This window comes from Tachyglossus aculeatus, chromosome 3, assembly GCF_015852505.1.
Source record: "Tachyglossus aculeatus isolate mTacAcu1 chromosome 3, mTacAcu1.pri, whole genome shotgun sequence".
Taxonomy (NCBI): Eukaryota; Metazoa; Chordata; class Mammalia; order Monotremata; family Tachyglossidae; genus Tachyglossus; species Tachyglossus aculeatus.
The window spans coordinates 107112859-107184947 of NC_052068.1; the positions used below are offsets into that span (position 1 = coordinate 107112859).

Here is a 72089-nt window from a genome sequence, read left to right on the forward strand (position 1 = left end):
GTACTTCTTCCTCAGGCACATGTCTGTCCTCGATCTGTCCTTATCTCCATCACCGTCCCCAACTCCATCCACAACTCTCTGACCAACAACAGATCCATCTCCTGAGTGAGCTGTCATCTCATCTGAGTGGGCAGGCCTCATCTGTGCTCTGGTTTGCTGTCTCGGAGTTGTTCCTCTGCACGGTGATGTCCTACGACCGCTACGCCACCATCTGCCTCCCCCCATACTACGAAGTCGTCGTGGCCCGAGTGGTCTGTGGGAAGATGTCCGTCGCCTCATGGCTCAATACGAGCCTTTTGGTGTCTTGCTTTCAGCTTCGACCTTGTCCCTGTTGTTATGCAGGTCCAACATCGTCCAGCAGTTTTTCTGTGACGTTCCCTCCCTTCTGAAGATCACCTACTCTGAAGAACACGTGGCTCTCGATGTGAGCGTCACCTCCGTGGTAGCGTTAGGCATTATCTGCGTCATTCTCATCATCATCTACTACGTGCACATCTCCTGGCCGTGCTGAGAATGCCGGCCACCGAGGGTCAGGCCAAAGCCTTCTCCACCTGACATCCCCATCTCGTCATCGTCACCTTTTTTTCTTCACAGTCGTCTTCGTCCATTTAAAACCGACTTCCAGGTCTTCCTTCCGGCTAGACCTGCTGGTGTCCATGTTCTACACGTGGTGCCACCCTCGCTGATCTATAGCCTGAGGAACAGGGACGTGAAGATGGTGATGGAGAGGGTCCTGGTTGGGGGCTCTTCTCTCCAGAGATAGAAAATTTCACTTCACACTTTAACCCTGCTATTTCTCTTCCCAAGGATTGACTCTAGAAAGACTTGAGTGGACTGCAAAATCTGAGATATTTGTCGATAGAGACTTTTCCTGGCTGCATGCTGTCTATTATCAATGGCTTTGACTAGTTTGGTAGAATAATTTTTATTCAGCTGTTCTTGACTGGTATTTAAACCTAGTTCTCATGCCTGGGGATGGATCCCTGCACTTGGATTCACCCCCTTTATTCGTTACCAGCGGAGGATAGAGCACAAGCCTGGGAGTCAGCAAAACCTGGGTTCTAATCCTTGCTCTGTCATTTGTCTGCTGTGTGACCTTGGGCAAGTAACTTAACTTCTCTGGGCCTCGGTTCCCTCATCTGTAAAACGGGGCTGAATACTGTGGGTCCCATGTGGGACATGGACTGTGTCTAGCCTGATTACCTCATATCTACCCCAGTGGTTAATACAGTGCCTGGTACTGGTGCTTAACAAATACAATTAATGAAAATTGAAGAGATAGCTGCAGAAGGGTGTTTGACTTAATTTTGATACTCAAATCTGCCCCAGAAGCCAGGAGGAGGGGTACAGGTTGAAGTTTTCCAACCACGTACCTGACTCCACCAATTGTCAGCTCTGTTACTTTGGGCAAGTCACTTAACTTCCCTGCACCTCAGTTACCTCATCTGTAAAATGGTGATTGACTGTGAGCCCCCCATGGGAGAACCTGTTAACTTTGTAACCTCCTCAGCGTTTAGTACAGTTCTTTGCACGTAGTAATGCTCTCAGTTGTCACTCAATACAAACCATTATGATTTCTCCTCCTACTCTTACTATTGCTACTATTACTATTTGTTGTATAATGTACTTCAATATTCAAGTATTAATTCAATCAATCAATCAATCAATCAAATTGTAGTACAACAGAAGGCAAATGTACATTCTTTGCACACAATAAGCTTATACTTTTCAAAAATGTTACAGGTGCATGTGACACACAGCCAATCAATGTCAAAACTGGAATGAGATCTTGTGGTTCTTTTCTTTTTTGTTTTTTTCTTTTTGCCAAGTCAATTTGAATATTGGATTCAACCATGACCAACCAAATGGGCTAGGGTGCCTATTCTCCCTACCATGCTGTATCTCCAGTCCTCAGAGTTGAAACAGAAAGCTATTATTAATCATAGAAATAGAATGAGGACTCCGTTGAGGTTATCCTCGGATGGAGTCCCAGAGCGAGAACCACGTGGGACTGGGCAATTATTTAGGTTATGGGGTCCAGGATCACAGAGAGCCCATGACCCTGGGCTTACAAGATTCCTGGACAGTCAGCCGTCGCAGCTGAGCCCTGGGACCGTCCTCCCTTGGGGAATCCCTTAGAAAAGCAGTGTGGCTCAGTGGTAAGGGCGCGGGTTTGGGAGTCAGTGGTCATGGGTTCAAATCCGACTCCACAAATTGTCAGCTGCGTGACTTTGGGCAAGTCACATAACTTCTCTGTGCCTCAGTTACCTCATCTGTAAAATGGGCATTGACGGTGAGCCCCCCGTGGGACAACCTGATCACCTTGTAACCTCCCCAGCGCTTAGAACAGTGATTTGCACATAGTAAGCGTTTAATAAATGCTATTATTATTATTATTATTAAAATAACCCAGCCATCGCCTGAGGGGATGGCGCCACCAGCCGGAGACCCGAGATGGGGAGGAAGGATCCTGACAGCTCTCATTCCTCTCCCAGACCTTCCTGTCACCGCCACCAGCATCCAGGACCGATGAGATGGAGTGAATCTCTCTCTCAGCAAAGGTCGATATTCCCCAGCCCAGGACAGGTCCGGTGACTCCGGAGAGGAACAGGGGAAAGGTGAGGGGCAGGGAAGAGGGAATTGAAATGGTAGTCTGAGATAAGAGGAGATCTGAGCTGAAATTTGTCCTGTTCCTTGATATGAGTTCACCCAATCGATCAATCTATCAATCAGTTAGTAGAATTTATCAAACACTTATTGAGTACAGAGTATCTTACTAAGCATTACAGAATCATGCACATGCACTTAACAAATGCCATTATTATCATTTGAGAAAATACCATACAAAAGCACCTAGTACAGTGCTTTTTTTCTGGTTAAGCACTTATCATGTACCAGGTATTATACTAAGCACTGCGGTAGACACAAGCTAGTGAGGTTTCATGGAGGAGGTATCCCACAGGGAACTCACGGTCTTAATCCCCATTTTACAGGTGAGATAACTGGGGCACAGAGAAGTGAAGGTCACCTAGCAGACAAGTGGTAGAGCAGTGGTTGATAGATACTTAGCATTTAACTTCATCTAATTCTCCAGAGTGGAAAGAACAAAGTTCAGCCACACTGAAGCTGACCGACGGAGACAGAATTTAAGAATAATATATTGTAGCTATAATCCGTTCTCCCTCGCTCTGATGGGTTTTAGTTAGAACTTGCAATTTGATCTGTACCCTTTGAGCGTTTGGTATTCACTCCCCCTTCAGCCCCACTGCACTTACGTCTATATATGTAATTTATTTATTTATATCAATGTCTGCCTCCCCCTCTAAGCTATAAGATCTTTTTTGACAGGGGTCGTGTTTATCAACTCTGTTACGTTGTACTCTCCCAAGAACCTAGTACAGTGTTCTGCGTATAGCAAGCTCTCAATAAATACCATTGTTTGTGTGATTGATTGACAGAACGTGTTCAGGGAAATTAGGAACTTCAGAATTCCCTCCCCAGGAGAGGGGAAGAATACTATTGGCCTATCGGTATATCTACACAAGCACCTTAATTCAGTGCTTGGCACATATCAGCCTATCAATCGGTGGTATTTATTGAGCGCTTCCTATGTGCAGTGTACTGTTCTTAGCTCTTGAGAGCAGATATGTTTCCTGCCCATAATGAGTGTAGATAGTAACTGCTTAACAAACACCACAATATACTATTATCCAACTCTGTGACCCTATCTGGAAACCTTATATTTTTTAGAAAGAAATGCTGCCTCTACTCTCCTAAACGCTTAGTACAGTGCTCTGCACACAAGGAGTGCTCAATATATACCACTGATGGTGACGAGTGTGGTGTTGGACGCAATGGGTGCTACAGCAGGGCTCTCCTTACCACACAGTTTTGTGAGAACACAACCAGTGCATCCTAGGAGGAATGGGTATAATGACAAGGGAGGGCGGGACGATGTGTAGCCACAATCCCTGCTGATGTTTAGAGAGAAGTAAACATCAATAAACTCTGGAAGAGTTGCTGTTTTGTCCTAAAGCAAGCCAGAAGGCTGGACGAGGTGAGTCTTATTCAGGGATGGAGTCACTGTCCTGTTGTGCAAATTTCTCTCTGAAGGTTGTCATCTATCGCTGAATCAGGCCTTTGTAATGATTTGGCTAAGCACTTACTATGTTTCAGGCACTGTACTAAGCGCTGGGGTCGATGCAAGCTAATCAGTTTAGACACAGTCCAAGTCCCACTGGGGCTCACAGACTTCATCCCCATTTTTCAGATGACGGAACTGAGACACCGAGAAGATAAGTGATCTGTCCAAGGTCACCAAACAGACATGTGGCGGAGCAGGGATTGGAACCCGGGGATTATAACCCACGTCCTTAAACGCGATGGCCAAAGGACTATCCCAGGACGTGGACAACATCTTCATTATGACAGAATTTCTCATGCTGGCATTCTCGGAGTTCCGGGATCTGAGGCACAGATAAGTTAAGTGACTTGCCCAAAGTAACAGAGCTGACAATTGGCAGAGCCGGGATTTGAACCCCTGACCTCTGACTCCAAAGCCCGTGTTCTTTCCACTGAGCCACGCTGCTTCTCTTAATCTATACTATGACCCTCTTAATCCATACTAAATCTATGGTAAATCTAAATCCCCTGGCTGGCCTGGGGAATCACCCCAGGGAAGCAGCATGGCGTAGTGGAAAGAGCACGGGGTTGGGAGTCAGAGGTCATGGGTTCGAATCCCAGCTCTGCCACTTGTCAGCTGTGACCATCGGTAAGCCACTTAACTTCTCTGTGCCTCAGTTACTGCATCTGTAAAATGGCGATTAAGATTATGAGCGCCACGTAGGACAACTTGATCACCTTGTATCCCCCCCAGCGCTTAGAACAGTGCTTCATACAGGGTAGGTGTTTAACAAATGCCATCAAAAAAACAAACAAACCCTGGTGGGACAACCTGATTACCTTGTTTCTATCCCAGCGCTTAGACCAGTGCTTCGTACAGGGTAAGTGCTTAACAGTACCATCAAAAAACCCTGGTGTGACAGCCTGATTACTTTGTTTCTACCCCAGCGCTTAGAACAGTGCTTGACACACAGGAATCACGTACCATATGCAATTATTATTACTGTTATTATTATTATTATGAGTTTTCAAGGGACTGAGGGTTTCTGAGAACAGGGTGCAGGGAAGGAATCACTGATACTGGGTGGGGATCACATTTCCTCCTCCCCCCTTCCAGTCCAGCAGAACACAACCTTCCCCATCTTCAAAGCCTTTCTGTCTTCCCACCACTTCCAAGATGCCTCGCACGATTCATTTTTCTTCTCCCTAAGTCATCTTCTCCCAACTACAAATAAGCATCTTAAACCACTTCTCCATTTTTCCACTCACACCCACCATTACAGTTTTGTACATAGTGGCTTTTATAAAATCTACTCTTGAAGCACATAGTCATGTACTTACCATTCTTTCCATTCTCCTCTTCATCCTCTCATTAATTAGTTCAGTGTCTATCTCCTCTGTTAGATTTTAAGCTCTTGGAAAGCAGGGATGTTTAATTATTTTGATCTCTCTGAAGTGTTCACTACAGTACATTACACACAGGATACATTTAACAAATATCGTTGACAGATGGATGGATTGATAGATGGATGCATGGATGGAATGTTGGATAGATAGATGGATGGAAGTGTGGGTGGATAGATGGATGGATAGATGAATAGATGGATGAGTGGATTGTCTGATGTGTGACCTTAGGCAAGATACTTCACTTCATTGAGCTTCAGTTATCTCATCTGTAAAATCGGGATTGAGAGTGTGAACACCATGTGGGATAGGGACTGTGTAAAAACCTGATTAGCCCGTATCCACCCCAGCACGTAGTTCAATGCCTGGCACATAGTAAGCGCTTAACAAATACCACTGTTATTGTAATTATGGATGGAGGGATGGTTGCATGGATGGAACGATGGGTAAACAGACCGACAGTTGGACGGATGGATGGTCAGATGGATGGACTGATGGATGAACGAATGGATTCGAGGTAAGGATTTGATCAGTCAAATTCATTCATTCATTCGATCGCATTTATTGAACGCTTGCTGTGTGCAGAACACTGTACTAAGCGCTTGGAAAGTACAATTCAGCAACAAATACAGACAACCCCTGACCACAATGGCCTCACAGTCTAGAAGGGGAAGATAGGCATCGAAACAAATCTGCGGTCAGTTTCCATGATTGCATCCCTTCTCCCTTGTCACCCTCCGATTTTCGGGGTTTTCATAAACACTGAGTAATCTTAAAATTCACAGAATTACTGATATTATCAGTTGTAGTATCAATAGTACCATTATTGAATTTATTAAGAATTTATTGGCAAAAGACTGCCATGTCCTGGAGTAGAAACTAACTAAACAGAATGACACATTTCCTGATGCACAGGGGCTACAACTGTACGAGGACGAGAGCACATATTTAATCACGATTTTACAGAGATACCCAAAGAGGTTTTGTGGCTCGATCAAGGTCATATAGCTGGCCGGTGGCAGAACCGGGCAGACCTTTCAAATCTCATGACTCCCAGCCATAGGCTCATTCCACTAAGCCATGATACCGCCAAAATAATCACTTGTCAGCCATTTATTCATTCATTCAACCATATTTATTGAGTGCTTACGGTGTGCAGATCATTCATTCATTCACTCAGTTGTATTTACTGAGCGCTTACTGTGTGCAGAGCACTGTACTAAGCGCTTGGGAAGTACATGTTGGCAACATATAGAGACGGTCCCTACCCAACAACGAGCTATCACTCTAGAAAGGGAGACAGACAACAAGACAAAACATGGACAGGTGTCCAGTAGTCAGAACAAATAAAATTAATGCTAAATGCACATCATTAACAAAATGAATGGAATAGTAAATATGTACAAGTAAAATAAATAGAGTAATAAATCTATGCAAACATATATACAGGTGCTGTAGGGAGGAGAAGGAGGTAAGGCGGGGGGGATGGGAGTAGGAGAGGAAAAAGTGGGCTCAGTCTGGGAAGACCTCTTGGAGGAGGTCTGTTGACGTCACTACTGACGGCACTACCATCCTTCCCATCTCACAAGCCCGAAACCTTGGTGTCATCCTCGACTCCGCTGTCTCGTTCACCCCTCACATCCAAGCCGTCACCAAAACCTGCCGGTCTCACCACCGCAACATTGCCAAGATCCGCCCTTTCCTCTCCATCCAAACTGCTACCCTGCTCGTTCAAGCTCTCACCCTATCCCAGATACAGATATTACTGTATCTGCCTCCTCTCTGATCTCACATCCTCCTGTCTCTCCCCACTTCAGGCTATACTTCATACCGCTGCCCGGATTGTCTTTGTCCAGAAATGCTCTGGGCATGTTACTCCCCTCCTCAAAAATCTCCAGTGGCTAACAATCAACCTACGCATCAGGCAAAAACTCCTCACCCTCGGCTTCAAGGCTCTCCATTATCTCACCCCGTCCTACCTCACCTCCCTTCTCTCCTTCTACAGCCCAGCCCTCACCCTCGGCTCCCCTGCTGCTAATCTCCTCACCGTGCCTCGTTCTCGCCTGTCCCGCCGTCGACCCCTGCCTCACGTTATCCCCCTGGCCTGGGATGCCCTCCCTCCGCACATCCACCAAGCTAGCTCTCTTCCTCCTTTCAAGGCCCTACTGAGAGCTCACCTCTTCCAGGAGGCCTTCCCAGACTGAGCCCCCCCTTCCTTTCCCCCTCCCCTCCCCTCCCCCTGCCTTACCTCTTTCCCCTCCCCAAAGCACCTGTATATATGTATATATGCTTGTACGTATTTATTACTCTATTTATTTATTTATTTATTTTCTTTGTACAAGTTTATTCTAATTAGTTTATTTTGTTAATATGTTTTGTTTTGTTCTCGGTCTCCCCCTTCTAGACTGTGAACCCACTGTTGGGTAGGGACCGTCTCTATATGTTGCCAGCTTCTACTTCCCAAGTGCTTAGTAAAGTGCTCCGCACACAGTAAGTGCTCAATAAATATGATTGAATAAATGAATGAATGAATGAATGAATGATGGAGGTGAGCTCTCAGTAGGGCTTTGAAGGGAGGAAGGGAGCTAGCTTGGTGGATGTGTGGAGGGAGGGCATTCCAGGCCAAGGGGAGGACGTGGGCCGGGGGTCGATGTCAGGACAGGCGAGAATGAGATACAGTGAGGAAGTTAGCAGCAGAGGAGCGGAAGGTTCGGGCTGGGCTGTAGAAGGAGAGAAGGGAGGTGAGATAGGAGGGTGCGAGGGGATGGAGAGCCTTGAAGCCAAGATTGAGGAGAGCACTGTTCTAAGCGCTTGGACAATACCATTCAGAATAAAGAGAGACAATCCCTGCCCATAGTGGGCTTACACTCACACACGGTTCATCAGCCTCTGTCCCAGACATTGACAAATCCTCAGGCGCTGGACTTTCCCTTTGAACAGCTCTTCATATGGATACCCCCACGGGAAGAACCCTAATGAGGAATGGAATAGTCAGCAACAGGAAACAGATATTTTGTCCCTTAGAAGAGGAAGGAGGAATCTCCGTTTAGGACTCTGCCCAGGGCAGACTTCATGTCCCGGTTCCTCAGGCTGTAGATGAGGGGGTTCAGGGTCGGGGGCACCCCGATGTAGAGCACGGAAAGCAGCAGGTCCAGAATTGAGGAGGAGTCAGACACGGGCTTGAGGTAGGAGATGAAGGCCGTAGAGATTAAGATGGTGATGACACCGAGGTGGGGCAAGCAAGTGGACAAAGCTTTTCCCCGACCCTCAGTGGCTGGCATCCTCAGCACGGCCCGGAAGATGCGCACATAGGAAACGATGATCAAGACGAAGCAGACAACACCTGAAGCTACCCCACCGGTGATGCTTGCATCGATGACGACATAGTCCTCGGAGCAGGAGTACTTCAGAAGGGAGGGGAGGTCATAGAAGAATTGCTCGACGATATTGGACCCACAGAAACTCAGGGAGAAAGTCGAAGCTGTATACAAGACTCCAGACAGCAACGCTCTGAGCCAGGTGGCGGCCCCCATCTTTCCACAGGTCGTATTAGTCATGTTGAGCTCATAATGCAGGGGGCGGCAGATGGCGACATAGCGGTCATAGGACATAACCGTGAGGACAACCATCTTTGAAGTGACCAAAACGACCACCAGGAAGACCTGGGCGGCAAAGCCCAAGAGGGAGATGGATCTGCGATCGGTCAGGGAGATGACGGCAGACTTGGGAAGGATGACAAAGATGAGGCAGAGGTCGAGGACAGACAGGTGCCTGAGTAAGAAGTACATGGGAGTTTGGAGGCGCCGGTCGAGGGTAGTGACGGCGACAATGAGGAGATTCCACGTCAGGGCCCCCAGGTAGACCAAGAGGAACAGCGCGGCGTGGACCAGCTGCAGCTCCCGGATCTCCGAGAATCCCAGCAGAAGGAATTCTCTCACCGTGGAGACGTTGGGCATTTTTCAGGGGCAGCATTGACTTTCTGCATGTGATGAGGAAAGAGCCAAAGTTAGAATCCATTGATTGGATGAGTGAAAAAAAGGACAGGACACTTGCTGGCGATTCTCTATGTAGAGAAGACAGTTATTGAATTCAAATGATCTCTGAGTTCACCGTGGAGACATTGAACATTTCTGGGAAATGATGTTGACTCCCCGCACAGTAGGAGGGAGGGAAGACTTCAATTTAGATACAGTGATGTTGCGGATGAAGGAATATGACTAAGTCAATCAGTTCTATTTATTGAGTACCTACAGAGCACCAAGCATCTAACTGTGTAGAAGCAGGATGCTATTGGGAAGAACACAGGCCTGGGAGTCAGAGGAACTGGGTTCTAATCCCAAATCTACTACTTGCTGGCTGCGTAGCCACGGGAAAGTGACTTAATTTCTCCATGTCTCAGTTTTCTCAATAGTAAAATGAGGATTCGATGCCTGTTTTCCCTTCTACTTAGTCTGTGAATCCCTTGTGGGACGTAGACTGGGTTCTACCAGATTTTCCTGAATCTCCCCCAGCACAGAATCACAGAATATAAAGATATGGACTCGACTTTTGTGAAAATCTTTCGATGGTTTTAGGGTCAAACAAAAAGTGCCTTTACACATGCGTTCATCCAATTAGTGGAGAGAAAATGGGCCTGGTAGACAGAAGGACCTGGATTGTAATCCTGTCTCCACTCCTTGTCTGCTGTATGACCTGAGGCCAGTCACATACCTTCTCTGTTCCTTAGTAGCCTTATCTGTAAATTGGGGATTACAACTGCGAGGACCCTATGGGACATGGACTATGTCCAACCCGATTAGCTTGTATCAACCCCAGTGCCTTGTATAGTACCTGGCATATAATAAACCATACCATACCATAAAACAAACAAGAATAATGAAACCCACGTATACACCAAACTGATTCCATTTGCTCACATATCTGCATTCATACTTGTACTCACCCAAACACTAGCAGCATTTGTTTAGAAGTGACGTGGCTTAGTGACAAGAGCCTTGGGAGTAAGAGTTCGTGGGTTCTAATCCCACTTGTCAGCTGTGTGACTTTGGGCAAGTTACTTAACTTATCTGTGCCTCACTTACCCCATCTGTAAAATGGGTATTTCATCCATTCATTCATTCATTCAATCGTATTTATTGAGTGCTTACTGTGTGTAGAGTACTGTACTAAGCGCTTGGGAAGTACAAGTCGGCAACATATTGAGATGGTCCCTACACAACAACGGGCTCACAATCTACAACGGGTAGACTGTAAGCCCCATGTGGGACACCCTGATTACACACAACGCTTAGAACAATGCTTGGCGCAAAATAAGTGCTTAACAAATGCCGTAATTCTTATTATTATTATTATTATTGTTATTACAAGCATACCTCATCATTCATCTAGTCCTTTCCTAAGGCACCGCTCAGTCTACATCTCTCCTCTCCTCAACCTCCTGTCATGACAAGTTGCTTATGGCAAGCAATAAAAATTCACAGTCGGCTTGAAGGCTTTCTGCCCGATGACTGTATTTCAGCCCCTTTCCATTGTCCAACTCGTCTTAGCTCTCAAAGCAACCTTCTAATTGTTACTCACGATCGACTCTCCCATTTTCATCCTAGCCTGGAACTCCCTCTCTTATCCACTCAAAATCACAGAGAGCACAGTTCTTTCCGAATTCCGAGCACTGCTAAAATCCCTCCCTCCTCCAATCACCTACCCCAACTCATTTTTCCAGCCCTCTAAACCCATTTCACCTAACCCAAGCGCGAATCAACTCATTTCCATCCTCATTTAGTGGAAAAAGCATGGGCCCAGGAATTCTCTTCTTGACTGTGAGCTCCTTGAGGTTAGCATACACATCTACCAGCTCTATTCTATTGTACTCTCCCAAGAATAGCTTAGTGGGAATCAGATGACTTGGGTTCTAATCCTGACTCTGTTTCTTTGCTGCGATGGGACCTTGAGCAACTCGCTTCATTTCTCAGGGCCTCAGTTTCCTAATTTGTAAAATGGTATGCAATAGTTGCATATTCATCTTTCCATTCTTTTTTTTCCTTCTAGAAGGGACATGGAATGTGTCTGTTACGGCGTTAATAAGTGGCCTGGGAGTCAAGAATCAGAAAGACCAGGGTTCTAATACCAGCCCCGCCTCATGGCTGCTGTGTGACCATGGGCAAGTCATTTAAATTCTTTGAGCCTCAGGTACCTCATCTGTAAAATGGGGGCTAAGACTGTGAGCCCCAGGCGGAACAACGACTGTAATCAACCTGCTTAACTTGTATCTACCCCAGCGCTTAAGACATTGCTTGGGACACAATAAGAGCTTAACAAGTACTGCTACTACTACTACTACTATTATTATTATTATTATTATCAATCTCTCAAGGTCTTAGTGTACACAGTAAGTGCTCAGTAAATATTATTCAAGAATAATTGAATGATACTGAATAATACTGTGAAACCTAGGCCAGGAGATTGTAAAGTTCTTCAGGGCAGAGATTACAACCTTTCCCATTATTTGTCTTCTCCAAACATTTGAGAAGAACTCTTAAAAGGAGGATTTTCTGACAGTGCCAGTAGCTGTCCAAACCTGGTCACTCTCTCTCAGCCCTGACTGTCATTTACCCTCTGCAAGGGATTCTGGAACCCACAGAAGACCGAAGTGACTGTCCTTAGTGCTGACACTGTGCTGGAGCACCATAGTCTAGTGGGTGGGTGGCATGGTTGCGAGGTTTGAGGAGGAAGGAAGAGAGGTGTGTGATGGTTGGGGGTTACCAAACTGTAAAAGACCTCCCCTACTGCTAGCACACCTTCCCCACTGCGGGCCGCGGCTCTGGTCCGAATCCCTATTTAGGCCCCAGGCTGGCTTTATACCTTCCATCCTCATCTTTGTTCCCCCCCGCCCCCCGCACGCCCCTCCATCCTACTCACGCTGGGTCACATTCACCGGGGCTGCGTGGGACTGAGGGTGGATGACCTCTGCAGGGCTGGGATGGTCCCTTCTTTCTCCTCAGACTCCTAGGTTCGGTCAGCCAGAAAGGAACAGAGAGAAGCCCTAGGTCCCACTCTGCTTTCCCTCAGACCCTGAGAAGCTCTCCATCATCATCATCATCAATCGTATTTATTGAGCGCTTACTATGTGCAGAGCACTGTACTAAGGGCTTGGGAAGTACAAATTGGCAACATATAGAGACAGTACCTACCCAACAGTGGGCTCACAGTCTAAAAGGGGGAGACAGAGAACAGAACCAAACATACCAACAAAATAAAATAAATAGGATAGAAATGTACAAGTAAAATAAATAAATAAATAAATAAATTGAGTAATAAATATGTACAACCATATATACATATATACAGGTGCTGTGGGGAAGGGAAGGAGGTAAGATGGGGGGATGGAGAGGGGAACGAGGGGGAGAGGAAGGAAGGGGCTCAGTCTGGGAAGGCCTCCTGGAGGAGGTGAGCTCTCAGCAGGGCCTTGAAGGGAGGAAGAGAGCTAGCTTGGAGGAGGGGCAGAGGGAGGGCATTCCAGGCCCGGGGGATGACGTGGGCCAGGGGTCGACGGCGGGACAGGCGAGAACGAGGTACAGTGAGGAGATTAGCGGTGGAGGAGCGGAGGTTGTGGGCTGGGCAGTAGAAGGAGAGAAGGGAGGTGAGGTAAGAGGGGGCGAGGTGATGGAGAGCCTTGAAGCCGAGGGTGAGGAGTTTCTGCCTGATGTGCAGATTGACTGGTAGCCACTGGAGATTTTTGAGGAGGGGAGTAATATGCCCGGAGCGTTTCTGGACAAAGATAATCCGGGCAGCAGCATGAAGTATGGATTGAAGTGGAGAGAGACACGAGGATGGGAGATCAGAGAGAAGGCTGGTGCAGTAGTCCAGACGGGATAGGATGAGAGCTTGAATGAGCAGGGTAGCAGTTTGGATGGAGAGGAAAGGGCGGATTTTGGCAATGTTGCGGAGCTGAGACCGGCAGGTTTTGGTGACGGCTTGGATGTGAGGGGTGAATGAGAGAGCGGAGTCGAGGATCACACCAAGGTTGCGGGCTTGTGAGACGGGAAGGATGGTAGTACCGTCAACAGAGATGGGAAAGTCAGGGAGAGGACAAGGTTTGGGAGGGAAGACAAGGAGCTCAGTCTTCGACATGTTGAGCTTTAGGTGGCGGGCGGACATCCAGATGGAGATGTCCTGAAGGCAGGAGGAGATGCGAGCCTGGAGGGAGGGGGAGAGAGCAGGGGCAGAGATGTAGATCTGGGTGTCATCAGCGTAGAGATGATAGTTGAAGCCGTGGGAGCGAATGAGGTCACCAAGGGAGTGAGTGTAGATTGAGAACAGAAGTGGACCAAGCACTGAACCTTGGGGAACCCCCACAGTAAGAGGATGGGAGGGGGAGGAGGAGCCTGCAAAAGAGACTGAGAAAGAACGACCGGAGAGATAAGAGGAGAACCAGGAGAGGACGGAGTCTGTGAAGCCAAGGTCAGATAGCGTGTTGAGGAGAAGGGGGTGGTCCACGGTGTCAAAGGCAGCTGAGAGGTCGAGGAGGATTAGGACAGAATATGAGCCGTTGGATTTGGCAAGCAGGAGGTCATTGGTGACCTTTGAGAGGGCAGTTTCCGTGGAATGAAGGGGACAGAAGCCAGACTGGAGGGGGTCGAGGAGAGAGTTGTTGTTGAGGAATTCTAGGCAGCGCGCGTAGACAACTCGTTCAAGGTAAACAAGTTGGACAGAGCCCATGTCCCCCGTGGGGCTCACATCTCAACCCCCATTTTACAGATGAGGGAACTGAGGAACCAAGAAGTTATGCGATCCTGCCCCAGGCCATGCAGCAGACATGTGGTGGAACCGGGATCAATACCCCCGACCTCTGACACCCAAGCCAGTGTTCTAGTTAGTTGGTTGGAAGGATGGAAGGAAAGAAGGAAGGAAAGATGGATTGGTGAGAGAGGATGGATTTGACAAAGCATATGAAGCTGCAGTCATCCTTTCTCCCTTCTCCCATACTACCTCCCAACTTCCAACTTTCATTCCCACCCCCAGAGTCATACTAAAAAGCATGTCATTGTCTTTTCATAGTCATTACTAATGATTATATCATTATTGTATTTATTAAGAGGTTGTGTGCCTAAATTGTTCCGCTTGCTAGAGTAGAAACAAAAGAATCAGTTCAGACACAATTCCTGTCCCACAGGGCCTCAGAGTGTAAGAGGAAAAGAGATCCTAGGATGTTAAGTCACTGACTCTAGGTCATACAGCAAGCCAGTAGCAGAGCTGACATCAGAACTCAAGTCTCTATCAAGCAATCATATTTATTGAGCACTTACTCTGGGCCCAGTATTGTACTAAGCACTTGGAAAAGTTCAAAATAACAGAGTTGGTAGATACGTTCTCTGCCCACCATGAGCTTACAGTCTAGAGAGATTATCATTCCTTTAGGCCATGATAAAATTAAAATAGATGATGTTTTTTGTTAATCACTTGCTATGTGCCAAGCACTGCTCAAAGCACTGAGGTACATACAAGGTAATCTGGTTGTCCCACCTGGAGTTTACAATTTTAATCCCCATTTTAAAGATGAGGTAATTGAGGCACAGAGCAGTTAGGTGGCTTGCCCAAGATCATACAGACGACAAGTGGCAGAGCAGTGATTAGAACTGCACCAAAACTGAACTGACAGTACTAAGCATTCGGAAGAGTTCAGTTTAACAGAGTTGTTAAGCACATTCCCTGCCCACAATAAGCCTACAGTCTACAGGGACTCCCATTCCTTTAGGCCATGATGCCTCCCCAAAACTGGATTGTCAGTCATATTTCAATCTTAGCCGCCTCCCTCCCAGACTTTGATAATTCATCAAGCTCCAGCGTTTCCTGTGAACCCTGTAGGACAGCTAAATACCTGGGTAGGCCCAAGTGCAATTCCTTGGTTAAGCAATTATTTGCTCAAGGAAGGAGACATTTTGTCCCAGATCGGTTGCTGGGTGAGTTACCCTTTTAGGATCCTGCCCACGGTGGCCTTCATGTCCCGGTTCCTGAGGCTGTAAATGAGGGGGTTCATGGGCAGGGGGATCACCATGTAGAACTCGGACCACCATGTAGGTCCACAATCAACGAGGAGTCTGAAGCCGGCTTGATATGGACAAATGCACCCGCAGAGAGGAAAGCGGTGACGACGGGGAGGTGGGACAGGCAGGTGGAGAAGACTTTGGCTCCGCTCTCGGTGTCCGGCATCCTCAGTACAGTCCGGAAGAAGTGCACGTACGCGATGATGGTGCGAATGAAGCAGACGACACCTAATTCTACCCCTGCAGTGACGCTCACGTTGTCGACGACATGGTCCTCGGAGCAGGTGATCTTAAACAGGAAGGGGACGTCACAGAAAAACTGCTAGAGGTTGTTGGACCCACAGAAGGACAGGGAGAAGGTGGAAGCTGAAAACAAGACTCCAGGCAGGCCCTCATGGAGCCACTAGGCGGCGGCACTCTTCCCACAGGCTCCTCGAGCCATGACGACCTCCTAGCTCAGGGGGAGACAGATGGCAGCGTCGCAGTCGCAGGACATGGTTGTGAGGACGAACAGGTTTCAGTTGGCAAACCAGACCACGGAAGAGACCTTTACAGCACAGCCCACTAGGGAGATGGATGTCTTGTCGGTCAAGGAGTTGTGGATGGAGTCGGGGACAGCGACGGATATGAGGCAGAGGTCGAGGAAGGAAAGGTACCTGAGGAAGAAGTACTTGGTGGTGTGGAGGTACCGGTTGATGGCGGCGACAGCGATGATGAGGGGGTTCCCCATCAGGGTCGCCAAGTAGACCAGGTGGAACAACGCAGCATGGACCAGCTGCAGCTCCTGGGCCTCCGAGACCCCCAGCAGGAGGAATTCCCTCACCGTGTAGATGATGGTCATTGGTGCGTGTTGATGACTCCCTACAGGACAAAGATATTCATGAGGTGAAGAAATCAGCAGGTGTTTTGTCAGCTAAGGGAGGATTACTTTATTGCATATTGGAAGATTATAGTTACAAATTACAGTTACAAAATGACGTAGAAACCTGGTAAAAGACTTCCACATAACTAGGAGGAAATTCCAAAGGAGGATTGACACCATAATTCTCCAGGTGGGGACAACAAGATGACAAAGATATGAATGGGGAAAACAGTCACAGTAACAATAGCAATAATAACAGCAAATGCCCTAGTAGAAGTTGTAGTATCAATCAAGAAAGCAATTAAGAAATCGTATTTTTGAGCATTTACTGCGTGCAGAGCACTGTACGACATACTTGGGAGAGTATAATACAACATGCATTCATTCATTCATTCAATCGTATTTATTGAGCGCTTACTGTGTGCAGAGCACTGTACTAAGCGCTTGGAAAGTACAGGTTGGCAACATATAGAGACGGTCCCTACCCATCAACGGGCTCACAGTCTAGAAGGGGGAGACAGACAACAAAACAAAACATGTGGACAGGTGTCAAGTCATCAGAATAAATAGAAATAAAGCTAGGTGCACATCATTAACAAAATTGAATAGTAAATATGTACAAGTGAAATAAATAGCGTAATAAATCTGTACAAACATAGATACAGGTGCCGTGGGGAGGGGAAGGAGGTAGGGCGGGGGAATGGGGAGGAGGAGAGGAAAAATGGGGCTCAGTCTGTGAAGGCCTCCTGGAGGAGGTAAGCTCTCAGTAGGTTTTGAAGGGAGGAAGAGAGCTAGCTTGGCGGATGTGCCGAGGGAGGGCATTCCAGGCCAGGGAGAGGACGTGAGCCAGGGGTCGACGTCGGCACGGGCGAGAACGAGGCACAGTGAGGAGGTTAGCGGCGGCAGAGGAGCGGAGGGTGCGGGCTGGGTTGTAGAAGGAAAGAAGGGAGATGAGGTAGGAGGGGGCGAGGAGATGGAGAGCCTTGAAGCCGAGAGTGAGGAATTTTTGTCTGATGTGTAGGTTGATTGGTAGCCACTGGAGATTTTTGTGGAGGGGAGTAATATGCCCAAAGTGTTTCTGCACAAAGGTGATCTGGGCAGCAGCGCGAAGTATAGAAGTATAGTGAAGTATAGTGAAGTATAGCCTGACGTGGGGAGAGACAGGAGGATGGGAGATCACAGAGGAGGCTGATGCAGCAATCCAGTCGGGATAGGATGAGAGATTGAACCAGCAGGGTAGCGGTTTGGATGGAGAGGAAAGGGCGGATCTTGGCGATGTTGCGGAGGTGAGACAGGCAAGGTTTGTGACGGCTTGGATGTGAGAGGTGAACGAGATGGCGGAGTCGAGGATGACATCAAGGGTGGGGGCTTGTGAGACGGGAAGGATGGTATTGCCGTATAGTGACGGGAAAGTCAGGGAGAAGGCAGGGTTTGGGAGGGAAGATAAGGTGTTCATTCTTGGACATATTGAGTTTTAGATGGTGGGCAGGCATACAGATGGACATGTCCTGAAGGCAGGAGGAGACACGATCCTGAAGGGAGGGAGAGAAAGCAGGGGCAGAGATGTAGATTTGGGTGTCCTCAGCGTAGAGATGATAGTTGAAGCCGTGGGAGCGAATGAGTTCACCAAGGGAGTGGGTGTAGATACAGAACAGAAGGGGACCAAGAACTGACCCTTAAGGAACCCCTACAGTATGAGGATGGGAGGGGGAGGAGGAGCCCGCAAAGGAGACTGGTAGCAGAGTTGGTAGACATGTTACCTCCCCACAACAACCTTGCAGTCTAAAGGAGAATAGAGATGTTAATACAAATTAAATTACGGATATGTACAGAGACTATAAGCTCCTGGTGGGTTGGGAATGTGTCTGTTCTATTGCTACTTTGTACTCTCCCAAACATTAGTACAGTTCTCTGCACATAGAGCTCGGCTCTCTGCTCAATAAATATTCCTTCATTCACTCGTATTTATTGAGATCTTACTGTGTACAGAGTACTGTCCTAGGATGATTGACAGACTGATTATGTTAATAATGGTGTTAATCGAGCCTCCAGTGGACAGAAAAGGCAACCCTAGAAGTCACCCTGAAGGACACAAATTCATGCTTAACCCAAAATTACAGCTAAACATATATGTATCCAAACACTTAATGCCCTAACATGTATTCCTGCTCACTCACATACCGGGGTTCTCCAACAGACAGACAGTCCTACTGAGTCAATCATACTGATCGAGTTCTTACTGTGTGCATCGCACTTTGTTAATCACTTGGGAGATTAACAAGTAGATACATGCATACACCCGTAAACGTATCTAGTCCCTCATTCGGCTCTTCCCTGACCCCCAAACCTCTTCCCTAGGGAGAGATGGAGAACATTCCTCACTGTTTCCTACCCAGATATCCCCCTTCCCTAAAGTCTGGGATTTGCTCCCTGATTCTCCTACCCTACCCTAAGCATACACACACACACACACACACACACACACACACACACACACACACACACACACCCCTCTGCAGGTCCAGGGAATCCGATTGCAGCTGTTTATATACGAGGAAAATGAACTACAGAGTGAAGTCTGGCTAAACAGGAAAGGGTCTGGCGTGGTACCCCAGTTACATACGTTGTCACTGGCTTGTGCTGTGATACATGCTACTGTCTTGTCCCTAATGAAGCCTGGTTTCTTCTCCGGCAAACCCGCATACAACGCAGACCCAGTCCGTACTTCAACCTGGGGGCCGAGTGCGAGATTCCCCACAGACTCACTACGGGCTGCTGGCCTCTCCCCGCCCCTCCATTCCCAACCCCCGGGCGCACTCACCAGATGGGGCTATGGGTCATACGACCTCTGCCAGGCTGAGTTTTTCCCCTGTCTCCCCTTGGACTCCTGGGTTCCGTCAGCCAAGGAGAGACATCGAGGAGTCTCAGCACCTCTCTGTTCTCCCGCAGACACTGAGATTCTTCTCCAGGTGGACCTCATTCCCAAAGATAAATCAGGCACCGCTCTGAGGGGAATCCCTGGAGGACCGTCTCGGGTCCGTATCAAGGGGTCTTAGGGCCCAGCCGACATGAGAACCCTCTGATCACGTGGTTCTTGATCCTTGAAAGTGATCTACAGGATGAAATATTGTCTCAGACGTTGTTCTGCCGTCTGCCTCCTTGTTTTCAGTTTCTGCTTTTCTTTCAGTAGCTGTTTGGGTAATCTGTTGTCGCTCATTCTCCTTTCATCAATCACTCAATCAATCAATCGATAGCATTTATTGAATATTTTCTGCGTGCGGAACTTTTTACACCACCCCACATGGTAGTGTTCAGGTGAGTATAACTTTGATGCTGGGAGACATTCTGCCATCCAGAACTTCATTGTTCATGGAATTCGTTAAGTACTTACTTTGTGCCAAGCGCTGTTCTAAGCACAGGGGTAAGTACAAAACAATCAGGTTCCACACGGGGCTCACAGTCTAAGTGGGGAGGGGTGTTGGGGGACAGGTATTGAATCCCCATTTTACATATGAGGAAACTGAGGAATGGAGAAATGAAGTGATTTACCCGAGGTCGCACAGCAGGGAATTGGAAGAGCTGGGATTAGAAGCCAGGTCTTCCGACGTCTGGTCTAGTGCTCTTTCCACAAGGCCATGCTGCTTCACTGATCTTTTCTTGTACTTTGAAAGTTAGTCCTAAACAATTACTGATGCTGGTGGAACTCTGCTTCAGAAGTTGTGGTGCCTGGATGGGGTAAAATGGCCATGCATGCTAATCCCAGCTCCGCCACTTGTCTGCTGTGTGATCTTGTACAGGTCACTTCGCTTCTCTGGGCCCCAGTTACCTCACTTGTAAAATGAGGACTAAGACCATGAACCCCAGGAGAGACGGGTAATGTGTCCAACCTGATTACCTTGTATCTGCCCAAGTGCTTAGTGCAGTGCCTGTCACTTAGTAAGTGCTTAACAAATGCCAGTTAGAAAAACAACAACAAAAAAGCAAAAACAAAAACAAAATAAAACAAAAATCAATCCATTTCTCCGAGGAAATAGGAGCAAGGTGCATTCTGCAACTTGGTAATTGGGCCGTTTAAAGTTTAGAAGTTTCAGGTCGGGCTCCACAGAAAGGGGACGAGTTAATTCAGGAGTTAATCCCCCACCGATAACATTATTTCTCAGGGAAAATCAGTTCCGACTGACAAAGGTCTCCACGGTTACCTTCCATTAAGACTTGTGCCCTCCGTCGACGGGTGGCCTTCAGCTCAGGAAGCAGAAGACGAATCCAGTCTCATCCAGTCTGTCTGTGGAAATGATGATCTTGTTCAGAATAAGTGTTCAAATTGGTTTTCCCTTCCCCTAGCAGGCAAAGAATGGTTCCTTCACGTCTCAAAAGTGGAAGCCATTCCCTGCTTAGCCCCTTCCCCAGGGCAGCCTTCACATCCCGGTTCCTTAGGCTGTAAATGAGAGGGTTCAGGGCGGGGGGCACCACCGTGTAGAACACGGACACCAGCAGGTCTAGTACCGAGGAGGAATCTAAGAGTGGCTTCAGGTAGGCACAGAAACAAGTCATGAAAAAGAGAGGGATGATGCCGAGGCGAGGCAGGCAGGTGGAGAGGGCTTTGGTCTGGCCATCGGCGGCCGGCATCCTCAGCACGGCCCAGAAGATGTGCAGGAACGAGACGATGATGAGAATGAAGCAGATGACGCCTAATGCTAACCCGGCGGCGATGATCACGTCGATGGCGATGTAATCCTTAGCAGGGAGGGGACGTCACAGAAAAAACTTATGAACGGCCTTGGACCCGCAGAAGGACAGGGAGAAAGTAGAAGCTGAAAACAAAACTCCTAACAGGCCCACACTGAGCCACAGGACATTCTTTTCATGACGACCTCGTAGCGCAAGATGGAGATGGAGGCATAGCGGTCATAGGACATCATCGTGAGGAAAAAATGTTCTGCAGCTGCAAAGAAAACCGCGAAGAAAATTTGTGCCACACAGCCCAGGAAGAAGATAGTTCTACGTTCGGTCAGGGAGTTGTGGATGGACTGGAGGATCGTGACGGAGATGTAGCAGAGGTCGAAGACAGACAGGTTCCTGAGGAAGAAATACATAGGGATCATCATCATCATCATCATCAATCGTATTTATTGAGCACTTACTATGTGCAGAGCACTGTACTAAGCGCTTGGGAAGTACAAATTGGCAACACATAGAGACAGTCCCTACCCAACAGTGGGCTCACAGTCTAAAAGGGGGAGACAGAGAACAAAACCAAACATACCAACAAAATAAAATAAATAGGATAGATATGTACAAGTAAAATAAATAAATAAATAAATAGAGTAATAAATATGTACAACTATATATACATATGTACAGGTGCTGTGGGGAAGGGAAGGAGGTAAGATGGGGGGATGGAGAGGGGGACGAGGGGGAGAGGAAGGAAGGGGCTCAGTCTGGGAAGGACTCGTGGAGGAGGTGAGCTCTCAGTAGGGCCTTGAAGGGAGGAAGAGAGCTAGCTTGGCGGATGGGCAGAGGGAGGGCATTCCAGGCCCGGGGGATGACGTGGGCCGGGGGTCGATGGCGGGGCAGGCGAGAACGAGGTACGGTGAGGAGATTAGAGGCGGAGGAGCGGATGGTGCAGACTGGGCAGTAGAAGGAGAGAAGGAAGGTGGGGTAGGAGGGGGCGAGGTGATGGAGAGCCTTGAAGCCCAGGGTGAGGAGTTTCTGCCTGATGCGCAGATTGATTGGTAGCCATTGGAGGTTTTTGAGGTGGGGAGTAATATGTCCAGAGCGTTTCTGGACAAAGATAATCCGGGCAGCAGCATGAAGTATGGATTGAAGTGGAGAGAGACACGAGGATGGGAGATCAGAGAGAAGGCTGGTGCAGTAGTCCAGACGGGATAGGATGAGAGCTTGAATGAGCAGGGTAGCAGTTTGGATGGAGAGGAAAGGGCGGATCTTGGCAATGTTGCGGAGCTGAGACCGGCAGGTTTTGGTGACGGCTTGGATGTGAGGGGTGAATGAGAGAGCGGAGTCGAGGATCACACCAAGGTTGCGGGCTTGTGAGACGGGAAGGATGGTAGTGCCGTCAACAGAGATGGGAAAGTCAGGGAGAGGTTAAGGTTTGGGAGGGAAGACAAGGAGCTCAGTCTTCGCCATGTTGAGCTTTAGGTGGCAGGCAGACATCCAGATGGAGATGTCCTGAAGGCAGGAGGAGATGCGAGCCTGGAGGGAGGGGGAGAGAGCAGGGGCAGAGATGTAGATCTGGGTGTCATCAGCGTAGAAATGATAGTTGAAGCCGTGGGAGCGAATGAGGTCACCAAGGGAGTGAGTGTAGACTGAGAACAGAAGGGGACCAAGCCCTGAACCTTGAGGAACCCCCACAGTAAGAGGATGGGACGGGGAGGAGGAGCCTGCAAAAGAGACTGAGAAAGAACGACCGGAGAGATAAGAGGAGAACCAGGAGAGGACGGAGTCTGTGAAGCCAAGGTCAGATAGCGTATTGAGGAGAAGGGGGTGGTCCACAGTGTCAAAGGCAGCTGAGAGGTCGAGGAGGGGGATGTGGTGGCGCCAGTCGAGCACGGTGACGGTGACCATGAGAAGATTGCCCGTTAGGGCCACCAGGTAAAGCAGGAGAAACAGCACGGCGTGAACCAGCTGTGGCTCCCGGATCTTCGAGAATCCCAGCAGGAGGAATTCCTTCACCGTGGAGACGTTGGCCATGTCTTGCAAGATGTTCTTGTGCATCATGATAGGACCTGAATTCAGACATGGATTAAAAATATTCAGTGAGAAACTCACATGACAAGATAATACCCTTGTCCGGGGATGAACTTCTATCAATCCATTAATCAATCAGTGGTATTTATTAAGAGCTTACTTTGTGCAGAGGACTGTTCCAAGCACTTTGGAGAGTCCACAACAAAAGAGTTTGTAGACACGTTCCCTGCCCACAACCAACTTGCAATCCAGAAGTGGAAACTCACTTGGTCATTTCGTCCTGCCCCTTGTCTTAATTCAGGATAAAACGGAGAACTTTCCATGTTGATGACTTCTGTGTTATTCTGAAACATCAGCAGAAATTCTGTCCAGTGTTCTGCACACAGTAAGCGCTCAATAAATTCCACTGATTGATTTGGTCTTATAAAAATCTGGAACGCAGTGCTTATGTAATCACAAAACTATGTGTTTAGGAAGCTTGGTTCTGTACAATTCACTATGTCAGATACTACACACAGGAACACATGCCATTTCTTCCTGCAACACTGCACAGTGCGTCCAAACAGGCTCCAGGTGTAGAATGGAAGTTTGGAAATTTTCAGACGGCTTCCAAGCCAAGACACGTTCCAGCAAAAATAAGGATTATGGCAAAACTGAATGTATCAACAAGCTCTTACTCTCAGCATTTGTTAATGGCATTCGTTAAGAAGTTACTATGTGCCGGGCACTGTACTAAGCACTGCAAGGAATACAAGCAAATCGGGGTGGACACAGTTCCTGTCCCAAACGGGGCACACAGTCTTAATCCCATTTTATGGATGTGGTAACTGATGCACAAAGAAGTGAAGTGACTTTCCCAATGTCACACACTAGATACGTGGCAGAACTGGGATTAGAAACCGGGTCCTCTTGACTCCAGGGCCCATGGTCTTTCCACTAAGTGACACTGCTTTTAATTTAGATAAATTGTGACTCTGACCCTGGTCATCTCAGTTCCCTACTGAAATTTCCCTCACCTTTCCCCTGCTCCTTTCCGGAGTCACCGGGTCTGTCCTAGGCTGGGGAGCATCCACCTCTGTTGAGAGAGGCTCACTGTATCTCGTTGGTCCTGGACGCGGGTGGCAGTGACAGGAATGTCTGGGCGAGAGGTGAGAGCTGTCAGGAGACTCCCTCTCCCTCTCGGGTTTCCAGCTGGATGTGCCGTCCCCTCAGACGACGGCCGGGTTATTTCCTGGGGGATTCCCTGTGGGAGAAAAGGCCCGGGGCACCGCTGACACAACCAGGAATCTCGGAAGGCTGGGATCGTGGGCTCCCTGTGGTCCCAGCCACCAAAACATAATTAACTGTCAATTCCCACGTGGTTCGCACTCTGAGACTCCTTCCCAGGACAGCATCAATAGACAAATCATTATTCCTTTTCTACGGTTAATAATAACGTTCTGGTTAAGGTCTGAGGTTTGGAGCTTCATCCCATGCCAGGGCTTGGGACCATCTGAAATCTGCAGCAATCCAACTTAGACATTGCCCTGTAGACTTAAGCTCTTCATCGGTAGAGAATGTGGCTACCAACCCTGCTATATTGATATATAGTACTCTCCCACGCGCTTAGTACCTAGGTCTACACAAAGTAAGCGCTCAATAAATATGATCAATCAATTGATATGCATTATTTTCCACTAATGAATTCCTATCTGCATTCCCCATTCCTCCCAAGCTCACCATCTCATTGCGCCTCGTTCCCATCTCCCCCAACTCAAGCCCCTACCTCACCACTTTTCCCCCGCTTGGAATTCCCTCTCCCTTCATATCCACCAGACCATAGGGCATCCCATCTTCAAAACTCCTTCCTGAAACTCTTTTAATTCCTAGGACCTTCCCTGATAATTTATTTGATAATGGTACATGATAAGTGCTTACTATTTTCCAGGGACCATTCTAATCACTGAAGTACATACAAGCTAGTCAGGTTGGACACTGTCTCTGTCCCGCATAGGACTTCCAGTCTTAATACCTATTTTACAGATGAGGTAGTTGAGGCAAGAAGTGAAGTGACTTACCCAAGGTCACCTGGCAGGCATGTGGTGGAGACAGAATTAGAACCCAGGTCCTCTGACTCCGAGGCCCACGCTCTATCAACTGGACTATGCCTCTTCCCTGTGCTTCTCTGTCTTAGGGTGTATAATTGTCTCGGTCTGGTACTGTGTAAAAAGCCCACCTCACCATCTTTAATAATAATGATAATAATATCAATAATAATAATTGTGGAATTGATAAGAGTTTATAATGTTTCAGGCACTGGCCTAAGCGCTGGAGTGGATACAAGCAAATTGGGTCAGACAAGTTCCTGCCCCACAGGGAGTTCACAGTCTTAATCCCCACTTTACAGGTGAGGTAACTGAGGCCCAGAGATGTGAAGTGATTTCCCCATGATCACACAACAGAGAAGTGGTGGAGCCGAGATTAGAACCCAGGTTCTTCCGTGCTCTCTTTTTAACTCTCCTCAGAGCTTACTACAGTGCTTTGTACCCAGGATGTGGTCACTAAATACTGCGGATGGATGTATAGATGTATGGATGAATGGATGGATGGTTGGGAGGCAAGGGCATGACCAGTCAAAAGTGGGCAGGGAAATTTCCATGGTTGCTTACCTTCCCCCTTGTCACTGAGCTATTTTTCGATTTTCATAACCACCAAGAGTGAGCTTAAAATTCATATAACACTTGTTTTCATCATTATTATTTGCATCAACATTATAATTATTGGCTTTATTAAGACTTTACTTGTAAATGACTGTCAAATGCTGGAGTAGAAACAGAATAATCAGAACAGACATATTTTCCGATCAACAGGGGCTCAGAGGGTAAGAAAAAGAGAGGGCATATATTGAATCCTGATTTCCAGAGAGGCCCAGAGAGGTTAAGGTGCTGGACCAAGGTTGCCCAGCAGGCCAGTGGCAGAACTAGGCAAACATCTCACGTCTTACAACTCCCAGGCACATGCTCATTCCATTAGGTCTTGATGCCCCCCAAACCATGAATTGTCAGGCACACACATCTTATCAGCCTCCTTTCCAGACACTGACAAATCATCAGTCGCTGTACACTCTATTTGGATTTGTAGGCTAGCTGATGAGGGATGGGATAATCAGTGAAAGGAAATAGACATTTTGTCCCATAGAGGAGGGATTAGGAATTTCCTCTTTAAGATTCTCCCCGGAGAAGCCTTCAGGTCCCGGTTCCTCAGGCTGTAGATGAGGGGGTTCAGGGCAGGGAGCACCACGGCGAAGAACACGGACACCAGAGGTCCAGGACTGAGGTGGAGTCAGACACTGGCTTGAGGTAGGAAATGAAGGCCGTAGAAAGGAAGAAGGTGACGGCAGCGAGATGAAGCAAGCAGGTGGTGAAGGCTTTGGCCCGGCCCTCGGCGGCCTGCATCCTCAGCACGACCCGGAAGATGCATACATAGGAGACGACGATGGAGACGAAGCATACGACACCCAAAGCTACACTACTGGTGACGCTCACATAGATGGCGACGTGGTTCCCAGAGCAGGAGATCTTCAGCAGGGAGGTGACGTCACAGAAGACCTGCTGGACGAAGTTGGACCCACAGAAGCTCAGGAAGAAAGTCAAAGCTGAATACAAGACCCCAAACAACACCCTGCTGAGTGCTGCTGCTGTCTACCATCTCATATTAAGGCGGCTGTCATCTTTCCACAGGCCGTTTTTTTCGTGATGACGTCAGAGCACAGGAGGCGGCATAGCGGTCAGAGGACATCACCGTGAGGACAAAATATTCTGCACCTCCAAAGAAAACCACCAGACCAAACTGCGGGCCATAGCCATAGAAGGAGATGAATTTCTTGTTGGTCAGGGAATTGTGGATGGATTTTGGGACGGTGACGGAGATATAGCAGAGGTCGAGGACACACAGGTCCCTGAGGAAGAAGTACACGGGAGTGTGGAAGCACCAGTCGAGGGCGGTGACGGCGACGATGAGGAGATTCCCTGTCACGGTCGCAGGTAGACCAGAAGGAACAGCATGGAGTGCACCGGCTGCATCTCTACCACCTCCGAGAAAGCCAGCAGGAGGAATCCCGTCACCGTGAAGATGCTGGGCATTTTGGGGAGGCAGCATTGACTATTTGCAATGGATGAGGGAAGAGCCAAAGTTAGAGTCCATTCATGGGATGAGGGAAGAAACTGACAGGACATTTGCTAGTCATTCTCTATGGAAAAGAGACAGTTATTGAATTCAAAATGATCTTTGAGTTTCATACCCAGCCGGGATGAGGAAGGATCCAGACTTTTACATTATTTTGGCCGATTTAAAGGGAATTACTGAGATTGTCTCTCCTCCACCACCCCAACAGTGTTGGTAGACACATTCCCTGCCCACATCGAGTTTACATTCCGGAGGGAGGTTTTTTCTATCTTTGTATTCAACCCTCCCCACTACCTGAACTTGTCCACTGCTTCCACTACCCAAAACTTTGCGTGCACACACATACACTCACAAACAAACACAGCTTAAAGCACAGGGACCCTGATTGCAGCAGCTCCCGTAAAGTGGAAAATGAATTAGTTCCGTTATATTTATTAAGCGCTTACTGTGTGCAGAGCACTGTACAAAATGCTGGGGAGAGTACAATAGAATAATAAACAGACACAGTCCCTGCCCACAACGCGCTTACAGTCTAGAGGAATAACGGATTGAAGTTGGGTTGATTTCACTGGCCTTAGTGCCATCCACTTGTTCTAACTCTCCTTCTCATTATCAGCTTTCTTCAACCAACCGTCCAAAAAGAACCCTCTTACCATGACCGGCTTTCGACGCTTCCTCTTCCCACCTCTGGCTCCCACCCTTCCTTTGGCCTGGAAATACACACTTTTCAGTTCCCCAGCCCTAAGTTGTGTCATCCTCAAAAACCCTCTGGAATTCCACCTTCTCAAGGAGGATTTAGCTAATTCACTTCTTCCCACCATCTGTCAGTGACCATCTTCAGACTTAATGCATCAGCAGACTCTCAGTATATTGAGGGTTTCCTTGAGGAAACATGTCTACCATCTCATATATATATTGTATTCCTCCAAGCATTTAGTACAGTGCTCTGCACACAGTAAGCACTCAATAAATGTCTCCTATTAGTTGACTGATTAATGTCTTCTTCCCCCCTAAACGGTAAGCTTCTTGTGGGCAGGGAGCATGTCTACCAGTTCTTTCATAGGATACTCTCCTCAGAACTTAGAATAGCGCTCTGCACACATTAAGCCTCAGAAATATCATTATCAAGCCCTAATAATAATAATAATAATAATAATAATAATAATAATAATAATAATAATAATAATAATATTTGTTAAGCATTTACTATGTGCCAAGCACTGTTCAATTCACTGGGGGAGATAGAAGGTATTCGGCTTGTCCCACCTGGGGCTCACAACCTTAATCCCCATTTTACAGATGACATAACAGAGGCCCAGAACAGGTAAGTGACATGCCCGAAGTAACACAGCTGACAAATTGCGGAACTGGGATTAGAACTCAAGACCTCTGACTCCCATGTCCGTGCTCTTTCCACTAAGCCACGCTGCTTCTCATCCACAAATCCGTTGTTCCATTCTTTTCTCCTCAGTTATAAATGACATTTTTCCTATTTACCCTGTTAGATTGGGAAGTCATTGAGGGGAGGGATTCACGCATTTTACGTCTCTTTTTATGGTATTTCTTAAGCTCTCATTATGTGTCAGGCGCTGTACTAAGCTCTGGGGTGAATACAAGAAAATTGGGTGGGTCACATTCCCCGTTCCACACAGGGCTCACAGTCTAAGTCATCTTACAGATGAGGGAACTGAGGAACAGAGAAGCAAAGTGGCATGCCCCAAATAACCCAGGAGAGAAGCGGCCTGACCTAGTAGAGAGAACATGGGCCTGGCCCCCATTTCCAGCTCTTCCAATTGCTTGCTACGTGACCTTGGGCAAGTCACATCTTCTCGATGACCCAGTTCTCCTGTTCTCCCTCCTACTCAGACTGTAAGCTCCATGAGGTACAGAGATAATTTCAACCTGATTAGCTTGTGCAGTACTTAGAGCAATGTTTGACACAGAGTAAGCACATAACAAGTACCATTAAAAAATAAAAAGAGGGGAAGCTATTATTAGAACCGTTATTAGAGAAGCAGCGTGGCTCAGTGGAAAGAGCCCGGGCTTTGGAGTCGGAGGTCATGGGTTCAAATCCCGGCTCCGCAGCTTTTCAGCTGTGTGACTTTGGGCAAGCCACTTCACTTCTCTGGGCCTCAGTTCCCTCATCTGTAAAATGGGGTTTAAGACTGTGAGCCCCCTATGGGACAACCCGATCACCTTGTAACCCTCCCCGGCGCTTAGAACAGTGCTTTGCACATAGTAAGCGCTTAATAAATGCCATTATTATTATTATTGTTATTATTAGAAACCAAGTCCTCTGATTCCCTGCCCACGCTCTATCCACTAGACCACATTGCTTCTTTCTTGCATCCTCCCAAGATTTGGTGGGGAAGTCTTGTGAGGAGGAATTAGTGATGACGTATCTGACTGATGCAGTCTCAATAATACCCTCCTGTCCCTGTCCGGAGGGTTGAGCTGATAGGTGAAATCTCCACGGCACGGGGATGATGCCATTTCATAACGTCCTAGCCCGGCAGCCAGGGTAGCCGGGGTTTGGGCAGTGGATGGAGGGGATCAGGGTGCTGCCGTAGAGGCAAATGCTTTCTCTCTGCTTGTGTACACAGTCATGGTTACAACTGCACCCCGGACCCCCGGTTTGAACGTCTTCCCAGAGTGACCCTCAAACTCACATAGATGTGTCTGTTGGTTCCTCCATGTCCCTCTCCACGCCGGGTCACTCTCAACGTGCCAGCTTGGGGCTGGGGGACCACTGACCCGCTCTGGGTTGGGTTGGTGCCCCCTTTCTCCTCGGACTGCTGGATGCGGCGGCCACGGATGGACAGCGAGGAGCTGTCAGCCCTTCTCTGCTCTCCCGCGGACACTGAGATGTGCTTTCCAAACATGGCCCCCGTCTCCTTAGATAAAGCCACCGCTGCTCCGAATAGTGTCCCCGGAGGACCAGAGCACGGCAATTCGTCCCCAAATTCTTTGAATCCCCACACGGATGAAGATTCGATGTTGGCACCTCTGTGCAGCATTCCATGACAACAGCATCCTAACTACTCCCGCTGTTAGTGACCATCTGGATCAACGGGTGGGCGTTTCAGCTTCTTTCGTTTTCTTCAATGATACCTGTTAAGAGCTTACTATGTGCCAGGCTTTGTACTAAGGCCTGGAATTCGATACAAGCTAATCAGGTTGGATGTCCCACATGGGGCTCAATCCCCATTTTACAGATGAGCTAACTGAAGCCCAGAGAAGTGAAAAGACTTGCCCAAGACTTGCTTGGTCACAGAGCAGAAAGGTAGCAAAGCCGAGATTAGAACCTTGGTCATTCTGACTCCCAGGTAAATGCTTTATCGAATAGGCCACGCTGCTTTCCTGAGTTTCATCTTGTTCATAACCTCAAACAATCACTCGGTCATTTAATCAGTTTTATTTTCTGACTTCTTCTGATTACAAATCTAGAAAGAACGAGAAATGACTCTAAATTCATCTTAAAACCCTCCCCCGGGCTGGGTAGGGGGATCAACCCAGAAAAGCAGCATGAGAAGCAGCATAGCTTAGTGGCAAGAGCACAGGCTTGAGAGTCAGATGACATGGCTTCTAATTTCGGGTCCACCACAAGTCTTCTCTGTGACCTTGGGCAAGCCACTTAACGCATCTGTGATTCAATTACCTCATCTGGGAAATGGGGATTAAGAGTGTGAACCGCAGGTGGAACAACCTGATTGCGTTGCATCTACCCCAGCGCTTAGAACAGTGCTTGACACATAGTATTTAACAAATGCAATTATTGTTATTATTATTATTATTATCAGTTTGGGAGGGCCTGAGGGATTCTGACAACGGGGTGATGGGAAGGATACGCTGATACTGGCTAGGTGGACACGACGGGAAAATCTGGTTTCAGAAAGAATAGGATGTAGCCTAGGGTTTGTCCTCTTCTATCGCAGAGCTGAGACACTCCACCAAACTGGGGTGTAGCGGCCAGTGCATTCTCTCCTCTGAATGGCCCTGTCCCCTTTCAAAATAGTTCAGTGATGGAAAATGGAGAAACAATATGTCAGCCCACATTTCCTCCTTCCTGCTTCTAGTCCATCGGAGCACAGCTTTCCCCGTCTTCAAAGCCCTTCCGTTATCCCACCACTTCCAGGATGCCTTGCACGAGTCATTGTTCTTCTCCTTAAGTCATCGTATCCCACTGCGAATCAGTATTCTAGACCATTTCTCCAATTTTGCACTCACACCCACCATTAGAGCTTTGTACATACTGGCGTTCATAAAATGTACTCTTTAGGCATATAGTCATCTATTTATGAAGGCTTATTACAGTGCTCTGCACACAGTAAGCGCTCAATAAATACATACGATTGAATGAGTGAATGAATGAATTTATCATTTTTTCTATTCTCTTCTTCGTCCTCTCCTTAGCTAATTCTGTCTCTAATTTCCCTGTTAGATTTTAAGCTCTTGGAAAGCAGGGATGTTGTTTAATTTATTTTGATCTCTCTGAAGCATTCACTAAAGTTATTTATACCCAGGATGCATTCAACAAATACCATTGATTGTTGGATGAATGGATTGATAGATGGATGCATGGATGGATTGTTGGATGGTGGGATGGATGGATGGGTGGGTGGGTGGGTAGATGGATGGATGGATTGTCTGCTGTGTGACCTTGGAAAAGGCACTTCACTTCTCTGTGCCTCAGTTATCTCATCTGTAAAATGTGGATTGAGACTGAGAGCCCCACGTTGGATAGGGACCGTGTAAAACCTGATTATCTTGTATCCCCCCCCCCCCCCAGTACTTAGTACAGCGCATACAGCCCCTGGAACATAGTAAGAGCTTAACAAATGCCACTATTACTATTATTATGGATTGATGGGTGGACGAATGGATGGACGGATGGTTGGACAGACAGATAGGTGAGCAGAGACACATGGACGGATGGATGGTCGGGTGGATGGATGAACGAATTTATTCGAGGCAATGAACTGATCAGTCAAATTCATTCATTCAATCATAATTAATGAGCGCTGACTGTGTGAGGAACACTGTACTTAGCGGTTGGAAAGCAAAATTCAGCAAAAAATAGAGACAATCCCTCGTCACAACAGGCTCATAGTCTAGAAGGGGGAGACAGGCATCAAAACCAGTAAACAGGCAGTCAGATGTAGGGACGGTTTTCATGATTGCGCCCCTTCTCCCGTGTCACCCTCATAGGTTCAGATTGTAAGTGAAAGAGAGAGCACATATTAATTCCCGATTTTACAGAGAGACCCAAAGAGGATACGCGGCTGGACCAAGGTCAAACAGCAAGCCCTCTCAAAGGTCACCAATGTTCTCCTGCTTGCCAAATACAATGGCACCTACTCTATCCTAATCCTCCTCGACCACTCAACTGCCTTCGACACCGTGGACCACCCCCTTCTCCTCAACACACTATTCAACCTTGGCGTCACAGACTCTGTCCTCTCCTGGTTCTCCTCTTATCTCTTCGGCCGTTCATTCTCAGTCTCCTTTGTGGGCTCCTCCTCCCTCTCCCATCCCCTTACTGTAGGGTTTCCTCAAGGGTTAGTTCTTGGTCCCCTTCTGTTCTACATCTACACTCGCTCCCTTGGCGAACTCATTAGCTCCCGTGGCTTCAACTATCATCTCTACGCTGATGACACCAAAATCTACATCTCTGCCCCTGCTCTCTCTTCCTCCCTTCAGGCTCGGGTCTCCTCCTGACTTCAGGACATCTCCATCTGGATGTCTGTCGGACATCTAAACTTCAATATGTCCAAGACTGAACTCATCTTCCCTCCCAAACCCTGACCTCTCCCTGACTTTCCCGTCACTGTAGATGGCACTACCATCCTTTCAGACTCACAAGCCCGCAATCTTGGTGTCATCCTCGACTCTGCTCTCTCGTTCATCCCTCACATCCAATCCGTCACCAAAACCTGCCGGTTTTACCTCCACAACATCGCCAAGATCCGCCCCTTCCTTTCCATCCAAACCGCTACCTTGCTTGTTCAATCTCTCATCCTATCCGGACTGGATTACTGCATCAGTCTCCTCTCTGATCTCCCCTCCCCTGTGTCTCCCCACTTCAGTCTATACTTCACTCTGCTGTGCAGAAACGCTCTGGACATGTTACTCCCCTCCTCAAAAATCTCCAGTGGCTACCAGTCAACCTACGCATCCAGCAAAAACTCCTCACTCTCGGCATCAAGGCTCTCCATCACTTCGTCCCCTCCTACCTGATCTCCTTTCTCTCCTTCTACAGCCCAGCCCGCACGCTCTGCTCCTCTGCCGCTAACCTCCTCACGGTGCTTCGTTCTCGCCTGTCCCGCCGTCGACCCCCGGCCCACGTCTCCCCCTGGCCTGGAATGCCCTCCCTCCGCACATCCGCCAAGCTAGCTCTCTTCCTCCCTTCAAAACCCTACTGAGAGCTCACCTAATCCAGGAGGCCTTCATGGACTGAGCCCCCCTTTGCCTCTCCCCCTCCCCACCCCCCCGCCCTACCTCCTTCTCCTCCCCACAACATCTGTATATATGTTTGTACAGATTTTTAACTCTATTCTACTTGTACGTATTTACTATATTTATTTTGTCAATGATGTGCATCTAGCTTTAATTCTATTTATTCTGATGACACCTGTCCACATGTTTTGTTTTGTTGTCTGTCTCCCCCTTCTAGACTGTGATCCCGTTGTTGGGTAGGGACCGTCTCTATGTGTTGCTAACTTGTACTTCCCAAGCTCTTAGTACAGTGCTGTGCACTCAGTAAGCGCTCAATAAATACAATTGAATGAATGAATGAAAGCCGGTGGCAGAATCGGACAGACCTTTCAAATCTCATGGCTCCCAGACATATGCTCATTCCACTAAGACATGATGCCGCCCAGACAATTATTTCTCAGCCATTCATTCACTCAATCATATTTATTGAGTGTTTACCATGTGCAGAACATTGGACCAAGCGCTTGGAGAGTACAAGTGAGACAATCCCTGCCCAAAGCAGGCTTACAGTCCCACATATCTTGTCAGCCTCTGTCCCAGATATTGACAAATCCTCAGGCGCTGGACTTTGTCTTTGGACAGCTTTTCATGTGGATACTCCGACGGTCAGAACCCTGATGGGGGAATGGGATAGTCACCAAAAGGAAACACAAATTTTTTCCCTTAAAGGAGGGAGTAGGAATCTCCCTATTAGAACTCTGCCCAGGGCGGCCTTCAGATCCCGGTTCCTCAGGCTGTAGATGAGGGGGTTCAGGGTGGGGGGCACCACGGTGTAAAACACGGACACCAGCAGGTCCAGGGTCGAGGGGGAGTCTGAAACGGGCTTGAGGTAAGAGATGACAGCCGTAGAGAAGAAGACGGTGAGGACGCCGAGGTGGGGCAGACAGGTGGAGAAGGCTTTGGCCCGCCCCTCGGTAGCCGGCATCCTCAGCACGGCCTGGAAGATGCGCACGAAGATGGAGACGAAGCAGACAACACTTAAAGCTACGCCGCCGGTGAAGCTCACATTGATAGCAACGTGGTCCTTGGAGCAGGAGATCTTCAGCAGGGAGGGGACGTCACAGAAGAACTGCTGAACTATGTCGGACCCATAGAAGCGCAGGGAGAATGTTGAAGCTGTATACAAAACCCCAAACAGTACTCCGCTGAGCCAGGAGGCAGCCGCCATCTTTCCACATGCCGTGTTGCTCATGATGACCTCATGGCGTAGGGGGTGGCAGATAGCGGCATAGCGGTCGCAGGACATCGCCGTGAGGACAACCAGCTCTGAAGTGGCCAAAACGACCACCAGGAAGACCTGGACGACACAGCCCAGGGCAGAGATGGATCTACGATCGGTCAGGGAGAAGACGACAAATTTGGGAAGGGTGACAGAGATGAGGCAGAGGTCGAGGACAGACAGGTGCCTGAGGAAGAGGTACATGGGAGTGTGGAGGCGCCGGTCGAGGGTAGTGACGGCGACAATGAGGAGATTCCACGTCAGGGCCCCCAGGTAGACCAAGAGGAACAGGGCGGCGTGGACCAGCTGCAGCTCCCGGATCTCCGAGAATCCCAGCAGGAGGAATTCTCTCACCGTGGAGACGTTGGGCATTTTTCAGGGGCAGCATTGACTTTCTGCATGTGATGAGGATAGAGCCAAAGTTAGAATCCATTGATAGGATGAGTGAAAGAATTGACAGGACACTTGCTGGCGATTCTCTATGTAGAGAAGACAGTTATTGAATTCAAAATGATCTCTGAGTTCACCGTGGAGACATTGAACATTTCTGGGAAATGATGTTGACTCCCTGCACAGTAGGAGGGAGGGAAGACTTCAACTTAGAGACAGTGATGTTGCGAATGAAGGAATAGGACTAAGTCAATCAGTTCTATTTATTGAGTACCTACAGAGCACCAAGCATCTAACTGTGTAGAAGCAGGATGCTATTGGGAAGAACACAGGCCTGGGAGCCAGAGGAACTGGGTTCTAATCCCAAATCTACTACTTGCTGGCTGCGTAGCCATGGGAAAGTGACAATTTCTCAATGTCTCAGTTTTCTCAGTAGTAAAATGAGGGTTCGATACCTGTTTTCCCTCCTACCTAGTCTGTCACTCCCTTGTGGGACATGGACTGGGTTCTACCAGATTGTCCTGAATCTCCCCCAGTACTTAATACTTTGCTTGGCACACAGGAAGCACTTAATAAATATCAAGAAAATTATTTTTGGTTGAGGAGTCTGAAACTAAAATGAATAGCAGATAGCAGAGGTCACAGAATATAAAGATATGGACTCGACTTTTGTGAAAATTTTTCGATGGTTTTAGGGTCAAACAAAAACTGCCTTTACACATGCATTCATCCACTTAGTGGAGAGAAAATGGGCCTGGTAGACAGAAGGACCTGGATTTTAATCCCTTCTCCGCTCCTTGTCTGCTGTGTGACATGAGGCCAGTCACATACCTTCTCTGTTCCTTAGCTACCTTATCTATAAATTGGGGGTTACAAGTGCGAGGACCCTATGGGGCATGGACTATGTCCTATCTGATTAGTTGGACATAGTCCAACTTTGTATGCCAACTTTATATGCCAGTGCTTTTTACATTACCTGGCATATAATAAGTATTTAACGATACCATAAAACAAACAAGAAAAATGAAACCCACTTATACACCAAACTGATTCCATTTGCTCACATATCTGCATTCACACTTGTACACACACAAACACAAGCTTACCTCGTCATTCATCTAGTCCTTTCCTAAAGCATCTCTCAGCCTACATATCTTCTCTCCTCAACCTCCGTTCATGGACAAGTTGTGTCTTCACAAGCAACAAAACTCACAATCGGCTTGAAGGCTCTCCACCCTATGACTTAAATTCACTCTTCTGCCATTGTTCAACTCGTCTTCTCAACTGTCAAAACAATTTTCCAGTTGTTACTCAAGATCGACTCTCCCATTTCCATCCTAGCCTGGAACCCCCTCTTTCGGTCACTCAAAATCACAGAAAGCACAGTTCTTTCTGAATTCTGAGCACTGCTAAAATCCTCCTTTCTTCAACCAGATTCTTCGATTCACTCCCAGCACTCTAAAACCACTTCACCTAACTCAAGCGCCAATAAACCCATGTCTATCCTCATTCTCTTCTTGACTGTGAGCTCCTTGTGGGCAGCAAACACATCTACCATCTCTGTTCAATTGTACTCTCCCAAGCATAGCTTAGTGGGAGTCAGAAAACTTGGGTTCTAATCCTGCCTCTGTCCCTTTACTGCTTTGGGATCTTGGGCATGTCACTTCACTTCTCTGGGCTTCAATTTCCTCATCTGTGAAATGTCACGCAATAATTGCATATTCATCTTTCCAATCATTTTTCCTTCTAGAAGTGGAGGACAAGGAATGTGTCTGTTGTGAATGTGTCAGAATGTGTCTTTATAAAGTGCATAAAGCACTTCCCCTCTGCCTTCAAACATGTCCACATCTCCCTCGTCCTAAAATGACCCTCTCTTGACTCCACTACCCCTTTAAGTTCTCACCCTATCTCCCTCCTCCCCTTCCTTTCCAAACTCCTAGAGTGAGTCGTCCACACTAGCTGCCTCGAATTACTCAACTCCAACTCTCTCCTGGACCCCCTTCAGTGTCGATTCTGTCCCCTCCATTCCACCGAAACCTCCCTCTCAAAGGTCAATAATGACCTCCTTCTTGACAAGTTCAATGGCCTCTACTCTATCCCAATCCTCCCCGACTCCTCAGCTGCCTTTGACATTGTCGACCATCCCGTTCTCCTCAACACATTATCCAACCCTGGCTTCACGGACTCCATCCTCTCCTGGTTCTTCTCTTATCTCTCTGGCCATTCATTCTTGGTCTCCTCCGTGGGATCCTCCCTCTCCCATCCCCTAACTGTAGGGGTTCCTCAAGGGTCAGTTCTTGACCCCCTTCTGTTCTCTAACTACACTCATTCCCTTAGTGAACTCATTCGCTCCCAATACTTCAACTATCATCTCTACGCAGATGACAACGAAATCTACATCTCCCCTCCCCTATTCTCTCTCCCTCCTTCCAGGCTCGTATCGCATCCTGCCTTCAGGTCATCTCCACCTGGATGTCCACCCCAGGGCTTAAAGCAGTGCTTTTCACATAGTAAGCGCTCAATAAATGCTATCATCATCACCAAAAACTCAACATACCCAAGACTGAGCTCCTTATCTTCCCTCCTAAACCCTATCCTTTCCCTGTCTTTCCCGTCACTATGGACGGCACTACCATCCTTCCCATCTCACAAGCCCACATCCTTGCTGTCATGCTTGACTCGGCTCTCTCATTCATCCCACACATCCAATCCGTCACCAGAACCTGCCGTGTTACCTTCACAACATCGCCAAGATTCGCCCTTTCCTCTCCATCCAAACCGCTACCTTGTTGGTACAATTTCTCATCCTAACCTTACTGTATAACTGCATTAGCCTCCTTTCTGATTTCTCATTCCCCTGCCTCTCCTTTCTTCAGTCTCTACTTCATGCTGCTGCCCGGATTAACTTTCTACAGAAACACTCTGGACATGTCACTCCCCTCATCAAAATTTCCAGTGGTTGCCTAACAACCTTCACATGAAGCAAAAACTCCTCACTATTGTCTTCAAAGCTCTCGATTAACTTTCCACTTCCTACGTCACCTCCCTTCTCTCCTTCTACAGCCCAACCCGCACAGTCCGCTCCTCTATCGCCATCCTCCTTACTGGGCCTAGCTTTTGCTTGTCCCGCTGTCGACCACTGGCCTACGTCCTTCATCTGGCCTGGAATGCGCTTCCTCCTCAAATCTTCCAAACTAGCTCTCTTCGCCTCTTCAAAGCCCTAGTGATAGCTTACCACCTCCAGGAGGCCATCCGAGACTGAGCCCCCCTTTTTCTCTGTTCCTCCTCCCCTCCCCATCGTTCCTACTCCCTCCCTCTTCTCTAGTCCCTTCCCCTCCCGCAGCAGTTGTGTATATTTGTACATATTTATTACTATATTAATTTTATTAACGATGTATATATATATATATATATATATATATATATGTATAATTCCATTTATGTATTTTGATGATATGGACGCCTGTCTACTTGTTTTGTATTGTTGCCTGTCTCCCCCTTCTAGACTGTGAGCCCGTTGCTGGATAGGGATTGTTCTTATCTGTTGCCGAATTGTACATTCCAAGCCCTTAGTACAGTGCTCTGCACACAGCAAATGCTCAATAAATACGATTGAATGAATGAATGAAAGAATGAGTCAGAAGCACTTGGGTTCTAATTCCGGCTCCGCCTCATGTCTGCTGTGTGACCATGTGCAAGTCCTTTAACTTACCTCATCTGTAAAAGGGGTGTTAAGACTGTGAGCTCCATGTGGAACAAGGACTGATTCCAAACTCCTTAACCTTGTTCTACCCCAACGCGAATTTCATTGTTTGGGACATAGTAAGAGCTTAACAAATACTACCATTATTGTTTTCACTCTCCAAGTACTTAGTGCACACAGCAAGCGCTCAATAAAACTGATTCAAGATTAATAGAATGATAGTAAATTAGACTTTGTCATCCTAGACCAGTAGGCTGGACAGCCCATGAGGGCAGGGATTGCAACCTTTCCCACTAATTCTCTTTTCCCAACATTTGGAAAGAACTCTTACAGGGAGGAATTGCTGATAGTGGCAGTCCAAAGCCGGTCCCACTCATTCAGCCCTGCCTGCCATTTACCCTCTACAAGGGATTCTGGGACCCACTGAAGGCCAAAGTGACTGTACACAGTGATGACGCTGTGCCAGAGTCCCGTAGACTGGAGGGTAGTTGGTATGGTAGTGAGGTTTGAGGATGAAGGAGGAGAAGTGTGTGATGGTTGGGGGTTACTTAACTGGAAAACACCTCCCCTCCTGCTAGCACCCTTGCCCCACTGGGGCCCACGGCCCTGTCCCGAACCCCAGCCTAGGCCTCAGACTGGCTCCATCTCTTCCATCCTCATCCTCGTCTCCCCCCGCCCCCCGGCCCCTCTATACCACTCGTACCCGTTCACTCTCACCAGGGCAGCATGGGCCCGGGGGTCGCTGATCTCTGCAGAGCTGATCTGGTTCCCTCTTTCCCCTCAGACTCGTGGGTTCAATCAGGGCCCTTAGTCCCTCTCCGCTCTCCCTCTATCCCCGAGAAGCTCTCCAGACTGGCCCCCGTCAGTAGATAAAGCAGGAGCTGCTCCGAGGGGGACCCCTGGAGGATGGCCTGGGACCCTGACAAGGGACCTCATGTCATGTACAAGCCACACATCCTCTGGTCACGTGGTTTCTGAGGCTCCTGGGAGACAAGGGCCCCATCCCTGCAGCATCAGCGATGTTGCTGGCCCTGAGGGTTCCCGTGGAAACAACGGCATCTGCATCCCAGCTTCCCAACGGTTCCTGTTCTTACCGACAGACTTTAGACACTGTGAATGTTTTCACCTTTGTCTAATTCACAACCTGAGACACTCAATCCGTCAGTCAATCAGCTAACTGTAACTTTTTCTTATGGTCTTTGTGATGTGCTTACTATATATCAGGCACTATACTAAGTGCTAGAACAGATACACGCTAATCATATAGGACAGCGTCTATATCCCCCATGAGGCTGACATCTCAATACCTATTATACAGATGAGGGAACTGAGGCACGGAGATGTTAAGCGACCCTGCCCAAGGTCACACAGCAGACATGAGGTGGAACCGAGATCAGAACCCATGTCCATTTGAATCCCAGGCCCACGCTGCTTCTTCTGACATGTCCTATTTGTAAGTCCGTTGAAGCTCTGTTCATATTGACTATATGAACTGTACTCTTGAATCAAGTATTCGTCCACTTTCTCGTCTTTCCCTTCTGTCCTTCCTACTCTATGTAATTTATTCTGTGTCTATCTCCCCCATTAGATCATAATCTCCTGGAGAGCAGGAACAGGAAATTAAGTCTCTTTCCAACTCTTCTGAGAGATTACTACAGTGCTTTGCACACAGGATGTGGTCACTAAATACCATTGCTAATAATAATAGCAATAACTATGGTCTTTGTTAAGCCCTTACTATGTGCCAAGCACTATTAAGCTCTTACTATGTGCCAAGCGATGGAGTAAATACAAGGTATTCAGGTTGGACACAGTCCCTGTCCCACATGGGGCTCAGTCTCAATCCCCATTTTACAGATGAGGTGACTGAGGCACAGAAAAATTAAGTGACTTGCCCAAGGTCACATGGAACCAGAATTAGAACCCCGACCTCTGACTCCCATGCTCGAGCTCTGGATGGATAGATGAATGGTTAGAAGTATGGATGGATGGAAGAAAGGAAAGATGGATTGATGAGAGAGGATGGATTTGACAAGATAGATGGAGCTGCAGTAATTCTTTCTTCCCTTCTCCCATAGTTCCTCACATTTTCCAACTTTCTTTCCCACCCCCAGAGTCATGCTAAAGAGCTTATCATTATATGTTCATAGTCATTGCTAATAATAATGTCATTATTGTATTTATTAAGAGGTTGTGTGCCTAAATTGTTCCACTTGCTGGAATAGAAACAAAAGAGTCAGTTCACACACAATTCCTGTCCCATAGGAGCTCCGAATGTAAGAGGAAGATAGATTCTAGGGATGTTAAGTCACTGTCCCTTGGTCATAAAGCAAGCCAGTAGCACAGCTGGCATCAGAACCCAAGTCTCAATCAATCCATCAATCATATTCATTGATCACTTACTCTGGGGGTAGCACTGTACTAAGCACTTGGAAAAGTTCAATGTAGCAGAGTTTTAGACACTTTCCCTGCCCCCAAAGTGCTTACATGTTAGAGCGATTCCGATTCCATGATAAAATTAAGAAAAAAATATGGTTTTTGTTAAGCACTTGCTATGTGCCAAGCACTGTTCTCAGCACTGGGGTAGATACAAGGTAACTGAGTTATCCCATGTGGGGTTCACAGTCTTAATCCCTATTTTACGGATGAGGTAACTGAGGCATGGAGAAGTTAAGTGGATCGCCCAAATTCACATATAAGACAAGGACAGAGCAGGGATTAGAACCACCCCCAAACAAGATTTACTGTTATAAACACTTGGGAGAGTTCAGTTCAACAGAGTTGCTAAACATCTTCCCCGCCCACAATGAGTTTACAGTCTACAAGAACCCTCCTTCCTTTAGGCCATGATTCCTCCCAAAACTGGATTGTCAGTCATGATTCAGTCTTAGCCACCACCTTCCTAGACTTTGAAAATTCATCAACGTCCAGCGTTTTCTGTGAACTCAGTAGGACAGCTAAGTCTATGGCTTGGGCCAAGGGCAATTCCTTGGTTAAGTGGTGGTGTGAGATTATTTGCACGAGGAAGGAGACATTTTGTCCCAGAGTGGAGGTTGGGGGAGTGACCCCTTTAGGATCTTGTCCATAATAGACTTCATGTCCCTGTTCCTCAGGCTGTTGATGAGGGGTTTAAGGGAGTGGAGCACCACCGTGTACAACACGGACACCAGCTCGTCCAGTACTGAGGGGGATTCTGAGGGTGGCTTCAGGTAAGCAAAGAAGCAAGTCATGAGAGAGTGACGACTATGACGTGAGGTAAGCAGATAGAGAGGGCTTCGGCCTTGCCCTTGGCAGCCGGCAACTTTGGCAAAGCCCGGAAGATATGTACGTACGAGAAGATGATGAGAATGAAGCAGACGAAGCCTAACGTTGCCCTCAGCAGTGACGCTTACGTCGACGTCGACGTGGTTCTCGGAGCAGGTGATCTTCAGCAGGGTGGGGATGTCACAGAAAAACTGCTGGACGACATTGGACCCGCAGAAGGACAGGGAGAAGGTCGAAACACTGATCCACGAGGTGGCCGCCGTCTTCCCACAGGCCACTCTGTTCATGAAAGTCTCGTAAGGCACGGGGAGGCACATGGTGGTGTAGCGGTCATAGGACATCACCATTAGGACATAATATTCTGTAGCTGCAAAGAAAACCACCACGAAAACTTGTGTGACACAGCCCAGAAGGAAATGGATCTACGGTTGGTCAGGGAGTTGTGGATGGATTGGGGGACGGTGACGGAGATGTATCAGAGGTCGAGGACGGACAGGTTACTGAGGAAGAAATGCATGGGAATATGGAGGCGCCGGTCAAGGGCGGTGACGGTGACCACGAGGAGATTTCCCGTCAGGGCTGCCAGGTAGATCAGGAGAAACAGCACGGCGTGGACCAGCTGTGGCTCCCGGATCTCCGAGAATCCCAGCAGGAGGAATTCCTTCACCGTGGATACGTTGCGTATGTCCTGCAAGATGTCTTTGGGCATCATGATAGGACCTGATTTCAGTCAGGGATTAAAACCGTTCAGCAAGAAACTCACATGACAAGATAATACCCTTGTCCGGGGATGAACCTCAATCAATCCATTAGTCAATCAATGGTATTTTTTGAACGTTTACTGTATGCAGACCACTGTATTAAGCATTTGGGAGAATCCACTTCAACAGAGTTGGTAGACACATACCCTGCTCACAACACCTTGCAATCTAGAAGGAGAACTTCACTTGATCAACTCGTCCTGCCTCCTGTCTTAATTCTGGACAGAACGGAAAACCTTCCACGTTGATGATCTCTACGTTATTCTGAAAAATCAGCAGATATTCTGTCCAGTGTTCTCCATGCAGTAAGTGCTCTATACGTTCCACTGATTGATTGGGGTTTATAAACATCTAGAACGCAGGGGTCGCATAATCACAAAACTGTGTGTTTAAGGATGGTTGGTGTTGTACAATTCACCTTGTCAGACACTACGCACATGCACACAAGCCGTTTCTTCCTGTAACACAGCACACTGCGTCCAAGCAGGCTAGAAGTGTACAATGGAAGTATGCAAATTCTCAGACTGCTTCCTAGCCAAAACACGTTCCAGCAAATACAAGGATTAGGGCAAAACTGAGTTTCTCAACAAGCTCTTACTCTCAGGATTTTTTATGGTATTTGTTAAAGGCGTTCTATGTGCGGGGCACTGTACTAAGCAGTAGGAGAATGCAAGCAAATCGGTTGGGACACAGTCCCTGTCACACAAGGGCTCACAGTCTTCATTCCTATTTTACAGATGAGGTAACTGAGGCACAAACAAGTGAAGTGACTCACCCAGTGTCACACACCAGATAAGTGGCAGTACTTCCCTGTTCCCTGTAGGATTTTTCCCCTCCGCACTCCGCCACGAGGGCCCGACATCTCCCTTCCTAAGCCCGCTATCGGCATTCAATGACCTGCCTCCGGGCTCATGATCATCCCCCTTTCGGACATCTGCATCCCCGCCCAAGGACACTGAGGCCAGCCCCCCAAACGCGCCGCAGGCCCCGCGACCGGTCAGACGCTCGTGTATCTCCCAGATGATCCTCGAGAGTTGATAACTCCGCTGACCATCCAACGCCCTGGATTGAAACCCCTCCCATGATCACTAGACTCACCCTTCGAAGTGACCATCCAGGTAGCCAACCGCAGACATGGGAAATGTGTACACCATGCCTCCCTTCCCAACACAAAAAGGTAACCGTCTTTGGAGAGCCTCCACTCCCTCCTTCCCTGTGTTAGCACCGGATGTTACTGATTCCCCCGTCCCCGCTCCCCGGGTAACAATGGCCTTGTTCTCACTGAGTTACTTTTAGCAACTACCTGCATTCTACCTGGACTCTCCTTGCAATTAAACTTTTTTATTTGATTGACCCATGAACAATTCAACCTTCTACTCTGGTCATCATCCGCTTATTTTATTGTTATTATTATTTTATTGTTGCTATTGCATGTTAATTGTTAACTGCTCTTAGTGTTGTATTTTACCTCCCAATTTACCTATCAATTCCACTGCTCCCATCTGCCTTTCCCAGTCCTCACGTTCCCCTTCCCCTCTCCCACCCAGCTCTTTCCCTCCCTTTGCTCCAGCTCCACTCCTCCTCTCCGCTACCTCTCTAGAATCACACTGTACCAGAGCCAGTCCTCATTCCACTCCCCTTGCGCTTGTCCCCGCAAAAACACTCCCATCCAACCACTTCCCTCCCCTCCTCCTCGTCCCCGTCCCATCCCAGTTCTCCTTTCTCATCGCCACCCCTCATCCCCCTCTTCCCGCCCAGGCCCCCGCCAACTCTTTCCCATCCAAACCCTCCCCACCCCCCCATCCTTCCCCCTCTCTCCTCTCCTTCCGCAGCTGCTGCCAAGTGTGGACTATGGAACCACCCACTCCATTATAGGTTAGCTCCCTTTCATCCTTGACCTGTTCCTTTCCCGCTCTCTCCTCCTCCTCGTCCTCACTGAGACCTGGCCTACACCGGATGACACGGTCTCTCTTCCTTCTCACCTCAGCGGAGGGGTGTCGGCTTCCTTCTCGCACCCGAATGCTGCTTTCACACTATCCGTCCTCCTCCTTCCACTTCCTTCCCCTCCTTTGAGGCCCTTATTATTAGTCTCGACCATCCCGTCCAGGCTCTTGCAGCCGTCATCTACCGGCCCCCTGGTCCCACCTCCAACTTTTTTAACCATTTTGACCACTTTATCACCTTCCTTCTCTCTGACCCTCGCAGACCTCAACATCCACATGGATGTACCTGGTGGCTCCTCTGCTTCCCACCGTCTATCACTCTTTGATTCTGACAAACTCGCTCCACCCCGCCTTGCCCACTCACCAACTTAGTCAAACCTTAGATCTCATCTTTTCTTACCGCTGCACCATCTCCACTCACACCAACTCTGAAATCCCTCTCTCTGACCATAACCTTCTCACATGCTTTGTCTCTCACAGTCCTCCCCCTGTAAATATATATTACTCCCCCACAGAGACCTCCAGTTTCTCCAGTTTCTCTACCCCATACATCTCTCTCAGCGCAACACACCCCACCTTGCCTCCCTATCCTCTCTACCCACTCTTGATGACTAGATTACTGCTCTCAACTTCACCCTCTTTACTCAACTCAACTCGCTCACTCCCCTTTTCCTTCGTCGCTCTCGCACCACTAACCCACATCCCAGGATCACTGCCACTGTCTGCCTCCTTCGCTCTTATGCTCGACCTGCTGAACGCTGCTGGCGAAAGTTTAAACGTTGTTCTCTTTAAGCTTATCCTTTCCTGCCTTAACTCTGCCCTCTAATCTAACAGGCAAAACTGTTTTTCTTCCTCAAATGACATTCCCCATTCCCCATTCCCATCACCCCCGTCAGCTGTTTAGGACATTTAAATCCCTCCTCAGGCCCCCTGTACCTCCCCCTCCTCCATCCCTCACTGCCATTCATTCATTCATTCAATCGCATTTATTGTGCTCTTACTGCGTGCAGAGCACTGTACTAAGCGCTTGGGAAGTACAAGTCCGCAATATATAGAGAAGTTCCCTACCCAACAACGGGCTCGCAGACTAGAAGGGGGAGACCTACAACGAAACAAAACATGTGGACAGGTATCAAGTCGTCAGAACAAATATAAACGAAACTGATGCACATCATTAACAAAATAAATAGAATAGTAAATATGTACAAGTAAAGTTAATCGAGTAATAAATCTGTTCAAACATATATACAGGTGCTGTGGGGAGGGGTAGGGGGTAAGGGGGATTGGGAAGAGGAGAGGGAAAAGGGGGCTCAGTCTGGGAAGGCCTGCTGGAGGAGGTGAGGTCTCAGTAGCGCTTTGAAGGGAGGAAGAGAGCTAGGTTGGCGGATTTGTGAAGGGAGGGCATTCCAGGCCAGGGGAAGGATGTGGGCCGGGGGTCGACGGCGGGACAGACAGGAACGAGGTACAGTGAGGAGGATAGCAGCAGAGAAGCGGAGGATTCAGGCTGGGTTGTAGGAGAGAAGGGAGGTGAGGTAAGAGGGGGCGAGGGGATGAAGAGCCTTGAAGCCGAGAATGAGGAGATTTTGCTTGATGCGTAGGTTGACTGGCAGCCATTGGAGATTTTTGAGGAGGGGAGAAACATGACCATAGTGTTTCTACACTAAGATGATCCGGGCAGCAGCGTGAAGTATAGCCTGAAGTGGAAAGAGACAGGAAGATGGGAGATCAGAGAGGAGGCTGATACAGTAATCCAGTCGGGATAGGATGAGAGATTGAACCAGCAAGGTAGCGGTTTGGATGGAGAAGAAAGGGAGCATCTTGGCGATGTTGCGGAGGTGAGACCGGCAGATTTTGGTGATGGATTGGATGTGAGGGGTGAACGAGAGAGAGGAGTCGATGATGACACGAAGGTTGTAGACATGTGACACAGAAATGATGATAGTGTCGTCTACAGTGATGGGAAAGTCTGGAAGAGGGCAGAGTTTGGGAGTGAAGATAAGGAGTTCAGTCTTGGACATATGGAGTTTTAGATGGCGGGCAGGCATCCAGATGGCGATGTCCTGAAGGCAGGAGGAGAACCGAGACTGAAGGGAGGGAGAGACAGCAGGAGCAGAGATGTAGACCTGGGTGTCATCAGCGTAGAGATGATAGTTGAAGCCGCGGCATTTAGTGAGTTCGCCAAGGGAGTGAGTGTAGATAGAGAACAGAAGGCGACCAAGCACTGACCCCTGAGGAACCCCTACAGTAAGGGGATCGGAGGAGGAGGAGGAGCCCGCAAAGGAGGCTGAGAATGAATGGCCGGAGAGATAAGAGGAGAACCAGGAGAGGACGGAGTCTGTGAAGCCAAGGTTGGATAGCATGTTGAGGAGAAGTGGGTGGTCCACAGTGTCGAAGGTAGCTGAGTGGTCGAGGAGGATTCGGATAGAGTAGAAGTCGTTGACTTTGGCATGCAGGAGGTCATTGGTGACCTCTGAGAGGGTAGTTTCAGGGGAGTGTAGGGGGCAGATGTCAGATTGAAGGGAGTCAAAAAGAGAGTTGGCATTGAGGAATTCGAGGCAGTGGGTATAGACGACTCGTTCTAGGAGTTTGGAAAGGAATCGTAGGCGGGAGATAGGGCGATAACTAGAAGGGTAGGTGGGTTCAAGAGAGGTTTTTTTAGGATAGGGGAAACTTGGGATTGTTTGCAGGCAGAGGGGAAGGAACCAGTGGAGAATGAGCGGATGAAGATGGAAGGTAACGATGGGAAGAGGCGAGAGATTTCACAGGATGCGAGGGAATGGGGTCAGAAGCACAGGTGGATGGAGTAGCAGTTAAGAGGGAGGAGATCTCATCTGAAGAAACTATTGGGAAGAATTTGAGAGTAGGGGAGAGGGTTGAGAGAAGGGGGGTTGGTGAATTGGGAGGAGTGACGTTGGAGAGCTCAGATCTGATGGAGCTAATTTTACTAATGTAGTAGGAAGCCAGATAGTTGGGGGTGATGGATGGAGGAGGGGGAGGAACAGGGGCCTGAGAAGGGAGTTAAATGAACGGAAGAGCTGACGGGGATGATGGGCTTGGGTGTCAATAAGTGAGGAGAAATGGTTTTGCCTGGCAGAGGAGAAGGCAGAGTGGAGACAGGAAAGGATAAACGTGAAGTGAACAAGGTTGGCTTGGCTTGACTTTCGCCAGCTACGTTCAGCAGATCGAGCATAAGAGCGACGGAGGAGGACAGTGGCAGTGATCCAAGGCTGTGGGGTTGTGGTACGAGAGCGGTAAAGGGAAAGGGGAGTGAGCAAGTTAAGTTGAGTATAGAGGGTAGAGTTGAGAGCAGTAATCTGGTCATCAAGATTGGGCATAGAGGAAAGAGAGGCGAGGTGGAGTGTGATGCGCTGAGAAAGATGGTTAGGGTCGAGAGAGCGAGGTCTCTGTGAGGTAGTAATATAGACTTACAGGGGAGAGGAGTGTGAGTGAGGAGGCAGGTGAGAAGATTATGATCAGACAGAGGGATTTCAGAGTTGGTGAAGGTAGAGATAGTGCAGCGGGAGAAGATAATGTGGTTGAGGTTGTAACCAGGTTAGTGAGTGGGCGAGGTGGGATGAAGCACAAGTTGACAGCATCAAGGAGAGGTAGAAGATGGGCGGCAGAAGAGTCACCACGGACATCCACGTGGATGTTGAAGTCTCCGAGGATCAGATTGGGCACGGAAAAGGAGAGAAAGAAGATGAGAGAGGGGTCAAAATCGTTAAAGACGTTGGAGGTGGGGCAGGGGGTGCGGTAGATAACGGCTACAAAAATCTGGTATGGGGTGGAAGAGGCGAATAATGTGGGCTTCAAAGAAGGGGAAGGAAAGGGAAGGGGGAGGAGGGATAGTGTGAAAGCGACATTGGTGAGTTAGAAGGAAATGTGAGGAGAAGAGGCCTCCACTCGAGAGAGCAGCAGAAGAGACCGTGTTGTCTGGAGAGAGCCATGTTTCAGTTAGGGAGAGGAGGAGTAGGGAGCTGGAAAGGAATAGGTCCAGGATGAAAGGGAGCTTACCTATAATGGAGCGGGGGTTCCAAAGGCCACACTTGGCAGCAGCTGTGTAGGAAGGGGGGAGGGGCACTCTTTGGGTGCGAGGGGTGGGAAATTTTTGGATTGGGATGAGTTGGCGGGGACCTTGGCGTGGAGAGGGGGAAGAGGGGTGGCGATGAGAAAGGAGAACTGGGATGGGGTGGGCGCGGGAAGGATCTGGGAGAGGGGGATAGAAGGGAGGAGTTGAGGGTTAGCGCTCATACAGAGGGATTCTGGGGAGGGAGAAAGGAGAGGGGGGATGGGCGAAAGGGAGTGAAAGAGCTGGGTGGGAGAAGGGAAGGGGAGGTGAGGAATGGGAAGGGCAGTTGGGAGCAGGGGGATTGATAGCTCATGGTGAGGTCAGCAAGGTAAATGACAGCACAGCGGGAAGTTAACAATTAACACGCAGTAGCAATAATGCAGTATCAATAATAAAATAAGGTGATGACATCACAGAGAGGAGTTAACAATGAACATGCTATGGCAATAATAAAATACGCAGATGCTGATATCACCGAGAGCAGGTAATAATTAATATGTGATGGCAAAAAATAATCAGATGATGACATTACAGAAAGCAGTTAACAGTTAACAAGAGATGGCAGTAAAATAAGCAGGTGATGTGCCAACGATCTGGCCACCTGTTTCATTTGGAAAATTAACACCATCAGGTCTGAGCTCCCCAAAGTCACGCTCCCCTTTCTCCATCCCCCCCGCTCTCAACCCTCTCCTCTACTTTCCCATCCTTTCCAGCAGAATCTTCAGAGGAGATCTCCTCCCTCCTCTTGAGTGCCACCACTTCACCTGTGCTTCGGACACCATTCCCTCTCATCTTATAAAACTTCTAACCCATTACGCTTCTCCCCTCCTTAACTTCAATCTTCTACTGCTCACTCTCCAACGGCTATTTCCCCTCCGCCTTCAAACATGCCCACGTCTCCCCATCCTAAAAAATCTATTGACCCCACTGTCCCTGTAGTTATTTTCCTGTCTCCCTCCTACCCTTCCTTTCCAAACTCCTAGAGCGAGTCGTCGACACTCGCTGCCTCGAATTCCTCAACTCCATCTCTCTCCTGGATCCCCTCCAATCTGGCTTCCGTTCCCTCCACTCCACCGATACTGCCCTCTCAAAGGTCGCCAATGACGTCCTTCTTGACAAATCCAATGGCTCATACTCTATCCCAATCCTCCTCGACCTCTCAGCTGCCTTTGATACTGTCGATCATCCCCTTCTCCTCAACACGTTATCCAACCTTGGCTTCACGGACTCATTTTATTTTCCACTACTGAATTCCTATCTGCATTCTCCATTCCTCCCAAGCTCACTATCTCACTGTGCCTCGTTCCCAACTCCCGCCACTCAGACCCCTGCTTCACCACTTTTCTCCCGTTTGGTATTCCCTCTCCCTTCTTATAATAATAATAATAATAGCATTTGGTAAGCGCTTACTATGTACAAAGCACCGTTCTAAGCGCCGGGGTGGATACAAGGTGATTAGGTTGTCCCACGCAGGGCTCAATGTCTTAATCCCCATTTTACAAATGAGGTAACTGAGGCACAGAAAAGTTGAGTGATGTGCCCAAAGTCACACAGATGACAAGCGACAGAGCCGAGATTAGAACTCACGACCTCTGACCCCCAAGCCTGTGCTCTTTCCACTGAGCCACACTGCTTATCCACCAGACCACAGGGCTTCCCAACTTCAAAACTCCTTCCAGAAACTCTATTAAATCCACGGGACCTTCCCGGATTATTTTTTTCATAATGGTACGTGGTGTTTACTATTTTCCAGGGACCATTCTAAGCAATGAAGTACATACAAACTAGGCAAGTTGGACACAGGCCCTGTCCCGCATAGAACATCCATTCTGAATCCCCATTTTACAGATGAGGTAGCTGAGGCAAGAAGTGAAATGACTTGCCCAAGGTCACCAGACAGATAAGTGGTGGAAGCGGAATTAGAAGCCAGGTCCTCTGACTCCCAGGTCCGTGCTCTATCAACTGGGCTATGCTGCTTTCCTGTGCTTCCTTGTCTTAGAGTGTTTAATTGTCTCAGTCTGGTACTGTGTAAAAAGCCCCCCTCCCCATCCCTAGTTTAATAATAATAATAATAGCAATAATTGTGGTATTTGATAAGTGTTTATTATGTGCCAGGCACTGTACTAAGCGCTGGAGTGGATACAAGCAAATTGGGTCAGACACGTTCCTGTCCCACATGGGGCTCACAGTTTTAATCCCCATTTTACAGATGAGGTAACTGAGGACTATAGAATTGAAGTGACTTGCCCAAGGTCACACAACAAACAGGTGGTGGAGCCTGGATTAGAACCCAGGTCCTTCCGTACTCTATCTACTTGGCGACACTGCTTCTCTTGTCTTGTTGCTGCTGGGATCAAGATACCTGAGCTCTTTACCCGAGCAGGACTTAATTGGAGTGCAGGCAGCTTCCCTGGGAATCTATGGAAAATCTATTTTGGAACCAGGTGATTCCTTTTTCCGGATTGCACTCATCCTCTGCTCGTTCTGCTTAATCAAAAACAAGCAGACGACCGGAAAGGTGAACCCTAACACCATTTGGCAGTTCACGAGAAGAGGCGATTTTTCTTTCATGTTGAGTATTACACTCAGCATGATGGACTGCCCCCCATAGAGGAGGACGCCAGTGGTGTCTGTACACGATGAACACCAAGTAGCCGCTGGCCGCTCTCATAAGCCCCACGAAGATCAAGTCGCAGAGGGAGAACACGATGGTGATGAGTGAGATGGTTTTCGCGCTGACACTGACCTTTAGGCAATATTTGAGGTCCAGCACGAATTTAACATTGCTGCTGTTCCTGGGGCCTGTCATGTGCATTGACATACTTAAATCTACGAGCGTAATGAGACCCCAGGACAGGAGGCAGGAGAGGACGACACCCCTGGATAACCTGGCTTTGATCCGGGACAACCGGGGTTCCCAGGGCTGATGGTGACGGCCTGAAATATTCTCAGAAGGCAGGTGGTTCAGATGGGCAACCCCCGGCCCACTCGAGGAATATACATGAGGAATTTACATCCGACGTCACTCAGGAAATTTCTCCATCCCCAGGCTGACAGGGTCTCCGGGATTCCGAAGGTGAGAAGAATCATGGTGTTGGCCAAGTTCAGGTGGCAGAAAATCAGATCCAAGGAGCTGAACTTGGGGCTGATGGACACCATGCAGATATAAAACACCAGGAGGAGTACATTCACCAAGGTCCTGATGGTGATCTGAAACAGCATCGCAGTCCCGAAGGACATGGAAATGCCATCCATTCTCTTTCATTTTTCCTCAAAACCAGAAAAGGCCTCCTGTAAAGAAATTTGGGGTGAAGGAGAGACAAGGTGAGACATGAAATCTACAAATGAATCTGTTCTGTAATTCATTTATTTATATTAATATCTGTCTCCCCCTCTAGTTCGTGAGACTGTTGTGAGCAGAGAGCGTGTCTATCAACTTTGTTATTGTGTACTCCCCCAAGAGTTCAGTACAAGGCTCTGCACACGGTAAGCACTCAATAAATGCAACTGATGGATTGATTCACTGACTGCGGTGAGATTTCGCTGTGCTCTGTCCCTTGGAAGATGTGGAGGATGAAAATGACCACTGGCCAGTGACATTGGATCTACCACAACTCCCTGACTGTGTTCAATCCCTCGGGCTAATGTCTAGACCGTCACCTAATGACTGTGGTATGTTTTAAGCACTTACCATAAGCCAAGCACTGTTATAAGCCCTGGGGCAAGTCCATATTAATCACGTGGGGCACCGTCCCTGTCCCATATGGTGCTCACAGTCTAAGTAGGAAGGAAGATTCAATCCACATTTTGCTGTTGAGGAAACTGACGCACAGACACGTTAGGTGACCTGTTCAAGTTCAAAGAACAATGTGGCCTAGTGGAAAGGGCATGGACATGTGAGTCAGAGGACATGGGTTCCAATCCAGGCTGCTGTATGACCTTGGTCAAGCCACTTCACTTCTCTGTGCCTTGGTTCCCTCATCTGTAAAATGGGAACTAAGACTGTGAGCCCCAAGTGGGACATTTTGTTCAACCTGATTATCTTTTATCTAGCCCAGCGTTTAGAACAGTGCCTGGAGCTTAACAAGTACCATAAAATCCCCAACAAATGCCTTTTAAAAAATAGGGCAGGGGGAACTGGGATAGCACCTCTTTACAGATGGCTCCCCAAACTTTCCATCCAGCCATGTGTGTGTTTTTAATGGCATTTATTAAGGGCTTACTATGTGCAAAGCACAGTTCTAAGCGCTGGGGAGGTTACAAGGTAATCAGGTTGTCCCACGGGGGGCTCACAGTCTTCATCCCCATTTTACAGATGAGGTAACTGAGGCACAGAGAAGTTAGGTAACTTGCCCAAAGCTGACAGAGGCAGGATTCGAACCCATGACCTCTGACCCCAAAGCCCGTGCTCTTTCCACTGAGCCACGCTGCTTCTCAGCCTGGATGTGTTCTCACCCAAACTACAGTTCCCCAACTCCTCTTGTCTTCAGGTAATCCCCACTTGGGAGGGAGGCACCTCTCTGTACCAATCCTCCCAGCCAGTCACCACCTTGCTGACATCAGCGTGGGGAAGCAGCGTGGCTCAGTGGTAAGAGGACGGGTTTTGGAGTCAGAGGTCGGGGGTTCAAGTCCCGGCTCGGCCAATTGTCAGCTTTGGGCAAGTCACTTCACTTCTCTGTGACTCAGTTGCCTCATCTGTAAAATGGGGATTAAGATTGTGAGCCCCCGTGGGAAAACCTCATCACCTTGTAACCTCCCCAGCGTTTAGAACAGTGCTTTGTACATAGTAAGCGATTAATAAATGCCATCATTATTATTATCAGCAAATCTCCATTTTGCTGACATCTGGGAGGCTTTCTGAAGCCACTCTGCCGCTCGTCTCCTGAGTGACCTTAGGCAAGTCACTTCACCTCCCTGTGCCTCAGTTCCCTCATTTGCAAAATGCGGTTTCAATACCTGTTTTCCCTCCTACTTAGACTATGAGCCCCATATGGGCCCACAGTCCTTGATACAGTGCTTGGCATATAGCAAGCACTTAACAAATACCACCATCAGTATTTTCTGGAGGGCAACATTTTCCCTTTTAGATATCAATGTTAAAGTGGAGTCTTTTCCGAAACCTTGGAGGGGTACCTTCTAAAATCGTTGGAGTCCCGGCAGAAGGGATAGGGTGACCAGCCCTGATGATGATGATGATGGTATTTGGTAAGCGCTTACTATGTACCAAGCTGGGATAGATACAAGGCAATCAGGTTATCCTATGTGGGACTCAGTCTTAATCCCTATTTGACAGATGAGGGAACTGAGGCCCAGAGAAGTGAAGTGACTTCCCAAGGTCACACAGTGGACAGGTGGTGGAGCCAGGATTAGAACCCACGTCCTCTGACTCGCAAGCCCGAGCTCTTTCCACTGAGCCATGCTGCTTCTCCCTGGTCCCCATCACAGTTACAGGTTGCTATATTGGACTCTCCCAACCGTTTGGTACAGTGCCCTGCACACAGTAAGTACTCAGTAAATACTGTCGAAACTACAGAAAGCTTGGAGAAGACACTGGTAGACGGTCTTAACCCACTCACCCGTCTCGTGCTGGCTTGAAAGGCACATGGCGGGCAGATGCTGACAGATCGAAGCTGAGGAAGCTAGTTTTCACTGTTCTCTGCCCTCAGGGATTGATTAGTGTGTGTGTGTGTGTGTGTGTGTGTGTGTGTGTGTGTGTGTGTGTGTGTGTGTGGTGTGAGCATAATTAATCCACCCTGTCTGTTTTACCCTCTCTCGCTTCCCTGATGACACCTAAACCCGGGACAAAATTAACCCAGAGTCCTCCTTGCCATTATCCATTCATCATCAACCCATTAGAGATAATAACTGCGGTATTTATTAACTGCTTACTTTTATTAATTTTTTATTAATCATAATGATAATAATGGCATTTGTTAAGTGCTTACTATATGCCAGGCCCTGTACTAAACACTGGGGTACATACATGCTAAACAGATTGGACACAGTTGGGGCTCACATTCTGAATCCCCAATTTACAGATGAGGCAACAGAGGCACAGATAAGTGAAGTGAGTTGCTTGAGGTCACATAGCAGACAGGTAGTGGAGCTGGGATTAGAACCGAAGCCATTATGACTCCTAGGCCCCGGTTCTATCCATTAGGCCACACAAAGAGCATGGGCTTGGGAGTTAGAGGACATCGGTTCTAAACCCGGCTCTGCCACTTGCCTGCTGTGTGAACTTGGGCAGGTCACTTCATTTCTCTGGGCCTCAGTTACCTCAACTGTAAAATGGGGATGAAGACTATGAGCCTCACGTTGGGCAATCTGATTACCTTGTATCTACCCCAGTGCTTAGAACAGTGCTTGGCACATAGTAAGCACTTAACAAATGCCATTATTATTATTAGGATTAATAGAAGATGCCTTTACCAAGACATGGCAATATCAGAAGAGCAGCCTTCAGGCGTCAGAAATGTTTCAGGCCTTATGAAGTGTGGCATTTGTTAAGCTCTTACTAGGTGTGAAGCACTGTATTAAGCAATGAGGTAGAAACAAGCTGGTTGAACACAGTTCACATCCCACATGGGGCTCATGGTCTTAATCCCCATTTTAAATATGAGATAAATGGAGGCCCAGAGAAGTGAAGCGTCTAGCCTAGGTCATACAGCAGACATGTGGCAGAGTGGGATTAGAATACATGTCTTTCTGAGTCGCAGGTCTGGGCTCTAACCACTAGGCAACACTGCTCCCTCCGTGTTGGCGGAGGACCCGTGGCCAGAAACAGGCAGGTAGCCCAGTTGGCCCGGGGCCAGAGAACTGCAGAGCCTTAATGATGCTCCCTGGGGCAGGCTCACGACTGGCCCTATTTGTGGGACCCTCCCCAGGGCTGTTCGGTGCATAAGACCGTGCCAGTCAGAGAACAGTGCTACCCCCGGGGGAGAGTCAGCCGTGGTTAAAATCCTAGTCATTTTCTGGTCCTTCACCTCAGCTAGCCAGGATTGATGGAACTAAGACCAAGTGATCTGTGAGGAAAAGGAGAAAGCAGCAGAGACCAGAAGACTCCAAACTACAGCAGGTAAGCGAGGTTAACCATCGTCGATGGTATTTCCTGAACGCCTAGTGCATGCAGAGCACTGTACTAAGCGCTTGTGAGAGTGCCATGGAACAGAGTTGGTAGACACATTCTCTCCCCACATCGAGCATACAATCTAGAGGGTGAGAGGTTGATGAGTTGCTTATGATATATATCATATTGGGCGGTCATTCAAGCAGCCTAGCCCATGCCTGGAAGTTGGGAGACTTGCATTCTAATCCCTCCTTCACCACTTGTCTGCTATGGGACCTTGGGCGAGTCACATAACTTTACTTCTCTGTGCCTTGGTTCCCTCTTCTGTAAAAGCGGTTTGGGGTTGATATAAAGGAATGTGGAAGTTAATAAGGGGTGGTTTGTTAGAAGAGGTGAGATTTTAGGGAGACTGAAGTCTGGTGGATTATTGAGGGACTGGACTTTCAAATTAAGGATACTGAGTCTGGGAATGCAGGGGAGACGATTAAAAGGAAGTACAATTAGGCAGTTAGCTTGCATGGAAGAAAGAATGAGAATAGAAATGATGTGTAATAATAATTGTGGTATTTTATGAAGTGGTTACTGTGTACCAACCACTATAGTAGATGTAGGATGGTCAGGTCACACAGACTCCATGCCAAATGGAGATCACAGCCCAAAAGGGAAAGAGAACAGATATTGATCGCCATTTTACAGATGAGGAAACTGAGGTATGGAGAACATAAGTGAGTTGTTCAAGGTCACACAGCAAACGAGTGGAAGAGCTAGGATTGGAACCTAGGTTCCCTGACTCCTAGGACCTGACCATCCCAATTTGGTTGGACACTTCAAAAAAAATCTATAAAACAATGGGGAAGGATGCGGACAGAGGCAATTCATTCAATCGTATTTACTGAGCGCTTACTGCCTGCAAAGCACTGTACTAAGCTCTTGGGAGAGTATACTACAACAGCAAAAGACACATTCCCTGTCCACAACAAACTCACAGTCTAGAAGCAATGTGGTGGAGGGTTGATTACAGTAGTGTAGTGGCTATATAATGAGAGCTTGGATTACAGTGGTAATTATTTGGGTGAGGTGAGGTTCTGGGAATTTTTGAAGAGGAAGAATAGGCAAGATTTATTACGAAATTTTCTTTCAATTTCCACCCTGAATGAGGAGTAGAAAAATGGAAAAACCTTTAGGGCAGAAGCTGTCCCAGAGAGCTTCCTTTAGATTGTCAGCTCTTTGGGAGCAGGCATACCGTTGATGGCCAATGCCCTGAATTAAAAATAATAATAATGAATACTTACGGTGTTTGTTAAGCACTTACTGTGTTCCAAGCACTGTTCTAAGCGCTGGGGTAGACACAAGGTAATCAGATTTTCCCTCGTGGGGCTCACAGTCTTAATCCCCATTTTACAGATGAGGTAACTGAGGCACAGAGAAGGGAAGTGGCTTGCCCCAGGTCACACAGCAGACAAGTGGTGGAGTTGAGATTAGAACCCACAACCTCTGACTCCCAAGCCCATACTTTTTCCACTAAGCCGCGCTGCTTCTCATGAAATTCATTCATTCAATCGTATTTATTGAGCACTTACTGTGTGCAGAGCACTGTACTAAGCGCTTAAAAAGTACAATTCGGCAACAAATAGAGACAATCCCTACTCAACACCGAGCTCACATCAACAGATTGCCAGGGAGCCTTGTTGAACTTTGGACAAGTCACTCCACTTCTCCGTCCCTCAGTTACATCATCTCTAAAATGTGAGTGAAAATGCTGAGCCCACATCGCACATGGGCTGTGTCCAACTGAACCGTCTTATATTTATCACAACACTTAGTACCATGCCTGACACATAGTAAGCACTTACAAATACCATTAAAATATATTGCACATTAAAAGTTCTTTTTGCACTCTAAACCACCAGGGCGTTATTGAGCAGGAAACAGATGCTGAGATGTCTTCTCTGTTTTCTGGTGGCTTTTTGAGTTCCGACAAGAGATGGAAATTCCTTCAGAGGGAATCAGGAAGGGAGAGGATTTCTTCATGAGCTAGAAAAGCAGCAATCCATCTGTTAATTAATTGTATTTATTGAGTGCTTACTGCACTCAACTAAGCACTTGGAAAAGTACAGTATGACAGAGTTGCTAGACATGTTTCCTTACCACAAACAAGAGCTTAGTGGAAAGAATATAGGTGTGAGAGTCAGAATCATTCAGCCGAATTTATTGAGTGCTTACTGTGTGCAGAGTACTGTACTGAGCGCTTGGGAGAGTAACAGCAAAAAGACACATTCCCACCGGACCTGGGTCCTAATTCTGGCTCCACCACCTGTCTGCTGGGTGGTCTTGGGGAAGTTAATTAATTTCTCTATGCCTCAGTTTCCTCAATTGTAGATCAGGGACTCAATATCCTTAGACTGTGAGCTCCCTGTAGGGGGAGAGGGACGGTGTTTGACCTGATTACCGTATATCTACCCCAATGCTCAGCACTGTGTAAGTGCATGACAAACACATTTATTATCTTCCCTGAAATCAAAACCCTTCTTGTCCTAGTCTGTTGCTTACCGATCTTCATGACCCAGCAGCAGCATGGCATGGTGGATAAAGCACATTCCTGGGAGTCAGAAGGTCATGGGTTCTAATCCCTGCTCTGCTGCCTGTGTGCTGTGTGACCTTGGGCAACTCACGTCTCTTCTCTGTGTCTCTGTTACCTCATCTGTAAAGTGGGGATTAGGACTGCGAGCCCCACATTGGACAGGGACTTTGTATATCCCGATTTGCTCGTATCCACCCCAGAATTTATTACAGTGCCTGGCACATACTAATTGCTTAACAAATGCCATAATTATTATTATTATTGTGACCCATAAACATTAAAATTTTGTTGACCTCCAATATTCCACCCCTTGCCAGTGGGTCACACGTTCCTGGGGGACAGAGAAAGGAGTTTTAAAATATTATTTATTAGGTACTTTCCATGTGTCAAACACTCTTCTTAGAGCTTGGATAGATACGAGTCAATTAGGTTGGACACAATCTCTATCCCACATTTGGCTCACAGTCTAAATAGGAGGGAGAAGGGGAGAAATGAAGCACAAAGAAGTGAAGTGATTTGCCCAAGGTCACACAGCAGACAGGTGGCAGAGCTGGGATGAGAACCCAGGTTATCTGTCTCCTAGGCCTGGGCTCTTTCCACTAGGCCACGCTGCTTCTCATGGTAAAACCTCACGGAAGGCAATGACTATCAAATCCCCATTGAGAAAAGAGTCAAAGCATTTCTAGTCACTCACAGATTTATTTCAGAAGAACACATTGAGTTAGGACTGAGAACAAAATTTCAATTGTTTTCAATTTTCAGGATTGAGAACAGATAGAGTAAATGTGCAAATGAGCTGCTATCTCTCCGTTACTGAAACTTTAGTCCATTAATCAAATCACCTGTAAATGAGGCACATAAAATATTGGAACAAGTTGGCCCTATGAACAATATCATTATTATCATCATAATTAATAATAAGAATAGTAATGTTTACTATTTACCAGCGCTTAGGACAGTGCTTGACACATAGTAAGTGCTTAACAAATGCCATTAAAAAATTATCTGGGACTTACTATGTGCTAAGCTCTGGGATAGATACAAGGTTATGAAATTGGAAACAGTCCCTGGCTCACACAGGGTTCACAAAATCTATCTTAACACCACCTTACAAATGAAGAAACTGGGGTTCAGTAAGGGAAATTAACTTTCCTAAGGTCACACAGTAGACCAGAGACTTGAACAAGGGTCTCCTGAATCTTATGGCCATTAGGCAACACTATCAATCAATCAGTGAATCAACGGCATTCATTGAGCATTTACTGTGTGCAGAGCACTGCAATAGTTACTTGGGAAAGGCCAATGGTACAGAATGCCTACTATTCTCTGTCCTGGGGTTTTATGCCCTCTCACTGAGTCTCACCCCTAGCGGGTATTTCCAGGATATTCCCCTCGATAGCTACGTTTTTACCGACCGAATGATGGCATATAATAACAACATCCGAGCTTACCTACTGTAATCAATCAACCTTCAGTGATATTTATTTAGCACTATTGGGCGCAGAGCACTGTACTAAACACTTGGGGAAAGCACAATACAACAGAGATGGTAGACACGTTCCTTGCCTATATCGAGCTAAGAATCTTCAGGGGATGATGGGCATAAAAATAGACCGTAGAAAGAGAAAATAATAGAGGATTAAGAATATTTAGAGTACATACTGAGGGGCTGGGATCAGTATCAATCAATCACTTAATCATATTATTAATAATAATCATAATCATATTAATTATGATCATATTAATGAGCGCTTTCTGTGTGCAGAGCATTGTATTAAGCACTTGAGAGAGTACAACAAAACAGGATTGTAGATATGTCCACTGCCTGCAAAAGAGCTCACAGCCCAGAGGGAGAAACAGACATCAATCATTCTATTAGTGGGACTTATTAAGCGCTTACTGTCTGTAGAGCATAGTACTAAGAGGTTGGGAGAGTACAATAAAACAGAGTTGGTAGACATATTCCTTGCCCACACCGAGCCTACAGTCCAAAGGGGGAAACAGACATTAATCTATCCATCAATGGTATTTATTGAATTATTACTGTGTGCAAAGCACTTTACTAGGCATTTGGTAGCATACAATATAAAAGATACTATTCCTGCCCATAAGGAGCTTGCAGTCTAGATGGGGAAGCAGACAATAATCATAGTGAATCAAGCGCTTAGTATAGTGATCTGCACACAGTAAGCGCTCAATAAATACGATTGATGATGATAGTGAAGGTGGAAAATGTATTAACACACATTATGTAGCATAGAGTGTCTCATCAATGGATACATACATCTCTGAGTGTAATTCAGGATTTGAAGCTTAGAATTCCCTGGATGTGTGCCCCCGTGGGTATTTTTGAGAAGCAGCTTGGCCTAGTGGAGAGAACATGGGCCTGGGAGTCAGAGGACCTGGGTGCTAGTCCTGGCTCTGCCACCTACTGGCAGTGTGACCTTAGGCAACTCACTTAACTTCTCTGCGCCTCATTTCCCTTGATACCTGTTCTTCCTCCTACTTAGACTGTGAGCCTCATGTGGGATCTGGTTATTTTGTACCTAACCCAGCGCTTAGGTCAGTGCTAGGTATATGGTAATCACTTAACAAATACCGCAATTACTCTCATTATCTGATTTTTTTCCTGATATTTCATTTCCTTCAGTGGAGATTTGTGTTTTAGCTGTTACTTTTCCCGCCCTTAAGAACTCTAGAGCAAGTTAATTCAATATGTTAGCCCTTCACTTAACTCGTTTTTTTTTTCCAGAATCCTCCTCACCATTCCCCTTCACATTCTTGTTCCTCAGGGTGTAGATGAGTGGGTTTAGGGTGGGGGTGACCACAGTGAAGAAAACGGTCGGAAACCTGTACAAAGTCCCAGAGAAGGAGCTGCTGGGCCAGATGTAGACCACTGTGATGGACCGTAGAAGAGAGTGATCACCAGGAGGTGGGGCCCACGGGTGCCCTGGACCTTCTTCCAGACCCAGGGCGACTAGATCCTCAGCACTGCCCGGGTGTTGTACTCATAGGAGACCGTGATCAGGTTGAAGGGTAGGAGAGTCCGGGCCAAAGTGTCCACGAAGAGCTGGATCTCATTGGCCCGAACGTCCACACATGCCAGCTTGAGCATGGTGAGCATCTCACAGAGGAAGTGGGAAAGCCGCCAGTGTCCACAGCGGGGCAGGTGGTATGTGACGGTGGCCTGAATTGCAGTGTCGCCCACCCTACCCAGCCAGGCTAAGCCCACCAGGGCCCAGCAGAGTCGCGGGTGCATGATGGTGGTGTAGTGAAGGGGTCGGCAGATGGCGGCGTGATGGTCCAAGGCCATGAGGACCAGAAGGATGCACTCTGTCGAACCCAGGGCCAGGGAGACGTAGAGCTGGACTGCACAACGGACCAGGGTGATGCTTTTTGGAGTGCCCCCGGATGTTCCACAGAAGCTGGGGGACGATGCTGGTGGTGAAGCAGAGGTACATGAGGGAGAGTTGAGACAGGAAGAAGTACATGGGCGTATGGAGATGGAGATCCAGTCGGGTCACCAAAATAATGGCAATCGCCCACCAGGGTTAGGAGGTCGAAGATCAAGACAACCATGAAGAGGATCTTCTCTAACTGGGGCTGAGCAGAGAAACCCACCAAGACAAAGTCCTCTCCAGAAGTGTCATTCGGCATCATTCTCGTCCTTGTAGGAAAGGCGAGGGAGGCAGGGAGAGAGAAGGGATGAGAGAAAGAGGGCGGGGGAAGTAAAGAAGGAGGAGAGAAAAAAATAAGAGTTTGAGGGAGTGAAAAAAGAGTGAGACAGTGTCCCGAAGTGACCCTGGGGTACCGGCCATCTCAAAGTCAAATACTATCTCTTGACCACCTGAGCCTGCAGGTGGAACTCAGAAGCCCCTACAACCAAAACTGCTAGATTGATAGCCCAATCCGGGAATACAGAAGGTGTCTCTCGCCCCCCTGCCAATTAAATTAGGTATGAAGGAGGGGGGGAGGGCAGAGATTGGATAGACTGAGGCCGGATGCTGGAGTGGCCTAAGGGCACAGGCGATAAATGCCTGTCACCTCTGACCTTTGGGGGCAGAACATCAAGACACGCAGCAGCAGGAGGAGCAGCCGCTGCAGCAGCAGCAGCCCACGTGTCTCTCTCTGCCCAGGCGGCCAGATGCCTGCTCTGCAACCTGAACCAGCACACTGAGGCAAGGGCCACGGGATGGGTGGGTGTCTCATGGTTGGGACCCAGGTGCCCCGCTGCTGATGGGAATCATGAGTGGATTCCTCCCATGTAAGGAGAGCACATGGTGAGAGCTAGCCGTACACCATGTGCGCGGGTAATGTTATGAATTATTCCCATGTGGGAAAGTAAGTGGATTCTTCCCGAGTGGGAAGTGCGCATGGGTGAGAGTTAGCCGCCTCACACACACGCGATTAACGTATGATTGTGTTCCTCCCTTGTAGGGAAGCTCTAATATTGCTAATTGATTATATTCCTCCCGAAAGGGAAGTTCAATCCATTGAGCCTAACAATTACATAAATTCAATTCACCTCGCTGAATAAATTTTATATAAAACTCAAGCTTTCCGTCCCCGGCCTCTCTCGCTCCCTCTCTCGCCTCGCCGATCACTGAACGAACCCGTCCCCGGACGACGGGTGACAGGGAGGCAGGGAGAGAGAGAGGATTATGGAGAAAGGGAGTGGAAAAGAGAAAAAGGAGGGAAAAATGGAAGAGAGTGAGCTAAAGAGAGTGCAAGGGATAGAAAAATTGAGAGGGAAAGAGAGAGAGAGGAAAAGGAGTGAATGAGAGAAAGTGTGAGGACAGAAAAAGCAAGAGAAAAAGTGAGGGAAAGAGATCGTGAGGGCGAGAAAAGGCAAGACAGAGAGAGAGGGAAAAAGATCATGAGGGGGAGAAAAAACGAAAGAGCAAGGGAGAGTGAAAGGGAGAGAAAAAGAAAGAGGGAGGACACCAAGGAAGTGGAAGAAAGGGGAGCAAGAGCAGAGTGAGAGGAAGAGAAAAATAAGAGAGAGAGAGTGAGGGGAAAAGCATAAAGGAGAGAAAAAGCAAGACAGAGAGTGAGGGAAAGCAAGTGAGAGGGAGAAAAAGTACAAGAGCGTGAGAGGGCGAGAAATGCAAGAGGTAGTGAGAGAGAACATAAGGGAAAGAAAAAGTGGGAGAGAGAATGGGGAAAGAGTGAGAAGGAGAGAAAAAGCGAAACAGAGTGAGAGGGAGAAAAATTTGAGAGAGCAAGAGAGAGAAAAATAAGATGAGAGAGCAAGAGAAAAAGAGGGAGAGGGAAAGAAAAATTGGGAGTGGAGGAAAGAGAGTGAGAGGGAGAAAAAAGTGCAAGAAAGAGTGAGGAGAGAAAAATGAGACGGAGAGAGTGATAGAGGGAAAAATGGCAAGAGGATGAGAGAAAAAATGAGAGCGAGCATGAGAAAAAGGGAGGGAAGGAGAAAAACGTATGAAGGAGTTAAAAGGAAAGAAAAACAGGAGAGAGCAGGTGAGAAACAGAACCAGAGAAAAAACAAGTTAGTAGTAGTAGTAATAATAATAACAACAATAATAACGGTATTTGTTGAATGCTTACTATGTGTCAAGCACTGTTCTAAGCGCGATGGTAGATACAAGATGATCAGGTTGTCCCACGTGGGGCTAACAGTGTAGATCCCCATTTTGCAGATGAAGTAACTGAGGCACAGAGAAGTTAAGTGGCTTGCTCAAGGTGACACAGCAATAGCATTGATCGAGCATCTGTGCAGTTTCAATGACATTCTGATGTAGTAGGAATGGTATTTAGTTCACTCTTACTATGTGCAAAGCACTGTACTAAGGTCTGGGAGTGAAATAGATTGTGTCCAAAGAGTTCCAATTCTAAGATAACAATAATAATACCAGTAATAATGTAACTAGTTAAGCACTTACTATGTGCCAAGCACTGTTCTACAGCCCACCCCGCACCCTCCGCTCCTCTGCCGCTAATCTCCTCACCGTACCTCGTTCTCGCCTGTCCCGCCATCGACCCCCGGCTCACGTCATCCCCCGGGCCTGGAATGCCCTCCCTCTGCCCATCCGCCAAGCTAGCTCTCTTCCTCCCTTCAAGGCCCTACTGAGAGCTCACCTCCTCCAGGAGGCCTTCCCAGACTGAGTCCCTTCCTTCATCTCCCCCTCGTCCCCCTCTCCACCCCCCCATCTTACCTCCTTCCCTTCCCCACAGCACCTGTATATATGAATATATGTTTGTACATATTTGTTACTCTATTTACGTATTTATTTATTTTACTTGTACATATCTATTCTATTTATTTTATTTTGTTAGCATGTTTGGTTTTGTTCTCTGTCTCCCCCTTTTAGACTGTAAGCCCACTGTTGGGTAGGGACTGTCTCTATATGTTGCCAACTTGTACTTCTCAAGCGCTTAGTACAGCGCTCTGCACACAGTAAGCACTCAATAAATACGATTGATGATGATGATGATGTTCTAAGAACTGGGGTAGATAGAAGGTAATTAGCTGGGGCTCACAGTTTTAATCCCCATTTTAAAGATGAAGTAACCGAGGCACAGCGAAGTTAAGTGACTTGCCCAAAGTCACACAGCTGACAAATGGCGGAGCTGGGATTAGAACCCGTGACCTCTGACTCCCAAGCCCAGGATCTTTCCACTGAGCAAAGCTGTTGTCCTGGGTCCACTTCTGAACACTTCGGCTCCAGAGAAAGGTGGAAGGATGTGGAGATGGGCAAGAGAAGGGGAGGAAATTAGAACCTTTGAAGAAACGTGAAGTTCTTGGAATACCCTAGTCTGTACTGGAGAATCTTGCAAGGGCTCTTCTCAGCCCAGAAAGGGAAGTGTTTTCATTCCGCCTCCTCTTGAGCCAGGATAAGAGTCAGTAGCTGACACTGAAGCCGGAGGGATTGAGAGTAGATTCCTAGAAGGAATTTCTGGTCTTGCAACACTGAAAAGGGACAAGTAGGATATGGACTCTGCATCCCAACAGGTTCTAACTGAAATAGAGAGAAACTCGAATTTCCATTTATTTTTCTAGCGTGTTCCTTTCTTTGTCTCCTTCACATCCTCCTCTGTTTCCTTACCTTTCTCTGGGGACCAATGTCTATCAAGTCTGTTATATTGGACCCTCCCAAGCGTTTAATACAGTGCTTTCTACACAGTAAGTGCTCCGTAAATTAGCTGCAGCTCGTTCATTCATTCATTCATTCAATCGTATTTATTGAGCACTTACTGTGTGCAGAACACTGGACTAAGCACTTGGAAAATACAATTCAACAACTCATGGAGACAATCCCTACCCAACAATGGGCCCACAGTCTAAAAGGGGGGACACATCCAACAAAACAAAACAAGAATACAGCACTGGTTAAGTGCTTACCCTATGCCAAGCACTGTATTAAACGCTAGGCTGGACAAAAGATAATCAGGTCTCAAATGAAGCTTACAATCTAAGTAGGAGGGGCATGTACTGAATCCTCATTTTTCAATTGAGGAAACGGAGGCATAGAGAAGTGGAGTGATTTGCCCTAGAGTTACGTAGCAGAAAGCAGACAAGTGGCTGAGCTAGGATTAGAACGGAGGTCCTTCTGACTCCAAGGCCTTGGCTCTATCCGCAAGCCCATGCTACGTCTCACACCTCAGCTCTTCCTTAAAGCTTTCCACTCCTCAGGTCCCCGGGGTCGATGGGAACCTCTTGGCTCCCTTGACTCTCTCCCAAGCCACTACTGGACTCACATTTAGGAGTGGGCCATCTCTGACTGGAGCAGGGGTAGTAACTGTGGGCTAGTGATGGCCAAGGCTTTCTCCCTGATTTCTTCAGCATCTGGGAGTTTGCAGACAGGATGGGGTTTCAAGGCAGGGTCAGGAGTAATCCCCATAGGGCAGACTCGAATGTAAGCTCCTCGAGGGTAGGGATCCTGCCCTATACTGCACTTTCCCCTGCTCTGCGCAGAAGGAGTTCTCAATGAATACTCTGGATTACTCCTTGCTCCTCTGCCGCTAATCTCCTCCCTGTGCCTCGTTCTCGCCTGTCCCACCATAGACCCCCGGCCCACGTCATCCCCCTGGCCTGGAATGCCCTCCCACCGCCCATCCGCCTAGCTAGCGCTCTTCCTCCCTTCAAGGCCCTACTGAGAGCTCACCTCCTCCAGGAGGCCTTCCCAGACTGAGCCTCCTCCTTACTCTCCCCCTCGCCCCCCTCTTCATCCCCCCGTCTTACCTCCTTCCCTTCGGCACAGCATCTGTATATACGTATATATGTTTGTACATATTTATTACTCTATTTATTTATTTATTTTACTTGTAAATATCTATTCTATTTATTTCATTTTGTTAATATGTTTGGTTTTGTTCTCTGTCTCTCCCTTCTAGACGGTGAGCCCACTGTTGGGAAGGGACCGTCTCTATATGTTGCCAACCTGTAATTCCCAAGCGCTTAGTACAATGCTTTGCACACAGTAAGTACTCAATAAATATGATTGAATGAATGAATGACTGGATTACTAGCACATATACTCAATTCCTATTTTCCTAATTATCATAGGGACTACAGATTAGCCAGGGGGATTATGGGGTTCTTTGTTTCATCCCTAATCACCAGTTCTACTGTGAAGAAAAGGCAAAGAGATTCCTACTCTGGTCTGGAGAAATGATTCCACTGGGTGGGAGTCAGTGTCGGAGATTCCATCCTCAGCCTCGTGAGCGAGAAGGTGAGAAGGAAGCTGAGCTGGAAACAGCTGAGCTGGGAGGCAAAGAAAGGATTATCCCCCAGCCACTTTTTCCAAATCTCTCCAGGAGCGGGTAACGGTGGCAAACTGATCAGGGTCGGGCCGATGTCCAAGGAAATTTAATTCCCTCAGTCACATCTGCTCTACATCTCTTCCTCTTCCCAGAGTACACTGCCCTTTCTGTAGGATCTCGGGAATTGAGAGAGGCAATCAGGAGATAAGGACCAGAAAGTCTCTCCAGGTGCTCTTCACATCTGGGGGTTGAGGGAACCAATATTTCTGAAGTACGGGATCGTCAAACACAGAGATATGTCGGCACAGGTGGGGAGGCCCCCCCTGGGGTTCTCACGCCCTCCAACTGTAACAATTAGTGAGGCACAGAGGCGGCCAGAGTAGGGACTCTTGGGAGAGAGCCTTGGGGAGAGAGAAGCCTTAGCTATCAGCTTCCAAGTACTTCAAACCATTCTCAATCAATCAATTAATCAATCAATTGTATTTATTGAGCGCTTACTGTGTGCAGAGCACTGTACTAAGCACTTGGGAAGTACAAGTTGGCAACATATAGAGACAGTCCCTACCCAACAGTGGGCTCATAGTCTAGAGGGGGAGACAGAGAACAAAACCAAACATAGTAACAAAATGAAATAAATAGAATAGATATTTACAAGCAAAATAAATAAATAAATAAATAGAGTAATAAATATGTAGAAACATATATACATATATACAGGTGCTGTGGTGAAGGGAAGGAGGTAAGACGGGGGGTATGAAGAAAGGGACGAGGGGGAGAGGAAGGAGGGCACAGTCTGGGAAGGCCTCCTGGAGGAGGTGAGCTCTCAGTAGGGCCTTGAAGGGAGGAAGAGAGCTAGCGTGTCACAGACGTAATGAAAGATCATGTTGGACCCACGGAAACCGACGGAGAAGATGGCGGCAATGTGCGTGGTGGAGCTCACAGTGCCACCCAGCCAAGAGGCAGCGTCCATCTTCCCACAGGCCCCTTGGTCCATGATGGGAGCGGCTGATGGCGGCATAGCGGTCGTAGGACATCACCGTGAGCAGGGCCACTTCGACACCCGCAAGGCTGATTACTAAGAACACTTAAGAGGTGCAACCCGGAACAGAGATTTCTCTGCGGTTAGTCAGGGAGTTGTGGATGGATTTGGGGACGGTGACGGAGATGAGGCAGAGGTTGTGGACAGACAGGTTCCTGAGGAAGAAGTACGTGAGGGTGTGGAGGCGCTGGTCGAGGGTGGGGACGGTGACGATGAGGAGATTCTCTATCAGGGCCACCAGGTAGACCAGGAGGAACAGCGCTGCCTGGACCAGCTGTAGTTCCTGGACCTCTGAGAATCCAAGCAGGAGGAATACTGTCACTGCCATGCCATTGGCCATTTCCTTCCAAGAGATAAACTGTCTTAACTGTGTAGGAGAAGACCGTTATTAACCATTGCAAATGTGTCAAATCATCACACAGTAAGCTCTTCGTAAATACTTTTACTACTATTCCTACTTTTGTCTGATGGGCAAGATCATGGTGACACATATTTAACTCTCCCAAGTGCTTACTACAGTTCTCTGCACATGGTCAGCGCTCAATACATGTCATTGATTGATAGCTTGATTAATCAATGGCTTCTTCTGCTTCAAGAGTATAAATTCCTTGTGGATAAGAAACATGTTAACCAACTCTGTTGAACTAGTTCTTAGTACTCCCTAGTGCTTAGTACAGTGCTCTGCCCGTAGTAAGGGCTCAAAAAATATGATTGATTGATAGCGCTCAATCAATACCATTGATTGATCGATTGATTGATGACACAACAGCCGCTGAGGTTACAGATTTTCTATTAGACTGTAAATACCATAGTAATAATAATGTTAGATTCACCAGATTTGAATAATACTTGTGGTATTTGTTGAGCACATACTATGTTCCGAGAACTGGAATGGATAAAGACACAGTTGTGATCAGATCAGACACAGTTCCCGTCCCACACGGAGCTCACAGTCCAAGAAGAAGGAAAACAGATATTTTAATGCCCATTTTACAGATGATGAAACTGAGTCATAGAGAATTTAAGTGATTTGTCCAAGATCACACAGTAGGCAAGTGACTCCCAGCCCTTTGCTCTTTCCACTAGTATACACCCTTTATCCCTACATCAATATCGATCAACCTGTGGTATATATTGAGCGCTCACTTTGTGCTGTACTAAGCACTTGGGAGAGTACAACAGAGTTGATAGACACATGTCCTGACCACACTGAGTTTGTCTTCCCTCTTAATTGAACTGTGAGCCCTAAACGGGACCAGAACTGGGTCCAAACAGATTAACTTGTATCTACCCCAGTGCTTAGAACAGTGTTTGGCACATGGGGAGCACTTCATAAATAATGAATAAATAAAAATAAATTGACGAGCATACAGTCTAGAGATACATGGAGAGTGTCTGGACCCTTTCAGGAAAAAAATATATTTTATGGTATAAGTTAAAAATAATAATGATGGCATTTGTTAAGAGCTTACTATGTGGCAAGCACAGTTCTAAGTGCTGGGAGACATATAAAGTAATCAGGTTGTCCCAAGTGGGGCTCACAATCTTAATCCCCATTTTACAGATGAGACAAATGAGGCACAAAGAAGTTAAGTAACTTGCCCCAAGTTACACAGGTGACAAGTGTCAGGACCAGGATTAGAACCCACGACATCTGACTCCCAAGCCCATACTCTTTCCACTGAGCCAAGCTGCTTCTCACTTACCATCCACTTACTATGTGCCAGTCACAATTCTAAGCGCTGGGGTTGATTCAAGCTAGTCAAGTTGGACAGTCCCTGTCCTACATGGGGCTCACAGCCTTAATCCCCATTTTAGAGTTGATGTAGCTGAGGGACAGAGAAGCCAAGCGCTCTGTCCAAGGCACAAAGCACGACCCCAGGTTCGTCTGGCTCCCAGGCCCAATAGGCAACACTGCTTCTCCATTGTCGCCGCTGAACCCCACACCCAGCACTTTCCCTGACAACCTGACAGGGTTGTCCCCCTCTCCCCCCACGTCTTACCTCCTTCCCTTCCCCACAGCACCTGTATATATGTATATATGTTTGTACATATTTATTACTCTATTTATTTATTTATTTATTTTACTTGTACATATCTATTCTATTTATTTCATTTTATTAATATGTTTGGTTTTGTGCTCTGTCTCCCCCTTCTAGACTGTGAGCCCACTGCTGGGTAGCGGCTGTCTCTACATGTTGCCAACTTGTACTTCCCAAGCGCTTAGTACAGTGCTCTGCTCACGGTAAGTGCTCAATAAATACGATTGATTGATTGATTGATTGATTAACTGATAGAATAGCACATAGAGGTCTCATGTACCGGTCACCAACTGAGATGGAGGGCTTGGGTCGACCAATCTCGTCTGAGTCCTCCTGCCCGAACGTTGGAATCCCAAGAGCAAATCTCTGATTTTCACCTCTTCTTTGTTGGATGAGAGGCCTGAATAAGCTGAGCCGTGGAGAGGGTGGCTTGTTTTATCTCTCTCTGTTTGGGTGGTGTTGTGGGGCATCGTTGTATAACCGTGTCCCTCCTGCCACCACTTTTACTAGTTGGGATTCTAGTCTAAGGAGAGCCAAGGTGCTCAGAGACAGAGCGAAACCATCTGAGACACTGCATTTCCTACCACACCTTTGCTAATCCCCAGGCACACTTGCAGTTTTATGGTTTGTTGTTTTTTATGACATTTGTTAAGCGCTTACTATGTGTCAAACGCTAATCTAAGCGCTGTTTGGACAATCCACTTAAACCAGTGGTCCAGGAGTTCACGTTCAGGTGCATAGTAGAAGTCGTAATAGTATTTACTAAGTGCTTACTATGCGTCAAATCCGATTCTAAGCGCTGTTTGGACAATCCACTTAACCAGTGGTCCAGGAATCCATGTTCAGGTACGTAGTAGAAGTCGTAATTTCATTCATTAAGTGCTTACTGTGTGCAAAGTGCTAAGTGCAGTGCACTGCAAATAATAAGAGCTCGATTAATATGACTGAATGAATAATAAATGATAGGAGAAAGTACACAGGTGGGGGATTAATCACAGTCCCTCTCCCTCATGCAGATTACAATCTAAAAGTGGACATGAAGCATATCTACCAACCCCGTTATATCGAATGCTCCCAAGCGCTTAGTACAATGCTCTACTTCATCACCACCATCATCATCCAAACCTACTTTGTAAAAGCACTGTACTAAGCACTTAATTGCTTAATAGGTACCATCAAGTAATTGATAGTTGTCTTTCATCCGGGAAGATTCCACACTGATAATAAGAATATATAAGTGCTTAACAAATACCATAACTATATAGAAAGTGCTTAACAAATGCCATAATAATAATATAGTGAGTGTTTAATAAGTACCATAATAATAATATAGTTAGTGCTTAACAATTGCCATAATAATAATAAGGTGCTTAACAATTGCCATAATGATAACAAAGTGTTAAACAAACACATGATAATAATGTAGAAAGTGCTTAACGAATACCTCAATAATAACAACATAGTAAGTTCTTAATAAATGGCATAATAATAATATAGTG

At 47.5% G+C, this 72089-nt stretch overlaps 1 protein-coding gene across 1 annotated transcript; it reads right to left on the reverse strand.

Moving 5' to 3' along the window:
* Window positions 1-26393: 26393 nt before the first annotated feature.
* On the reverse strand, window positions 26394-35383 carry LOC119925374 (olfactory receptor 14A16-like). The gene is made up of 6 exons (XM_038743451.1): window positions 34431-35383; window positions 31146-31156; window positions 30052-30208; window positions 29807-29912; window positions 26851-26994; window positions 26394-26690 (listed from the first exon to the last, which is right to left on the reverse strand). The coding sequence occupies exons 1-6, from the start codon at window positions 35381-35383 to the stop codon at window positions 26394-26396; spliced, it is 1668 nt and encodes a 555-aa protein (XP_038599379.1).
* Between the last annotated feature and the right edge of the window lie 36706 nt (window positions 35384-72089).

Excerpts from the sequence above, each read along its gene's own strand:
- LOC119925374 (XM_038743451.1), bottom strand. The coding sequence starts at position 35,383 with ATGCCCAACGTCTCCACGGTGAGAGAATTCCTCCTGCTGGGATTCTCG. Across the intron at positions 26,995-29,806 it reads CCGGCTACCCTGGCTGCCGG|AAATTCATCTCCTTCTATGG; the intron begins GCTAGGACGTTA and ends CTGACCAACAAG. Across the intron at positions 26,691-26,850 it reads CATCACGAAAAAAACGGCCT|ATCTCCTGCTCTGGGAACCA; the intron begins GTGGAAAGATGA and ends TCCCTGCTGAAG.